At 43.3% G+C, this 72089-nt stretch overlaps 1 protein-coding gene across 2 annotated transcripts; it reads left to right on the top strand.

Annotated features, from left to right (window-relative positions):
• The first annotated feature begins 1023 nt into the window (after positions 1-1023).
• Positions 1024-30190, top strand: LOC132835287 (cytoplasmic 60S subunit biogenesis factor ZNF622-like). 2 transcript variants are annotated; one of them, XM_060854706.1, is made up of 7 exons: positions 1024-1102; positions 9660-10271; positions 11165-11404; positions 14379-14541; positions 19073-19185; positions 26827-26967; positions 28515-30190. In XM_060854706.1, exons 2-7 carry the CDS (start codon positions 9662-9664, stop codon positions 28646-28648), a joined length of 1401 nt encoding a protein of 466 aa, XP_060710689.1. In that variant the 5' UTR covers positions 1024-1102; positions 9660-9661; the 3' UTR covers positions 28649-30190. The 2 variants fall into 2 exon arrangements, with proteins under 2 accessions (XP_060710689.1, XP_060710688.1); XM_060854705.1 differs by having other exon boundaries at positions 1028-1119.
• The last annotated feature ends 41899 nt before the right edge of the window (positions 30191-72089 follow it).

Below are 72089 nucleotides of genomic sequence, written 5' to 3' on the forward strand. Positions count from 1 at the left end.
TAGTGTCCAGGGACGTGCAGGCCAGGTGAATTGGCCATGCTACATTGTCCCATAGTGTCCAGGGACGGGCAGGCCAGGTGAATTGGCCATGCTACATTGTCCCATAGTGTCCAGGGACGTGCAAGCCAGGTGAATTGGCCATGCTACATTGTCCCATAGTGTCCAGGAATGTGCAGGCCAGGTGAATTGGCCATGCTACACTGTCCCATAGTGTCCATGAATGTGCAGGCCATGTGAATTGACCATGCTACATTGTCCCATAGTGTCCAGGGACGTGCAGGCCAGGTGAATTGGCCATGCTACATTGTCCCATAGTGTCCAGGAATGTGCAGGCCAGGTGAATTGACCATGCTACATTGTCCCATAGTGTCCAGGGACGTGCAGGCCAGGTGAATTGGCCATGCTACATTGTCCCATAGTGTCCAGGAATGTGCAGGCCAGGTGAATTGACCATGCTACATTGTCCCATAGTGTCCAGGGACGTGCAGGCCAGGTGAATTGGCCATGCTACACTGTCCCATAGTGTCCAGGAATGTGCAGGCCAGGTGAATTGGCCATGCTACATTGTCCCATAGTGTCCAGGGACGTGCAGGCCAGGTGAATTGGCCATGCTACACTGTCCCATAGTGTCCAGGGACGTGCAGGCCAGGTGAATTGGCCATGCTACATTGTCCCGTAGAGTTAGCTGCATTAGTCAGGGATAAATTATAGGGTAGGGGAATGGGCCTGGGTGGGTTACTCTTCAGAGGGTCGGTTTGGACTTGTTGGGCCGAAGGGCCTTTTTCCACGCTGTCGGGAATCTAACCTAATCTAACTTTTCCCCTTCGTTGCGAGTCATGTCGTTCGGGGCGGAAGTGGCCCGGGCGGCGGCAACCACAGGGGCGGAAGTGACGTTGCGGCCGAGAACACGGAAAGGCTCAGTGCCGACGCCTGCGTACTGGCTGCCGTGTGTGGAGTGAAGCGGGAGCGGAAGTGACGGCGCGGCCCTTTGATGCTGCCTGGGTAGGCGCTTCCGGGGGGAGGGGCTCGTACGCAAGTTGACGGTTGGTGCGGGACCGTTGTCCCTTTGGTGACCTTCCACGCCGTGCGGTTTTTTTTAAAAGTAACTGCATCCAACGGGTAACTTCTTTCCTGTCAGCTTTAAATGTGTTTGGCCGTAAAGATCCTTATTTTTGTTTGTGTTTGTTAATGTTTCAGTCCCGGGGCTGGGCTGTAGGGGTGAGCTCCAAGGGAAGGCCGCGCTGGGGCCTTCATTTACCGACAGCCCAGGGGCACCTTCAACCCGAGGGGTCTGCCTTCTGAACCCGTGCACCCTCTGACCCGTGTCTGTCACACATGTTCAATGACATCCCGGGTCAGAGTAAACGTTGCTGGCTGTCCTCTTGGTGAAGTAGTTTTGAATTTGTTTCCCCCCCAGGGTAGGTCAATGCTTTCCCCCCCCCCCTCCCCCGGGGGGTGGAGGGGGGGGGGGGGAGCAGTTTGTACCTTCTCCCCTGGGTCTGTGTGGGGTTTCCTCCCACAGTCAGGAGAGTGCGATGAGCCGTGGTCAGTGTAGGGTTGGGGGGAGTGGGGGGTGGGGTAGGTTGATGAGCGACGATCAGTGTAGGATTGGGGGGAATGGGGTGTGTGGCAAGTGGATGAGCCACGGTCAGTGTAGAATGTGGGGTAGGTGGATTAGCTGTGATAACTCTCAGGTTGGGGGGGCGGTGAGTGGGGGTGGGGGAGTTGCATTTCACAGGGTTGGTTAGGACTTGATGGGCTGAATGACTTTATATCCCTTCTTCCACCCCCCCCGACTTTCTCTCTGTAGGGATTCCATGATTTTGATTCCTGGATTCTTCCAAGGATAAGCTTTTTGGGAATGCACGCAGTCAGTCAGAGAGTGAATCGTTGTTGAAATCATACCTATTTTCCTTTCAGCAATAAGTGCAATGCTTTTTATTTTCATGTGTTCATTCACAAGATGAGGATGTTGCTGGGTGGTGGTGAGCCCTGGTTTGATATTTTAAACAGGAGCCAATATATTTGAATTCCTTTGACTAGAGTGAGTTATTCAGATAGGTGAGTCGAATTATCCACTTCTAACTCAGAATTAGGGGAGTTTTCAGAGCGTTTTGGGTTGTCTTAGAAGTTTCAATTTATTTGGCAGTTCCATCGCAGTCTACTGCAAAAGGACATCTACAAGGTCCGAATGAACAAATGCAACAGCAGCCTTCCTTTTGGAAGGTCCTAGCCAATATGATTTGTCACAGATGTGGACTCATTTACCCCAGTCATCTCAAGGATTTATGGTCTTTGTTTCTCATTGAACATTAAAAATGTAGTACAGTTCTTTGTTGTAGCCTGCTGTTCTCCCAACCTAGCAGAGATATTTTTGTTACCCCGATCTGTCCTTAAAATAGCATAATCTTGTTGGTGAAACAATATTTACAACATTAGTGCCATCATCACTATTGTGGTGTAAGGGGCCTCCCTTACCATAGCTCCCATTTGGTGGTTGTTTGGACCTGCAGTGATATAGGGCTATGATGTGGAGGTGCTTAATCCAATCAGTCTATCACTGAATTTGCAATGTACTCATATCTTAATATTGTCCAATTGTTCCTAACCAGATTAAGAATAACAGAACTTTGGTGTGTTTAACTCAGATTATTAATTTTTGTTCACTAATATAATTTTTGCAGAACAAAAATAAGGAGGAAATCTAATATGTGCTGTGACTCTCATTCACATTTCCAAGCAGACATACAGTTGAGGGATAAATTAAAAAGAAAATAAAACAACTGGAAAATTTGATTTAAATGATGGATGTCATGGAAGTCAGGCATTCTTGGACAACGGGTTGTTCACATGCTCGTAGAACTGTTTATCTTGAATTTTTGACGTTATCAATTAATGCAAACTGTTTCAGCAGATGTGTGGCAATAACTTATTTCTTAGAGATCTGGGATTCCTTTTATCAATTTTTTGAATATTGAGAACTTGATACAAAACTAGATAAAGTAAAAATGCTAAGTCTCTGAAAGTTTCCCAAAATCCTCTGATTCCTGGTAAAATCCAAGTAGAACTTTTTTTCCTTTTTGTAATAAAAGTTCTGCCTGATTAGCTGGTTAGCACCAGTACACTCTTGATTCATGAATCCATAAGACATAGGAGCAGGAATTAGGCAATTCAGCCCATTGAGTCAGCTTTGCCATTCACTCATGGCTGATCAGTTTTTCAATCCCATTCTCCCACTTTCTCCCCATATCCCTTCATCCCCTTGATACTCAAGAACCTATCTACCTCAGCATTAAATATACTCAATGACCTGGTCTCCACAGCCTTCTGTGACAGTGAATTCCATCAATTCCCCACTCTTGGCTGAAGAAGTTTCTCCTTATCTCTGTTCTAAAAGGTCTTCCCTTTTCTCTAAAGCTGTCTCCTCTGGTCCTAGTCTCTCCTACCAATGGAAACATCTTCGCAACATCCACTGTCCAGACCATTCAGTATTCTGGAAGTTTCATCCTTATAAAATCCACCAAGTATAGACCCAGAGTCAAATGTTGTTAATTCCTGAATATTCTCAGAGTATTTTCTGAACATGGTCATATCCTTCCTGAGATATGGGGCCTAAACTGTGCACAATACTCCAAATGTGACCTGACCAGAGCCTAATAGAGCCTCCCTCGGAAGTACACCCCTGATTTTATATTCAAGTCCTCTCAAAATAAATGCCATAACTGCATTTGCCTTCCTGGCTACTGACTCAGCCTGCAAGTTTACTTTGAGAAAGTCCTGGATTAGAACTCCCAAATCTCTTTGCGCTTCAGACTTCTGAATTTTCTCCCCATTTAGAAAATATTCCATGCCTCTATTCTTCCAAGCAAATCCAGCTGCCAGCTCTGTGTCATTAGAACATTATTTAAGTTGCATTATTGTCCAGGCCTATTCTCAGCAACAAACATCTGCTTTAGTTCTCTACTTTCAAAGCAAGCTGCTGTTCAATGTTCAGCTTGAAACTCAGCTCACAGTGTCAAATCCAAATTTCTTTAAAAGAGGGCATCTACAGGTCATAAGACACAGGAGCAGCGAAGGCTGTTCAGCCCATCATGTCTCCTTTCCTATTCAGTGAAATTGTCACTGATTTGATAATCCTCAACTTGACTTTCCTGCCTTTCCCTATTACCAACGTTTTCTTTAAACTGCATGGCAGTGCAGCTGTGGAGGTTCCATGCATGCCCGTTCGAATGCCAATGCAGTATCTTTATATTTTGGATTCAAAATTGTTCATTATTTTTAAAACGCTTTATAATCATTTGTATGTTGGCAATTAAGAAACTTAATTTTTTTCATAGAACAATACTGTACTGAACAGGCCCTTCGGCCCTCGATGTTACGCCAACCTGTGAACTATTCTCAGCTCACCCCCCCCTACACTTTTCAAAAATCATCTATGTGCTTATCTAAGGATTGTTTAAATCTCCCTAATGTGGTTAAGCTGACTACATTAGCAGGTAGGACATTCCACGCCCTTACCACGCCTTTGACTCTGACATCTCTCTTAAATCTATCACCCCTCAATTCGTAGTTATGCCCTCTTGTACAAGCTGATGTCATCATCCAAGGGAAAAGACTTTCACTGTCTACCCTATCTAATCCTCTGATCATCTTGTATGCCTCTATCAAATCCCCTCTTAGCCACAACCTTCCATTGAGAACAGACCCAAGTCTCTCAGCCTTTCCTCATAAGACCTTCCCTCCAGACCAGGCAGCATCCTGTAAATCTCCTCTGCACCTTTTCCAGTGTTTCCACATTCTTCCTGTAATGGGGCAACCAGAACTGTACACAATATTCCAAGTGTGGCTGCACCTCCCTTCCATTCCTTGACGCCTCTATTTCCATTCTAGGGGTAGACTGGCCACCAATTTCCATTACAATCCAAACGAATCCCACAGTTACTTTGCTTATACATCCTCATACCCTGCTTCCATTCTCCATTCCATTTTTCCAGTTCTTCCGGCTCTGTTGTGATGATGCCAACTTTGACAAGGATGCCTTCAAAATTCCACCACCTTTTTCAACTGAGTATTCCCCAATACTATAGTTGAAAAAGCCCTCAGCCGGGTCTACCCCATCTTCCACACTTTGGTCCTCACCTCTTCCCTTCCGCAATAAGGTTCCCCTTGCCCTTACTTACCATCCCACCTGCATCACATCCAGAGGACCCTGAGCCACCATTTCCACAACCTCCAGCAGGATGCCACCACCAGCCACATATTCCCCTCCCCTCCCTTCTCAGGCTTTCATAGGGACCGTTTTCTCCAGGACACCCTAGTCCACGTCTCCTTAACTCCCAACACCCTCCACAGCCTCATGGCACCTTCCTCTGCAACCACATGTATAACACCTGTCTGTTTGCTTCCTCCCTCCTCAGTATCCAAAGGCCCAAACACACCTTGCGGATGAAGCAGTGCTTTACCCTGCATTTCACTTAATCTAGTTTACTGCACTTGGTGCTCTCATTATAGTCTCCTCTACATTGGAGAATTGAAGTGCAGACTGAGTGACTGCTTCATAGATTATCTACGTTCTGTCTGCAAAAAAGCCTCCTAGCTTCCAGCTGCATGCCACTTCAACACACCACATTATTCCCAGGCCAACAACTCTGTCTCAGGCTTCCTGCAGTGCTCCAGCAAAGCTCAGTGCAAGCTGGAAGAACAGCAAGTCATTTTCCATTTGATAACTCTCCAGCTTTCTGGACTCAATATCAAGTTCAACAATTATGGGGCTTGAGCTGTCCAATGTCATTACCCCAATGCCCACACACCAGGCCTTGCTATCACTTGGTCTGATGTGGCATACAACCTATTGTTAGCCACTAATGGTTTCCATTAATAGCCATTCACCCTCCTAGCCTGATCATTATCCAGTCCTTTGTCTGTTCAACTGTTCTTCTCTCACTCTTTGGGCTCGATCTCCATCGATCGTTCCCCCTTCCCCACCCTATCTCCTGCATAAAAATCATTATTTTCCTTGCTTTCATCCATTCTGAGGAAGGGTCACTGGATGCAAAATGTTTGCTCTGGATTTCTGTCCATAGATGCTGCCAGATCTGCTGAACTTGCAGCAATTTCTGTTTTTGATTCTTTATAGTACAGATAGTTCTTCTTTAACATGGTTGCATTCTTATGCAACCCGTGTTACAGAAAAATCGCTTAATGTGGTGGCAGTCATGTTACAGCCAACACATGCTTTAAAAGTTCACACTTTGGAAACCGTGTCCCCAATTCGTTTATCATGTTATACTGACAAAAGACGCATTATAGCATAGTACCCTGCACTCAAATAGACAGAATTTTCTGATTTATTACATCTGTAGTTTGACTTAGCTATTGCTCTTAATTCTGGATCTTGAGGTTAGTTTCTGCAATAATCACCTCCCCCATTGCCTCCCCCATCGTGAACAGAGAACCCAAAGCCCAGGAGACACCCACCCCGCAGACAAAGAGCCCGATGTCCAGGCAGGTGTGCGAATAGAGATGTCGAATCCTCTGATGTATTCACAGAATTGAATTTAGACTTCCATCATTGGTTCAAATAATGTCGTGGTTCTCACTGCCCATTTATGGTCTGAAACTTTCAATCTCAACCATTACACTGATGTCGTGTATTTCTAACTTATCTGAACTAATTCTTTGGTCCAGAAAAACATCCAACTTCAATCAGCATATCTGCAAACTGATGCCAGGAGGTGTACAGCTATGGGTGTTGCCCCTAAGCAACTCAATCAATCCCTGATACAAACTGAAAGAATTGTGGATGCTGTAAAATCAGAAACAAGAATAGACATTGCTGGAAAAGCCAAGCATATCCGGCAGCATCTGTGGAGAGAAATCACAGCCATCATTTGGGTTCTAAGGAAGGGTCACTAGAAATATTAACTCTGATCTCTCTCCACAGATGCTACCAGACACGCCAAGCTCCTCCAACAATCTCTCTTTGTTTCAAATCAATTCCTGACCCTTCTAAAGACATGAGACTTTAGTCTACTAAAGTTCTTCAAATGTTTAGTCATAATTCTTTCCCAATGCAGACAAATTCTCAATAAGCCTTCTGGAACCCTCTCTTTCATACACGCAGACTATAATCCACTTATCACTAGGTCAAAATCCAACTCTTATAACAATATTAAAATATTTGCACTACACGCCCCCAACGTTACAATATGTTGCTAGACGTTTGGCTATCTCTACTGAAGACTGTAAAGAGTGTGTTAGGCACACTATTTACAGAGGAACCTCAATTATCTAAATATTATCTGAAGGAGATCTCAAGGTCCCGATAGAAACACTACATAAAAGAGGTGTTTCCAACACCTCTTTTGTTTATAATGCTTAAAAACTAACTCGGCTTACTGAAATGCTGCCGAGAACAGCGCACACTTCCTCCCCATACTTTCGTGGGAGTTCAATCCAGGCATGTACCCTGAACCCCACTTCCCCAGATAACCTATCCAACATTGTTCTGTACAGGGCAAAGGTAGAACTTGTCAAAGATTGCAGTGAAAGGTTGTGTGCGCGCTGTATTTGGAGACCCCCCCCCCCCCCCTCCCCCATTGGCCAGGGGTGGGGAGGAGGTGGTTGGGGGGGGGGGGTGGTGAAGGATGGAGGGGGGTGGTGAAGGGTGGAGGCAACATTGGACAGGGTTAGGGGGTGGATGGGGGTTGAGGCACTTGCGCGATGTGCTGCTGCCTAGTCTCCTGAACAGGGAGAGGACTTAGCAAGTGCTCGCTGCGTCAATCCCATTGAACTGATGGGGGGTGCGATGCTGCAGGTTCCTGACACACGTGTGTCTCTGCTCAGAAACAACCCCTGAGACAGGGAGAGGGAGCAAGGCAGGCAGAGAAAGGAAAGGTCAAAGCTCCAAGCTCCAGAGGAGAGGCATTAAATCAATTAACCAAATACTCAATTATCTGAACGAAATAGTCCCCACCCACCTCGTTCGGATAATCGAGGTTCCTCTAACATATAAGCAGTGCCTTGAGCATTAGGCACTCTTTACGAAAGAGATTTCTGGCATCTTCAACTCTGTATTTGCTCACTGTTCTCTGTATGCGGCTCTGCATTCATGACGAGGATACTGTCCTGGACATGAGACTTTCTATGTCCACACCAGCCTGATTTCGACTCTCTATTCACACATCAGCCCTGGCACCAGGCCCCTCATCCACAAAGTGGAAGTCTCCTGGGCCCCAGGCCCTCCACCCACAATGGGGAGACAATGGCCTAGTGGCACCATCGCTTGACGATCTCTCCCCTGCAGACTTTTCTTTTCAACTGATTCTTCAAAAAATTGATCTGAAAATGTGGATGATTTTGCAAATGGCTGACACGAAAAAAATTTGAAACCAAACAATGGATTTTTTAAGTGTTTTTTTTTAAAAGAACTTGCTGAGAGGCTCACTTGAGCCCTAAATGAGTTAAGAAAAATAAAAGTCAAAAAAGTAGTCTACAAGTAGGATAGGGAAGAGGCAAAGATGTTGAAATTCCTGTTTCCCTCTTTCCATCCCCTGGCCCCCCCATACTTGCCCAAATGCTGTGTCGCAATCGTGTCCACAATAATACCCCGAAAAGTTATGTATGTATGTTGTATATCAGTGTCACAGCCAGCTTGCATTAACATAAGATGTTCAAGGTATTTCCCTGATGCTCTATATTAGAAAATTTGGCTGAAGAGAATTAGTTTTAAGGAGTATCTTAAAAGTGTTTAATAAGTTTTTTGAAAGTGGAGTCACATGTAGATAAGGTAGTGAAGAAGACATATAGCATGCTTTCCTTTATTGGTCAGAGCGTTGAGTACAGGAGTTGGGAGGTCATGCTGCGGTTGCGCAGGACATTAGTTAGGTCACTTTTGGAATATAGTGTGCAATTCTGATCTCTTCTTTTCTTCCCCCCCCCCCCCCCCCCGCCCCAATCGGAATAATGCTGTGAAATTTTGAAAGGGTTCAGGAAAGATTTATAAGAAGTTGCCAGGATTTGATCTATGGGGAGAGTCTGAATAGGCTGGAGCTGTTTTCCATGGAGCATCGGAGGCTGAGGGGTGACCTTATAAAGGTCTGTAAAATCATGAGGGGTATGGACAGGATAAATGGGCAACGTCTTATCCCAGTTTGTGGCAATGCAGTGCTAGGGTGCATAGGTTTAGGGCGAGATGGAAAATATTTAAAAGGGAGCTAAGGGGGGATTTCACCAGGCAGAGAGTGGTGCCTGTATGGAATGAGCTGCCAGAGTAGGTGGTTGAGGCTGGTACAATTACTACGTTTAAAATGCATCTGGGTGAATATATGAATAAGAAGGGTTTAGAGGAGTATGTGCCAAGTACTGGGAAATGGTACTAGATGAGGTTGGGATATCTGGTCAGCATGGACGAGTTGGACCAAAGGATCTTTTCATGCTGTATGACTCTAAGAAGACAGAGCCAGTGAGAGAATTCAAGAGTGTGAGACCTAGCCAGTTGTAAATATAGCCAGCAATGTTGAGGTGAAGCAGATCTTGCTAACAGCAAAGATATTGCGCTTGGACTCTGGATTTGATTTTTAATGAACAATGACATCAATGTTTGTTCTTTGTGGACCTGATTTATTTTTCTGTGTTCTATGTTTGATTTTTGTTTTAAGCAATGTCTTCCTACACCTGCATCACGTGTCATGTGGCTTTTGGTGATGCTGAGATTCAGAGGTCACATTACAAAACAGATTGGCACAGATATAACCTGAAGCGTAAAGTCGCAGAAATGCCTCCGGTGACAGCTGAAAACTTCCAAGAACGTGTATTGGCCCTGAGATCAGCTGTAGAAGAGAAGAAAAAGGGGACTGCTACAGACTGCACATCTTGTGGTAAAAGATTCGCCACATTCAATGCCTATGAAAATCATTTAAAATCCAAGAAACACCAGGATACAGAAAAGAAGTTCACGAGCATTGCAAGTAAACAGCTGGAAAGGCTGAATGTGAAAAATTTGGAGATAGGGATAAGCGAGGATGGAATGGACAAAGATACTGTGAATATAGCCATTCAGCAGGCGGTAAAAGCTCAGCTGGCTCCCTCCACGAGGAAAAGGACTGTTGTCCCAGGAACTGAAGACACTGAGTCACAAGTCACAGTTAGCAGCCACCAAAACAAGAAGCCTGACAAACCACCTCGGTTACTCTGGTTCGAACAGCAAGCTGCAAAATTGGACCAACTCGAGTCATGTGAGGAGGAAGTGACGATGGAGGATGAAGATGATGGTAAATAATAGCAGATCAACATCTTGTTTCTGGTTCAGTTTTAACAAGTGTCTAGAGAATATGTCCACTGCACTAAAGTTTCCTCCTTTCACTTTTTAAGACAGATTCTAACTCCAAAGCACAAGGTAACTCATTTGGGCAAATCGCCAGTGCTTATTTCAATAGAGTGGAGAGTGCGTCCTAACAAGCAGCATGTGATGTCTGTACGCTCATTCTACTTCAGGCCCTAATTAGTTTGTGCATTTTGGTAAAGTTGTAGTAATGCCTTACTGACAAAAGGTAATATTTGTGAACATCTGATACTTCTGCAGCCTAAATTATTTAAAATTTCTTTTATAAGAGTTGCAACTTGTATTTCCTCTAACAAAGGTGTTCTCAGTAATAAATCAATTCACTTCTGGGTATGTTAATTTTGATTTAATTGATTTATTGTCAGGTGTGCTGAAGTTCATTGTCACGAGAAAAGCTTTGTTTGAGTAGATCATAGTAAGCAAGGATGTACAGATCAGAAAGGTTTAGACCGAGGCTTGTCGGTTGCATTGCACAGGGTGAGCACTAGGCAAGAGCGACATTAGCAAGGCTAGCATTATTTGAAGTTAGGGACTCCATTCATCAGTCTAATGACGTCCAGGAAGAAGCTGTTCCTGAACCTGCTGGTGCGTGTGTTCAGGCTTCTGACTGATGGAAGAGGTTGCAGGAGGTTTGCATTGTACACTTGGGCATAACAAGGACTGTGTAAAATTGATCTGCGTTTGTTTGACAGAGAAAAGGTTGCCAGATCTGAATATATTCACACTTACACATTTGTACTGAGATTTATATCAAATAGAATACTGTTTTATATATAGAGTATAAAAATGCTTTTGGTTTCAATTTTGCACTTTTTCTGCTAGGTGAATGGGAGGATGTGGATTCTGTCTCTGATGAGGAGGAACATTTTAAAAACGAGAGCCAAGCTGATAAGCTGACTGAAGACTCTCCACCTGGCAGTATTCAAATAACGGACTGCTTATTTTGTTCACATCACTCTCGATCTCTATTTAAAAATATTGATCATATGACTAAGATGCACGGTTTTTTTATTCCTGACATTGAATATTTAGTGGATCTAAAGGGTTTGATGAAGTACCTGGGTAAGTAAGAATGAAATATACATTTTAACAATCTCTTAATGGCAAATTAATCTACCTAATTTTTAATAAGGCATGAAGAGGAAAATTAAATAGGATCACTTTGGGAAATTGTCTGATCCAAGTGTGACCATTAAAACGGGTTGTTAACTGAAAGGGTAGTTGTCATGCTGCATTGAATCTTATACAAAGATCCAGACCTAGTGGAACAGGGATCTTTTGATCATCTTTTACCCCTAACAGTGTAACTAACATTCCTTTCCCAACTGTGTTGTTATGGAGAACTGCCAAGCAGCGCGAACATAAGAGAACACTCAACAAACTCATGGACACAGTGTTGACATTTTTTTACAAGTGCAGTATTAATATTTGACATAGAATTGAGTGTCAAGAGTGTGGTGCTGGAAAAGCACAGCAGGTCAGGAATGTTCTCCTGCTCCTCGGATGCTGCCTGACCTGCTGTACTTTTTCCAGCACTATACACTCGACTCTGATCTCCAGCATCTGCAGTCTTTGCTGTCTTCTGTATGAAATTGCGAATTTGGTGAAATTAATCTGGTTGAGTCTGATTGCGAGGGATCTTGAGTGAGCAGTGGGACTGTTCATTAATCTAATGGTTTCACTTTCATGTCACTGAGATGAGCGAAGACTCAGAAATTTAAGTCGACCATCAGTTGCTCATGATAGGTCATATTTCTCTGACTATCATTTGACTGAGTTTTGAGAAGATTTGGTGCTCAGGTTGAGGTCTGGATGTAGGTTCGCTCGCTGAGCTAGAAGGTTCATTTTCAGATGTTTGGTCACTCTACTAGGTAACATCTTCAGTGACCCTCCGAATGAAGCGCTGGTGGTGTAGCCCGCTTTCTATTTGTGTTTGGGTTTCCTTGGTTTGGTAATGTCATTTCCTATGATGGTGGTCATTTCCTGTTCTTTTTCTCAGGGGGTGGTAAATAGGGTCCAAGTCAATGTGTTTGTTGATAGAGTTCCAGTTGGAATGCCATGCTTCTAGGAATTCGAGTGTGTGTCTCTGTTTGCCTTGTCCAAGTAGAAGTGGTGTCTTTCCACATCCGTATGTAAGGATACTAGTGAGAGAGGGTCATGTCTTTTTGTGCCCACTTGATGTTCATGTATCCTGATGGTTGGTTTTCTGTCAGTTTGTCCATTATAGTGTTTGTTGCAATTCTTGCAAGGTATTTTGTAAATGACACTAACTTTGCTTGTTTGTGTAGGATCTTTCAAGTTCATTAGCTGCTGTTTTAGTGTGTTGGTGGGTTTGTGGGCTACCATGATGCCCAAGTGGTCTGAGTAGTCTGGCAGTCATTTCTGAGATGTCTTTGATGTAGGGGAGAGTGGCTAGAGTTTCTGGACGGTTTTTATTTGCTTGTTTGGGCTTGTCGCTGAGAAATCGGTCTGTGCTCATTTGATGCCCGTTCTTTTTGAATACACTGTACAAGTGATTTTCCTCTGCTCTTTGTTGTTCCACTGTGCTGCAGTGTGTGGCGGCTCATTGAAATACGGTCATGTTCACATCCATCGACGTCAACCTGGCCAAAGAAACACTGATTACACCAATAGAAGAATCAAAGACACATATACCAAACACCACCAACTTCATCAGCAAGGACAATATCGTCAAGCTCTACCAACTTCAACAACAAAACCTACAGACAAGCCAATGGAACATCCATGTGATCTCCAATATCACGATTCTTAGCAGAGGCAGTAATACAGAAACTCGAACAAACAGCTCTGCCAACCATCCAACCCAAACTTTGGGTCCATTAAATGGATGACACCTTTGTCATCACTAAACTAAACAAATTGGAGGAAATCTTCAAGACTATCAATAATACTCTTTCTGGCATTAAATTCACTAAAGAGGAAGAAAACAACAATAAACTGCCATTCCTAGATGTCGCAGTAGAACGAACAGCCAGTGGGAAACTTCTAACCAGTCTGTACAGGAAAACAATACAGACGGGCCAAATGTTGAACTAGAGAAGCAATCTTCCTAACATCCACAAATGAAGCTGCATCAGAACATTATTTCAACGAGCCGCCACATACTGCAGCACAGAGGAACTATGTAGAGCAGATGAAAATCACCTATCCAGTGTATTCAAAAAGAACAGGTATCCAATGAACATAGTCTGCTGACTTCTTGGCAGCAAACTCAAACAAGCAGACCAAAATGTCCAGAAACTCTAGCCACTCTTCCCCTTTTTAAAGACATCTCTGAAATGACAACCAGACCACTTGGCATCATGCTAGCCCACAAACCCACCAACACATTAAAACTGCAGCGTATGAACTTGAAAGATTCAATACAGACAACAAGTAAAACTAGTATCATCTACAAACCACCTTGGAAGAACAGTGACAAACAGGCAGAAAACTAGCCACCAGGATGCATGAAAATCAACTAGCCACAAAATGACATGACCCCCTCTCACCAGCATCCTTACATACGGATGCGGAAGGACACCACTCCGACTGGGACAACACGTCCATCCTCTGACAAGCCAAACAGACACGCACGAGAATTCCTTGAAGCTTGGTATTCCAACCATAATTCTATCAACAAATGCATTGACTTGGGCCCCATTTACCACCCCCTGATAAAAAGAACAGGAAATTCCATCACCAACCCAAGGAAACCCAAATGCAAATAGAAAGCGGGCTACACCACCAGTGCTTTATTCGGAGGCTCACTGACCAGGTTACTTAGTATGGTGATGAAATGAACCTTCCAGCTCAGCGAGCAAATCTACATCCATCATTTTTAATGTGTAGTAAATTGACTGTCAAAGGACAATGCTTAAATTAGTTTACAACTCAGAAATGCACAATTGTAGAGATAGTATTTTTGACTGTTTGGGTTCAGACCTTCAGTTTGAGATGCTAAAAGGTTTTGGATGCGGTTCATTTAGCGTTATATAAGTAGCTGCTTGTGATGTTTGCAATCTTATTTTTGCAGGAGAAAAGGTTGGTCTGGGAAACGTTTGCCTGTGGTGCAATGAGAAAGGGCGGTCCTTTTACTCGACTGAAGCTGTCCAAGCTCATATGGTTGACAGCAGCCATTGTAAGCTCTTCACAGATGGAGATGCTGCTCTTGAATTTGCAGACTTCTATGACTTTAGGTAACAAATTGTGTTTTTCATAATTTGCATGTCTTTTGAAGGGAAATGATACTACTTTTGGTGGAAACTTGGGCACTATTTTGAAAGTGTTTAACATTTGACACTTTAACCTAATGTTGGTCAAATTGCCTTTGACCTCATCATCCACATTTTTCAATGCTTCCCTCAAAACCACTTCTTTTAGCATTGGTTTATGGCTTAAAGCTAGTTTGCTTAGAAACACATTCCCAAACACAAACTATCTAGCCCAGTGCTTTCCAAACTTTTACCATTTTGACCACATAGCAAGACATGAAAATTGCTGTAATTTCTAGGTATTGTAGGAGATGCTGGGAAGCTTGGGCCTGTTAGTGAGAGCACAGCTGTTACAACTTGAGTGGATCTCCATGATGGCCACTGCTACTCAAAACTTGGGACATCAGAATTTCAGTTTTTAGCATTTAGGATCATGGCCCCCATTTTGGGAAGCTCTGTACTAGCCTTAGGATAGGCATGCTTTCTCATCTGATTTGATTATCTCATCCCTAGCTAATCGTAGACTATCGTCCATTGTTTCCTCCCTATTGCCCCATCTGTGGCCTTCTGAACAAGGGGAGCAAACTTGGAGGATATCTATTATTACTTTGACCACTTAAGTCTGTAAAAGGTCACCCTTGACTATTCAATAAGCAATTGCAGGTTATACAAACCCTGGGTTTAGTTTTGGTAACATCAAGCAATCCTTTAAAAATTCTGATCTTGCTTTGCGAAACAAAGTGTTGGGATCTTGAGAATTGCTCCTTCGGTGCTATTTGTTGAGCTGCTTTGGCAGCTTCCTCACTTGTTGCTGCTTTTAATTGGTTACTCCATCTCTTTAATTCTCGACATGTTCATGCATGTACTGTGAATCTTGTTGCTGATCACCTTAGCTTTCTGACGTTTGGTATACACCCCGTCAACTTATGCTGTGACTCCCTGTTCTCCTGAAAAGTTAAGCCTTTCATTTGCAAGGGGACTGGAATTAAAAAATTAAGCAAGTGTTGTTACAAATTTACAGGTCTTTGATGATTAAACTGCTTCTGGAATACTGTGTTGAAAATGTGTTGCTGGTTAAAGCACAGCAGGTCAGGCAGCATCCAAGGAACAGGAAATTCGACGTTTCGGGCATAAGCCCTTCATCCTGATGAAGGGCTTATGCCCGAAACGTCGAATTTCCTGTTCCTTGGATGCTGCCTGACCTGCTGTGCTTTAACCAGCAACACATTTTCAACTGTGATCTCCAGCATCTGCAGACCTCATTTTTTACCCTCTGGAATACTGTACTCAGTTTGAGCTTTCGTACTACTTACGAAGTTGGGCAGAATACTTGTGGATTAGGAGGCAGGAAGTTAGAATTTGGTGTTTGTCAAATGCTGAGGGAGGGGTGGGGAAGCATTGTATGGTCCCTTTAAAAGATCACATGCTTTCTCTAGGCTTCGAGATTTAAAATGGATGCCTGTGAGCAGCAGCTTGAAAGTTTGCAAGTATCCAGCACCTGAATTGAAATGTTATTTTCGAAAGCTGGACAGTTAGCAGGCCAATCAGCTGTTTTGTTTATCAAAACAACAGGCTTTTGAATTTGGCCAATCAATTTGAACCAGGAACTTAGACACCCAAAAAACCTATTAAACTTAAGTCTGATGGTTTTGGCAACATTGGACCAATGCGATTGTAGAAATATTAATGTCATCAAGGGTCTCAAAGAAGGGGGCAGTAGGACAAAGAGCCTAGAGCTACCTGCCATCCGCCACAGTTAATGGTTCTCAGCTCTCCAGGGAGAATCACTGCTCTCTCCACCTCGCCTATTTCTTAGAGAAAACACCATCTGAATAAAAATGGTACCAACAGCACAAATAGTGAACATTCCTGACAGAAAAGTCGACGGAGAAGGCATTTCTGACCGAAACGCAAGCAGCTTTGATAATTTTGGAAAGTAATGCAGGATTGATTGGTCATTTATGGTCTGTTCATGTTCCTGTTTCTTATGTTCATTCTTTCCAGTCCTTGTGGTTATTGACATTGTAGCGGCTACTTCTCTTTGACACTATCTCTACTTCCTTCAACTGTCATCCCTTATGTCTTCGTAATGCCATTCCATTGCCAACCTTTTGTTGCCCTCTGCGAATACCTTGAACATGTTAATGTCTGACGAAGAAAAGAGAGAGTGCAATTTGATTGGAGAATCCAGTGGTGTCTGGCTAGTGGTGACTTTGGTGCTCAGCTTTTTTTTCTCTTGCTTTGAATTTCTGTGCCTCAGATGTATTTTGTTTTCCAATTCTCAAGCAGCAAGCTTTGTTTTAATGCACTTCACGATTTCTGTTTAAAAGTGTTACCCTCCTAACCACTAGTCCAAATAGTGTCAAAGAAGTCTAATAAAACATAATCAGTGAAAGCCTAAATCACAATTTCCCATCTTGTCACCTATCAAACAGACTTGCACATAACATCATCACTATAGAAATCAAATTAGGATAAATGTGCTTAAAAAGTGTTGGTAAATGGCAAGATGAATAAACCTGCCTGTAAATATCTGCTTTCTGGCCATATCTTTTGTGTTTTACAAACAAAGTAGAAAGATTAATAGTGAAATCAAATCGCATTCTGCAGGAGCATACCCCCGACCAGGGACAAAGACTCAGCAGGCAGGCAGGATTCAGCCACATGGCAAACTTTCATTCAAGCAACAATTGATTAATGCAGGGAGAGAGCCAAAGCATCTTCCCAAATCTGGCCTTGACATGAGAACACAATTTTTATCTTAATCTTTGGCTCATCAGAAGAGAGATCACTAACACTGATTTTTACATTGAAATACTGCATTTTATATTATAATGTGTTACAGTAATCACACAGTGTGGTCACTGAGTCTTTCCCTCTTATTCCATGCACCTAAGCCTGTGAAACATCGAATCAATGATGGGCTTTCCTATGGACAGCCCCAGGTTCCCATGATCTCATGGTGTTTAACAGACACTGTAATCTCCAGGTCTTAGGATCTTTCTATTCATCCTATGAACTCGCTTTCCAAAGTTACTGGTCATACTACTTCAGGTATGTCCCAGACTTGCTTATCTCTAAGGACAGCTTGAATCATTATTCATTTGTAGTCCATATGCTAGCTCTATCAAATTCTGTTGCTCCTTTTATGTATAATTGGGACAGTGGAAAATATATTAAAAATACAAAGAAAATTAGTTTTAATTAACTGCTTTAAGATTTGTAATATTAATTCTTGTTATCAAGTTTGCTAAGTTATACAGCTACTTCTACTGTTAGGACTTAAATTGGTTGCAGCCTATTTATCTGATGAATTTAGGGCATTACCAGGGATCTTTGTAAGAGATAGGAGAAAGTTGTTGTGGTTCTGTTCGCCGAGCTGGGAATTTGTGTTGCAGACGTTTTGTCCCCTGTCTAGTGATGTCCTCAGTGCTTGGGAACCTCCTGTGAAGCGCTTCTGTGATGTTTCTTCCAGCATTTATAGTGGTTTGTCTCTGCTGCTTCCGGATGTCAGTTCCAGTTGTCCGCTGCAGTGGCCGGTATATTGGGTCCAGGTCGATGTGTTTGTTGATAGAATCTGTGGATGAGTGCCATGCCTCTAGGAATTCCCTGGCTGTTCTCTGTTTGGTTTGTCATATAATAGTAGTGTTGTCCCAGTCGAACTTGTTGCTTGTCATGCACTATAAATGCCAAAGGAAAGATCACGGAAGCGCTTCACAGGAGGCTCCCAAGCACTGAGGATGTCACCTAGACAGGGGACGAAACGTCTGCAACGCAAATTCCCAGCTCGGCAAACAGAACCACAACAACGAGCACCCGAGCTACAAGTCTTCTCTCAAACTTTGATAGGAGAAAGTCTTCCCTGAGACTAATTAACTTTGTTTTTCCCCCTAATGCTTCGATTATATTCAGGTTATGTGTATCTGTAGTTATGTTGAAATCTGTGATTATCTGAAAAATCTTTAACTAGAACCTATTTCTTAATATTGTGAATAATTTCAAAGGAACAGCCAATTACTACTAAATAACTTCAGCTGTTGTTTTCAAAGCTGCTTAATGAGTTAGGTTGTCTGGTTAATGGGCTGAGATTTACACCCCTGTTCTAACTGGTGCTGTTTTCTTAATGGGATGACATCCTTTCATTAATGAGGCTGGGATCAATAACTCATCCATCCCTCGGCAACCTCTCTTGGACAGTTGCTTGCAGGACCCCTGTTGACCTTGGAGTTGGCCTGTTCAAAGGTACCATTGTGTTTCACTGAAGTACCGGAGCAGGCTGTTGATTCTGTTTACCTCTTGTCAGCCATTTTGTGTCTTAATGCTGGAGCCAGTGGTCTCATTTTATTTAACCCATGTCAGCCATTTTGTGTCTTAATGCTGGAGCCAGTGGTCTCATTTTATTTAACCCATGTCAGCCATTTTGTGTCTTTCAAACATGGGCCGCCCTTGCACGTTCCAAGACAAGAAAAGTGTAAATCTATTTGACTTTTTTTGTTTTGCTTCTCTGTACACATAGAGGGAGTTATCCTGATCACAAACATGGAGAAGATATTGACATGAAAGCTGCAGAGATACCAAACAAGAATTTGGAATACAATGAGGAAACAATGGAGCTTGTGCTTCCTTCTGGTTTGTATCCAGTACTAATATATCATCTTGCATCTGTGTTACACAGACTGGGTTGAACAAGTTCCATGTTTATGGACTAAGTTGACAAATTAGCAGAGAGCACTATAGTTGGTAATAAGTGAAATACTGCAGTTACTGGAATTCTGATTTAAAATTGAAATACTGGAGAAACTCCGATCTGGCAGCATTTGTGGAGAGTTTGACTTGTTTTTAAATTTTGTCTCTTCTGTCGGTGTTTCGTTCACAAATTAAGGTTGGTTATGCAAAAAAATTCATACATTCTGGCTTATTATATTTTCAAATTCTAAATGTTCTATTCTCCTTTATTTGAAAAATAACAAATCAGGAATTTGCCCTAAAATGCTGAACCCTTCCAAATTTCAGAACATATTTTCTATACTTTTTTAAAAATAATCTGTAACCAGCCTTTAAATATAGATTTAAGAATGGTTAACTTTACATTTAACCCTGATGCAATGTATTTAACTGAGGGGTTCTAGAGTTCTCTGGCATTTGTCCATATTCACTAGGAATTGGGCTTCAACATTCAAGACTACTTATGGTCATTACTAGTAAATCAGATTTTCAGCTATTAATGCCTCAAATGGCTATACCACAAGAACACTTGCCAGAGCAAGAAAGATAATTTTTAGTTACTTTATCACAATGTGTTGTCAAGGGTTTTAACAGTAATGTTCCACCTTTGCGATTAGATGGGCGATTGGTCAGCTTAATGGGAGTATGATCGTGCCAGGTTTTGTCAGAGCAACACCAAAGTGCCTTTCATTCAGCACTCTCTTGCACTTCTATATCCATTCCCTCAATTCTCTTTTAGGTAGATTTGGAAAAGAAATCTTAATTTTTAAAATTCATTTTCAGATTAGGCCTTCAGTAATATTTGTCATGTCATTTTAATGCATGCATTTATTACGGAAGGGGAGGAGAGGCAGGACATGGTAGGTGGGTAGAAAAATGATCAAAAGGTCAGAAATATCAAAATGCATCTAATGTACCCAGGATCTAATTCAAAATGTTGACACAATTCAGTGCATCTATGTTCTTGGTGGCAAAAAGTGTAAAAGTTCTATTCTTCTATGTAATTGTTTATCAAAATATTTGCCCATTTATTTCTCTAAATTCTGTTCTCGGCCCCTTTTTAAATCAGATTTTATCCAATCTGCTAATTTGGTTTTAGCCATAATTGTATCCACTGTCATGTCAACAGTATTATATTACAATCACTGGTGCCTATAGTGCTTTTATATGCACTAATTTGTTCCCCATTGATCAATCTACTTGTTAAAGTTTATATGTGTTTGATGAGCAAGGATTCAAGTACACATTGTAGTTTTTCCATTCTTTTATCCCCTTTAACCCCTCCTGTCCAGTTAATAGTGGGGCAGTTAAAATTCCCCACGACTATCTTGGAGTGCTTTTACATTTTTACGTAATTCCTCCTCCAATTCTCTTCTCCAAGTAGGTAGTTTGTCAGGGACGTCTAGTGTAGTGGATCCTTTTATTATCTTTTCTCAATTCATAAGGACTGTCTTAGCCTGTTTTTGTTCCACATCCATAATATGATTCTTGGTAAATACTACTTCATCATGTCCCTTCCGATAGATGGGTGCCTCTTGACCTGCTGTTTCATTACATACGTTGTGTTGCTGTAATTAATTTTAACTAATTTAATTCTCTTTTACTTTGTTCAACTACCTTGTTAAACTCTAGTTCTATAATTTGTATTTCCTTGCCATCAATGCCTTCCTTGTATTTGCCTGCTCTGTTCTATTTTTATGTTTGGGTTGCTTGCATTTGTTGTGGAGCCCTTTTTGGCACCTCCGTCTTTATCCCTTCTGTTTAGAGAGTATTGGGGCACTTTCTCTCCAAAGATTGTTCCAGCATGGATAACATGCAGTAGGTTTACTCTCTCCCTTTGAGTTCCTCTCTAGCTGCCGAGATATGCCTTACTCTGGTGGGAAATACAGCCTTTGGGATTCCTTGCCTTGGCTTTAGAGGATGCTCTCTATCCCCTTGTTCATCGAGTCCCTATTACTGCAACATTTCTATTCTGCTCTTTCCCACCCTAGACAGCTATAGTCCCTTCTTCTGCATTTTGGCTATCTTCTCTTTCCTTGCCCTCAGATAGTGAGCCTATTGGGTGTGTAGAGAAAACCAATATTGGTAAGATCTCCATTTCAATCTCTTTCTCTGTCCACAGTATCTGGCTCCTGATCAATTCCATTTCTATTCTTGAACGTGTTTTTTTTCCTGGGAGTGTACTATCTAGGTAGAAATTCTAAATCTAGGTGTCGGAGTCTCTCCATTTCATACTCCAGACTAAATTGGAGACAGCTAACATTTTAACTTGAGAGAGACTCTGCCCTTAGCCTCCCATGTTTTGTAATATCTTTGGCGTGTCTTATTTGTGTATTTATTATTTAAAGACATATTTTATTCTTTCATGGGGAGGGTGTTACTGTCAGCATTTAATGTCCATTCTCGATTTACTGAGTCAGTCTGAGTGCAGCTGAAAACCAGTCACATTGTTGTGGATCTGGAATTGTGGGTAGGCCATGCCAAGTGAAATTATTAAATTATGTTTCAGAAAAGGACATTGGTGAACTAACTTTCGTATGACAATGATTTCATGGTTACTAGCTTTTAATTCCATGTTTATTAATTCAATTAGACTTTCGCTATCCGGGTGAGAAAGATTTGAACCCATGTCCCCAGAGAATTAACTAGAAGCTCTGGATTGGAAGTTCAGTGACTATACTATCACCCTATCACTTCCCCACTGGCTACAAAACATTAATCAATTACATAATAATTAGGCTATATGTTTAATATAGTGCTTGTACATTCCTGCTCTTGAACCAAACTAATTTGGAAATAGAATCAAGTCTTGAACCTCACCAATCCATTACCAACCCAATTGATATCTCGGTTTCAGTTGTCAGGACTTGTTGTGTTCAGCGCTCTCCTCTGAATCATCACTTTTCCTATAGAAAAGCGAGAAGAACTCGGGCATTGCATTGATGAAATTCATTTTTGTGCTAGTTAGGAAATAGAGTTGTAACTTATTGTTAACTCTGAGAGTCAGGCTTTTTCATAAAGAAAAATATCATGGCATCTACCTCTCACTGATGATTTATTTTGTACGTGCACTTTCCTATTTATGATGATTTGGAGGTGCCGGTGTTGGACTGAGGGAGACAAATTTAAAAATCTCACAACACTAAGTTATAGTCCAACAGGTTTATTTGGAAGTACTAGCTTTCAGACCTCGAGGGTCTTTTTCCTAGGCTGGAAATGTTAAATACTGGGACGCATAGATTTAAGGTAAGAGACAAAAAGTTTAAAGGAGGTGTATAAAGCACTTTTTTTTTCCCAAATGTTTTTGGAGCTCTTAGCTACCTCCGAAGGAGCAGTGCTCCGAAAGCTTGTATTTTCAAATAAACCTGTTGGACTTTAACCTGATATTGAGAGGTTTTTATCTATTTATTGTGGGGAAAATCAGAGTCAGTCTGTGTTCGATGACGGAGTTTATTGTACAAGGAAATACCAGAGCTCCAGGGAGAGAGAGAGTCACCAACAGCGCAGTGGTCAGCTGCAATTCATCTCTCAACCCGGAGCACGTCAAGATGCTTTTATACATCTTATGATACAATCGGTCAGTGATGAGATTATTGTCTTTGTAACATGGTTTGTTTATGATAATCATTTCAGAATTATTGATAGTTTTGATACAGTCATTATCAGTTCCAGTGTGGCCTTTGTTAACTTTCAACAAGGTCGTTAGCTTCAGTGCAGGCGTTGTCAGTTTGTGTCTGCACGGAAGTCCATTGTTCTCATAATGGGCACTAATCGTCCTTCCTGAGAAGGACGATTACTGCAGCCCTGGCTATTAGCACTCTGTTGAGTCTATATCAAACTGTTGGCATTTCTATAAAAGGTTTTGGCTGGACCCAGACACTTTGGGGGCAGTGTACGTTATTCACGTGCATTCTCTTCCCCCACCCACCTTAAACTAATCAGTGAGGTTGAATGCATTGTGTTGACGTTCTGGTGGCCCCAGGTAGTGTCTGTATTTGCTCTGCAGTCTCTCTCCATATTGTGGTCTGGCAGCCATCTTATGTGTCAAGTGACCAACTCAAGGCTCAACAGCCGTCTTGTGTGTCCGTGTGCCAAGTGTCACCCTGCCCCATGCCATCTCCCACTTCATTATGATGAACATTCCTGATTGATAGGATCTCAAAAATAGAAATTATAATACTTGAGACTTCTTGTGATTGTACATTTTAAGGGGTTTTATGCCCACATGGCATGTTTGGTGGCAGGAAAGGGCTTTTAATAGAACAGTACAGCACAGGAACAGGCCCTTTAGCACACTGTTTCAGCGCTGACCATTCCAAACTAATCCCATCTGCCTGTGCATGAGCCAAGACCTTCTATTCCCAGCTTGTTCATGTCAGTCTAAATGTCTCTTAAACTATCATATCTGCTCTCATACATGCTTCTGCCACTTATCCTGGCAATGCATTCCAGGCACCTCTGTTTTTGGTGAAGAAAAACTTGCCTTGCACATCTCCTTTAAACTTTTCTCCTCTTACCATAAACCTAGGCCCCCTAGGATTCAATATTTTCACCTGAGGAAAAAGACTCCTGACCACCCTATGAGTGGCCTTCCACCAGGCTTTCATAATTTTAGATTGAATCAGGTCACCCTTCAGCCTCTGTCACTCTAGCAAAAACAGTTCAAGTTTCTCCAACCTTTCCTTACACCTATGACATTCCAATCCAGACAACATCGTGGTAAAGTTCTATTGCACCCTCTCCAAAGCCTGTACATCCTTCCAGTAGTGTGGTGACCAGAACTGCGCACACTGCTCCAAATGCAGCCAAACTAAATTCTTATGCAGTTGCCACATGACTTGCCAAATTTTGTAATATTGTGCAAAAACATGATGGTAATTTAAATTAATCCCTTGTACCTGTCCATAGTCAATAACCCTCCTTTCCTTGCTAATTTGTGCTTATCTAAAGGCACCTTTAAACACCCATATTGTAGCTGTCTCCACTACTACCCCAGGCACCTAACACTGTTTTTCCCTTCAATGTGTTCCCTCTAGGATTAGATATTTCAATGCTAGGAAAAGATTGACTGTCAACACGATCTATGCCCCTCATAATTTTATAAACTTCTATCAGGTCTCCTATCTGCCTCCATTGCTCCAGAGAAAACAACCATAATTTGACTAGCCTCTCTTTATAACTCATACTGTCTAATCCAGGCAGCAGCGTCTCAAAACCCTCCATATCCTTCCTGTAGTGTGGTGACCAGAATTGAACGCAATACTCAAAGTGTGACCTAACCAAACTTTTATAAAGCTGCAACTTCACTTCCTTATTCTTGTATTTAATGCCCCAGCCAATAAAAGGGAGCATGGTATATACCTTCTCTGTCATCCTATCTACTAATGTGGCCATTTTCAGGGAGCGATGGATCAGGACCCCAAGATCCCTGTATACATCATTGCTGTTAAGGGTCCTGCCGTTATACATTTCCTTAACTTTGATCACTCAGTGCAGCACCCCATGCTTGCCTGGAATAAAGACCACCTGCCATTTCTCCATCCATATCTGGAACTAGTTGATATGTGACTGTATTGTTTGACAATCTATGTATTCATAACTCCCCTCTTCTCTTTCCCCCCACCCCCGATCTTTGTGTCTTCTGCAAACTTACTAATCCATCAATCAATGTTTTCATCTAAGTCACTTGTATAAGTTGCAAACAGCAGAGGTCCCATTATGCATCTCTGTGGAATGCACTACTCATGGACCTCCAGCCTGAGAAACCCCCCACTACCCTCTACCTTCTGTAGGCAAGCCGCTTCTGAATCCATGCAACAGATCCAAGCATGCATCTTAATCTTCTCTAATTTAAAACCAGCAACACAGAAAATATTTATCTCATGCAATAATCTATAAAAGTTCGTGTGGCCCGGGCTATGTAATGTAAAAATTTACAATTTATTTTTTGTTATACTCTTGAAGTAAATTAACTAGCCATATATATAGTTTCTTCCTCTAACCTTTTTTCAGGGTATAATTTAAACTAGCCAATTTCGAATTTTTGTCTCCAGGCAACGAACTAATAGTTATTCGACCTAGTATTACATTGTTGCCTTGTTGAGAACACTTGGTGCTGTGTCCGGTAATTCTGTTGCTTTTCACTCTCTCAAAGGTGCACCCACATCTTCATGACACTACCATGAGGTGCCTTGTCGAAAGCCTTACTAAAATCCATGTAAACAACTTCTGCTCTGCCCCTTATCTCCTCAAAAAATCAAATCAAGTTCGTAAGATTATGACCTACTCCACACAAAGCCATGCTGAGCGTCCCTAATTAAGCCGTGCTTTTCCAAATGCATGTGAATCCTGTACCTAAGAATCCTGGTCACTGGTCTATAATTTCCTGAATGATCCCTATTTCTCTTCTTGAACTGAGGAACAACATTAGCTACTTGTCAGTCCTGAGGGACCTCTCCAGTGGTAGGATACAAAGATATTTGTATCTTTGTCAGTGCCATTTGCTGTATGCTTTCCTCCTGCATTTGACCTCCCAAAGTCTATGACATCCCATTGGTCCAGATTAAACTCCATCTTCCATTTCTTTACCCACTTTCCAGCTGGCTATATCATACTGTATCGTTTGATAACCTTCCTTACTATCCACAACTCTACCAATTTTCATTGTAAACTTAATATTTGGACCATCATGTTGTTTCATCTAAATCCTATTACTGATTACAAACAGATCCCAACACTGATCCTTGCAGAACACCACTGGTCACAGTCCTCCAGTCAGAAAAACTCCCTCCACAGCTGCCATCTGTCTTCTGTAACCAAACCATTTTTTCCAACTTGCCAACTCACCGTGGATCCCACGTGACTGGACCAGCCTACCATGAGAGACCTTGTTAGATGCTTTGGTCAAGTCAATGTGGACAATATCATGACATCAAATTTGTGAGACAAGACTTCATCTGCTGACTATTTTGAATAAGTCCATAAGTAGACATTGTGCAATCGTTAGCAAAAGTTCCATGTATGACCAAATGATGAAAGGAAAGTTATTGATGGAGCTGTTAAAGGTAGGCCAAGGATATTACCTTGAACTCCCATTGTGATGCCGTGTGGTTGAGATGACTGACCTCAATAACTCCAACCAGATTTCTTTTCACCTGATTCCCATTGACTTCGGTTTTGCTCAGCCGGTTGAATCCCATGTTCTGTCAAATGCTGCCTTGATGTCAAGGTCAGTTATCTGGCCTCAACTCTGGAGATCAGCTTTTTTTGTCCATGTCTGGACCAAAGCTATAATGAGGCCACGACCTGATTGGGCTTGGTGAGTGTCAGTAAGTACTGTTTGGGAACCCTGTTGACAATGCCTTCCATCATTTTGATTTGAGAGTAGACTGATGGGAGTGGGTGAGTTGAATTTGTTTTGCCTTTTGTGGACAGGACGGTATCCAGGTAATTTTGCAGGTGCTCCAAGAGTCAAACTGAAGAAATATTGAATAAATTAAATACGCTTGAAGTATTTAAATTTTTTTTTTTGCTGAATTTTCACAGGTGCCAGAATTGGTCATCGATCATTGCTGAGATATTATAAACAGCATTTTGGGGCGTCTCGAGCAGTGGCTACTACTGGGACTAACACCTTGGGCAGAGTGCTACAGCAGTACAAGGCACTGGGCTGGTCAAGTGAGCTTGGTATGGCAAACTCTGGATATTGGAACTCTGAAGTAAAACCTGCTGGAAATACTTGGGTTAAGCAGCATCTGTAGAGAGAGATACAGAGCGAATATTTCAAATCAATGATCGTTCATCAGAACGGGGAAAAGTTTAAAAATGCAATAAGGGTGGCTCAGTGGTTAGCACAGTGGTTACCAGGTACCTGGCTTCAGTTCCATCCTCGGGCAACTGTCTTATGCGGAGTTTGCACATTCTCCCTGTGTCCAGGTGCTCCAGTTTCCTCCCACAGTCCAAAAATGTGCAGGTTAGGGTGAATTGACCTTGCTAAAGTGCACACTGTGTACAGGGATGTACAGGCTAGATAAATTAGCCATGGGAAATCCAGGGATTGGGTGGGATGCTCTTCAGAGGGTCAGTATGATTCAATGGGCTGAACGGCGTGCTTCCACACTGTAGGGATTAAGATTTTGAGGAAGTTAGAGGGTGAAGGAGAAATGGGGAGAAAAGCCAGATGGAAGAAAGAAAAATTAAGCAACAAAATAATTGTTGCGAGGCTGGAGGGAGTGTTAGTGAGAGCAGTAATGAAACAACACTGGCTCAGGGGTTAGTACTGCTGCCTCACTGCCAGAGACCTGGGTTTGTTACCCTCTCTGGTGCCTGTCTGTCTATGTGGAGTTTGCACATTCTCCCTGTGGCTGCACCAGTTTCCTCCCACACTCCAAAGATGGGCAGGTTAGAGCTGATTGGCCATGTTCAATTGTACATAGTGTCCAGGGATATGCAGGCTAGGTGGACTAGCCATGGGCAATGCCGGGTTGCAGGGAGAGGTTAGAGGGTTGGATTTGGGTGGGATATTTCCTGGAGAATCAGTGTAAATCTGATGGGCCGAATGGGCTGCTTTTACTTTGTACTGATTCTATGATTATAGAGTCATCCAGCATGGCAACGGACCTATTGGTCCAACCAGTCCATGCCGACCGTAATCCCAAATTAAACTAGTCCCACCTGCCTTCCCCTGGCCCATGTCCCTCCAAACCTTTCCTATTCACTTTTTCTATGCAAATGTCTTTTAACTATTGTAATTTTATGAAAAGGTGATGAACAATTATTGTCTAAATGGGGACAGGGAAGGGTGGAGCCAAGAATGAGCAAAGGGAAATCCTGCAGAAAAGGAAACAGAATGGAGGAGGGTCTGTTAAGCTTTGTAACCAGTCTGGAATGCTGGAACATGTCCATCTGAATCTTTAGCATGATTTGTGTTTCTGGTTTAAAAAAAAAAGTTCTGCTGGCTGATGCATTAAGTAAATAGCTGAACTTGTGTGTGTTTACCTGAATATACCCGAAGTGCTTGAAACTTCTGGATTTGCGGAAAATTCCACTTGTGGATTCCATTTTCTAATAAAATTAAACTTATAGTATTTCCTGCTGGAAATGTTCAGGTTGATAATACGTCATCAATTCGCTGCTTCCCTTTTTATTAACAAAGATCCAAATTAGCACTAATGATCTGGTTATAAAGTGGTGACAGTGATTTTCTTTAATATGTTCTCTCTTTTTCCTTACAGCAAAAGCAGCATCTCAGAGAAAAGAGCGGGACATGCAATATGTACAAAGAATGAAATCCAAGTGGATGTTGAAGACAGCATTGTCCAACAATGCGACAAAGCAGATGCATTTCAGACCTCAAATCCTATTTTAGCAATTGTCAGCAGACAGTATACAGGTCAACTGGCAAATGCAGAGGATAATTACAGCATTGAACTTTTGACTTCCTGATGCCTTTTCTGATTGGTTAATTGAGGCTTTTGCAGGTTTATCTTTGTCAAGTTAGAAAACTTAAGCAGTTTTCATTGTTGAAACCATTGTTAAATACTTAATTCAGTAATCCAATTTCATTCTGATACATAAGACCATAAGACATAGAAGCAGAAATTAGATCATTCAGCCCATCGAGCCTGCTCCACCATTTGATCATGGCTGATAAGTTTCTCAACCCCATCCTCCCGCCTTCTCCCCGTAACCCTTGATCCCCTTGATACTCAAGAACTTATCTATCTCTATCTCAAATTCTGGGGTGTTGTCCATCTGGTCCAGGTGATTTATCTGCTTTCTGACACCTAGTTTTTCTAGCACCGTCTCCTTGGTGATAGCCATCATACTCAGGTCTGCCCCCTCACACGCTAATTTTTTTGGGTTTTACTATTGTGTTCCACTGTGAAGATGAATACCTAGTAATTATTCAGTTCCTCAGGAATTTCATTTTTCTCCACTCCTATCTCTCCAGCAGCATTCTGCAGCAGTCCAATGTCTACTTCTGCCTCTCTTTCACCTTTTTATACACATAAAGAAACTTACAATAGTCCTTTATATTACTGGTTAGCTTACCGTCTCATTTGATCATTTGTTTCTTTTTTTGTTGCCCTCTGTTGGTCTTTGTAAGCTTCCCAATCCTCTGGTTTCCAACAGTCCTGATCACATTATATGCTTTCTCTTTTGCTTTCATATTATCCCTGACTTCCTTCGTCAGCCATGGTTGCCTTCCTGTACCATGCTGCTTTTCCCTTGGGGTGAACCTCTACTGTGTCTCCTGAAGTACTCCCAAAATCCCCTGCCATTAGTGTTCCACTGTCTTTCCTGCCAGGCTCCTCTCCCAGTCAATTCTCTCCATGCTTCTGTAGTTGTCCTTCTTCAGCTGTAATACCGTTACCCCTCATTCTGTCTTCTCCCTTTCGAATTGCAGAGTAAATTCAATTGTATTATGATCACTGCCTCCATAGGGTACAATTATCTTAATCTCCTTCCCGATACATAATAGAAATTTGTCATAGTATCAGATTGAAGATAATTACCAGTAGATCTGCTGCTGCCATAGTCACCAGGGTAATGAGTGACACGTTTGCAAAGCCTACACTTCCCACGCAATAGGATCCTAATTGCAATCACGTTGACTTGAACAAGGACACATTATTGCTCAGTTATAATTCAGAAGTGATTGTTTACTTTATTTCCAGTAAAATAATTAAATTAATTTTAAATGGACATCCAATAGTTTAGCTAGATACTGCAAGGTGACAGCAAATTTACTGTTTAACATTCCATTGAGGCAGTGTTTTACGTGTTTACTTGCCAGAAATGAGAAACCCTCTGGAATGAAAGCTTTGTGCCACACAGTTATCAATATCTATCAATCAGTGAAACATGATTACATCAAAATAAAGTTGTTTGATGGGTAAGTACAAAAGGATATTAGAGGTACTTTTTTTCCTATAAGTTCAAACATTTGAACATGAGACATCCAGATTCTTAGCTGTTTAGTCCAATTTAAGTGGGTAGAATCAGAATCCCTACACTATGGAAGCGGGCCCTTTGGCCCAGCAAGTACACACTGACTCTTTGAAGAGTCTCCCACCCAGACCCATTCCCCAATTACTCTTCATTTACCCCTGACCAGTGCATATAACCTAAACATCACTAAACTTTTATAGGTGATTTTAGCAGGGCCAATTCATCTAACCTGAGCCTGATTGGATTGTGGGAGGAAACCAGAGCACTGAGGAAACCCATGCAGATTCTGGGAGAATGTGCAAACTCCACACAGTCACTTGAGGCTGGAATTGAACCAAGGTTCCTGGCACTGAGGCACCAGTGCTAACCACCTGGCACACCAAACACAGCTAAATCCTCTACATCAGTAATTGCTGCAGAATTTTCACTTGATCAAAAAGACCAAGTGATATGGCTTCCCTTTTGCAAATAACTGATGTTTTGAAGATTGGTGTTAAGGTTTGGTCTATTCTCTGTTTGAATGATTGAAAAAATGTCCCTTATTTAGAAGACAGTGAATTCATCAGATCAGAAAATCACTTGCTTTGTTGATGGAACCTAACTGCAGCCACCGAATGAAGAAATGAAATCAGCAACTGTTATCAGGAAGATGAACAGTGAAGGTCCTGACCAGTTAACCCTATCCCTTCTCCCCAGCCCCAAAATCTGCACATTAATAGGATGATCCTTATCCCAGAATTCTAACAGAAGTAACTTCAGAAACAGATCAATAATGGGAGGCAAGAACAAATGTTGCAGAGCAATTGTAATGAGAGAATTTAATTGCCATATGTCAACTCTGATTGCGTTGGTATAATTCAAAGAGGACAACTATCACTGAATTCCCCACTGAGTTCCCCTGATGGTTTCACTTGAAGTGAAACTGAACTGAACTCGCCACGTTAATGCTATGGCTTTTGTAGCATCACATGGGACATGGGAGTCCCTGGGTGGTGCAGCTTTTATTGCCCATCCCTAGTTAGCCTTGAGAAAGGTGGGAGTGAGCTGCCTTCTTGACCCACTGAAGTCCATGTGCTGTAGGTAGATGCACTCTGCCAAGGAGCAGGTCAGAGGCTGGGAATACTGCAGGAAGTAATTCCTGTCTCCCCAGAGCCTGTCTACCATCAATAAGCCACAAGTCAGGAGTGTGCCGAGATACTCCCCATTTGCCTGGATGAGTGCAGCTCCAAAAACATAGTCATAGAATCATTCAGCATGGAAACAGACTCTTTGGTCCAACTCGTCCACACTGACTAGACATCCCAATCTGATTTAATCGGATTTGGCAGCAATAGCCCTCTAAGCCTTCCTATTCCTATACCCATCCAGATGCTTTTAAGTGTTGCAATTGTACCAGCCTCCACCACTTCCTCTGGCCGCTTACCCCATGCATGCCCCACCCTCTGTGTAATACTTATCCCCTTAGGTCCTTTCAAAATCTCTCCCCTCTCATCTTAAACCTATGCCCTCTAGCCTTGAACTTCCCAACCGCAAGAAAAGGGCTTTGGCTCTTCACCCTATCAACGACCCTCATGATTTTATAAATCTCTAAAATGTCTTTGATTCTCCACTCAAGAAGCCTGATATGTTTGTGTCGAGGAGAGGCATTGGCCTTGTACTATTATCAGTGGATTGTTAATCCAGAGACTACTATCGCATCATCTCATGTGCTTGTCAGCTTTCAGTTCAGAACAGCATTCACTCTACCTTAAAGGTATAGTACAAGCCTTCAACTGCATAACAGCCTTTGATCAGGGATATTGGCAGTTCTGCTTTATGGTAGGTAGAATAGAGGGGCTGAATGTTATTGAAACAGAGAGATTGCAGAAAGGTAATGTTCTGGGCTCATGAGTTCAAACCCTACTACAGCAGATGGTGGAATTTGAATTCAATGAATTAAAAAACATCATGAAGTAAGAGTTGAATGATGACCATGAAGCCATTGGTGATTATCGGAAAGGCCCATCTGCTTCACTAAGGTCCTTTCGGGAAAGAAGCTGCCATCCTAACCTGGTCTAGCCTAGATGTGACTCCAGGCCCACAGCAATGTGGCTGAGTCTCAGGTGCCCTCTGGGTAATTAGGGAGGGCCAATGAATACTTGCCTGGCCAGAGACGCTCACATCCCCATCAATGAATCAAAACAAAGCTGTGCATGAGCAGGATTCTGATCTGTGCTCAGGAACTGAATGAAAAAGGAGTGTGCCTGGTGTTATTTATTTATCTCATTGAAGTGGGCCTTGGGCTTGAAAAAAGACTGAGATTCTCATTCGCTCCTGTGACCTGTAATCTTGAAAAGGTATTGTGACTTTTTGACAAAAGTGTACAATAAATAAAGGTAGCCATCAGCAAATGGTCCTGGAATCAATTGTAGGAAAAGGCTAGAATAGATTGGTGTGGATGGGTTAACCAAACCATTACAGAAGTGTAATCTAATAAGACTGAAACACCCTGTTTATAAGTAAACCCCGTCTGACAAATCTATTTCATTGTAGTAGCTGAGAGGGTCAGGAAACAGACATTTGGGGGCAAGAGTAGGCTATTCTGCCCATCAAGCCTGCTCAACCATTCAATATGATCATGATCAACCTTTTATCTCAATGACACGTTCCTGCTGTCTCCCTATACCTCATGACATCATTAGAACCTAGAAATCGATCTGTTCCTGTCTTACGTGTATTGAGCGAGTTCTACAGCTTTATATGGTGGAGAATTCGACAGGGTCAGCAGTCTCTGAGTGAAGACATTTATTCCTACCTCAGTTTGACATGATCTGCCATTGATGTTGATGAAATGGAAATAATTTCCTGTCGGTTTTCTGACATCACCAACTGAGTCCCTTCACCTTCCAGACGTTGAAATATTCCGTCACTGATATTTAAACAGATTATGAGGTGAGGTGAGCTTTTCTGGGTGTTTGGTTTAATTAACAAAAGGGTTCACTGCTTGTCATAAGAAGTCTCTCTCAGCTTTGCCTCAAACATAGCCCATGATAGGAGGAAGGCACTCAGCCCTTAGAGCCTGCTCTGCCTTTCAATATGATCTTGCCTCAATTTCATGTTCCTGCTTCCCATACATTTTGATGCTGTTAAATCAAATTCATCCATCTGTTCCTCAAACATACTCTGACCTGGCCTCTACCATCTTCAGTGGGAGAGAATTCCACTGGGTGACCAGCCTCTGAGTGAAGAAATGTTTCCTCATCTCAGTCCAAGTTGGCCTCCCCCATGTCCTGAGACAGTCACCCCTCTTTCTAGACTGCCTGACCTGGGGAAACATCTTCCCTGTATCTTCTCTTTCCAGCCCTGTTTGAAATTTATCTGTTTCAGTCAGATCCCCTCTCATCCGGCTAAACCCGAGTGAATACACGCCCAGTTGGACCAGTCTCCCCTCAGTGGAGAATACTGCCCTCCCCAGTATCAGCCTTTGCTGCACTCCTTCTATGACAAGGGTAACATCCCTCAGGGAGGGAGAGCAAACACACACACAATACTCCAGGTGCTGTCTTACCAAAGTCTGGAATAACTGCAGTAAGACATCCCTCTGTCTTATGCTCACTTTCACTTAAATTGTCACAACATCATTCAGACTATTTATTATGGGATTGGGAAATGGATTAATGTAGGAGGGGTGAGAGGGAAAGGTGTTGAGCAGAGTCAAATGAGCAGGGGAAGGTCGGTTATTGTTTCCAGAGAAGTGGGGAGGCGCTGGCCTAGTGATATTGATAGAGTGTTAATTCCGAGAGTACTGATTGGTACGAGGTCAGTCAGGTGGTACTCATAGAATATGAGTTCCCTGATTGGGTCTGTTTCCCTGGGCTGACAGATATAAACAGAAACACACCAACATCCTGGAGTTGTTCAGGGAGAGGTGGGTGTCGCAGGGAGTGGAGTGCATTATTTCTCCTTCCAACTCCATTTTGTTTTAATCCCTGCCCTTCCCTTTATTGTTTGATCACACAGCATTGCTCTTTGATGTGAAGGGCACTGCTTGTCACTGGCCACTCGGGTGTTTCCTTTCTTCCTGGTGGTGGAAATTTGAATAAAGATTCGTGCACTTTGTGTCTTTCACTGTGTCTCACACCTGCACGCACACAACATGGGTGCTGGGGGAAAAACAAGCACTACCGCAGTTAGGCGATCGTGTGGGGGTGAAAAAAATAAACAGGAGTTTCAGAGGTTTGCTTCACTCTGAGAGCTGGCTCTTGAAGGAGCTGGACCAGTGTGAGAAAGAAAAAAAAACAGAACCACACCAACACCCTGGAATTGTTCAGGGAGAGGTGGGCACCACAGGGAGTGGAGTGCAGAGTTGGACCGTTCTGTATCACCTGTCCTTCATGGAGAAGTTTATGAAGAAAAACACCTTTGACCACAAGTCCATCAGGAAGTGGTCAGCACGTAGCGTCCTTGAGAGCCTTCAGATAAAGGAGAGGATGGATCCTATTGAGTGGTTCCCTGAGCAGACTGTCAAAGCCATTTGGCAGAATGCCTCATCACCAGAATTTTCCAATAAGCATCAAGACATGGCTTGGCTGGTGGTGAGAAGGGCTCTGCCTGTGAGACCCTTTACGCATGCCCTGGACCCTCAGCCTCACCGCACGCTGCCCTCAAAGCGGCTGCGGTGGGGGACGAGACTGTCACACACCTCCTTCTGGAATGTGCCTACGCAGAAGAAGTCTGGAGAGGAATGCAGTGGTGTTTGTCGAGGTTTGTCCCGAGCAGCACCATGACGTGTGACTCCGTGCTCTACGGTCTGTTCCCCGGGACGCACACCGAGACGAACATCACCTGTGCCTGAAGTATCATTGACGCGGTGAAGGATGCTCTCTGGGTGGTCCGAAACCTGTTGATCTTCCAGCTGAAGGCTACTTGGGAGTTTCCTTTCTTCCTGGTGGTGGAAATTTGAATAATGATTCGTTCACGTCATATCATTCGCTATGCCTCACACCTGCACACACACAACATGGGTGCTGGGGAAAAATAAGCACCACCGCAGTTAGGCAGTAGTGTGGGGGTGAAAAAGAAAAAAGAAAGAAGGAAAAAAACAGAAAGAAAAAAAATACAGCAGAAACATTCTGAGAGCTGGTGCCAGAAAAGAAAATAAACAGAAACATAGAACACTACAGCACAGGATCGGACCCTTCAGCTCACAATGTTGTGCCGAATCTGACGCCAAATTAACTAATCCCTTCCGCCTGTGCCTGGTCCATATCCCTCCATTCCCTGCTTATTCATGTGCTTATCTAAAAGTCCCTTAAATGCTCCTGTCATATCTGCCTCCACCACCACTCGTCAGCGTATCCCAGACTCCTACCATCTCTCTGTGTAAAAACCTTGCCCCTCACACCTTCTTTAAGCTTTACCCCCATCTCCCCCCCCACCTTAAATTCATGACCCTGCGTATTAGACATTGCAACATTGGAAAAAAGCGTTTGACCGTCAACTCTGTCTCATAAGTCTCCCCTCAGCCTCCGTCACTCCAGAGAAAACAACCTGAGGTTTCTAGCCTCATATAGTTCATCCCCTCTAATTCGGGCAGCATCCTGGTAAAGTTATTCTGCACCCTCTCCACAGCCTCTATATCCTTCCTGTAATGTGGCAAACAGAATTGAATGCAATGCTCTCAGTGTGGCCGAACCAAAGAATTATAAAGCTACAACATGACATCCTGACTCTTGTACTCAATTCCCCGACCAGTAAAGGTCAGCATACCATACACATTCTTTATCACCTTACCTACTTGTGTGGTCACTCTCAAGGAGCTATGAACTTGAACCCCATGATCCCTCCGTACATCAATGCTGTTCAGGGCCCTACCATTAACTGTATATTTTCCTAAACATTTGATCTCCGAAAGTGCAGCACCTCACACTTACCCAGATTAACTCTATCTGCTATTTCTCCACCCATATCTGCACCTGATCTATATCCCGCTGTATCCTTTCACAACCATCTACACCAGACGCAACTCCAATGATCTTTTATATAAAGTCAATTATCCATATATATGTCACAAACAGCATAGGTCCCTGTGGAACACCATTAGTCATTGAACTTCACCATAAAAACACCCTTCCACCACTACCCCCGGCCTTCTATGAGTAAGCCAATTCTAAATTCACAAGACCAAGTCACCATGGATCCCATGCATCTTAGTCTTCTGGATGGACCTATCATGAGGGGCCCTGTGGAAACCCTCGCTAAAATACATGTAGGCAACAGCCACTGCTCTAACCTCATTGCTCACTCATCACCTCCTCAAAAAATTCAATCAAGTTAATTAGACATGATCTGTCCCACACAAAGCCATAGGCAAAAGTGAGGACTGCAGATGCTAGAGATTAGTCTGGTGGTGGAAAAGCACAGCAGGTCAGGCAGCATCCGAGGAGCAGGAAAATCGACATTTCGGGCAAAAGTTGTTCATCAGGAATTAGGCTACGAGCCTCGGGGGTGGAGAGAAAAATGGTTGGGGGGGTGGGGCTGACGGGAAGATAGCTGAGAGTGCGATATGTAAATGGAGGTGGGGGTAAAAGTACTAGGTCAGAGGGGAGGGTGGAGCGGATAGGTGGGAAGGAAGATGGACAGGTGGGACAGGTCATTAGAACTGTGCTGAGTTGGAAGTTTGGAACTGGGATAAGGTGAGGGGAGGAGAAATGAGGAAATTAGTGAAATCCACATTGATGCCACGGGGTTGGAGGGTCCCGAGGCGGAATATGAATTGCTCTTCCTCCAGGCGTTGGGTGGTCAGGGAATGTCAATAGAGTAGGCCCAGGACCTGCATGCCCTTGGCAGACTGGGAGGGAGAGTTGAACTGTTGGGCAACGGGACGGTGGGTTTGATTGGTGCGGGTGTCCTGGAGATGTTCCCTAAAGCACTCTGCGAGGAGGCGTCCAGTCTTCCCAATGTAGAGGAGACCGCATCGGGAGCAACGGATACAATAAATGATATTGGTGGATGTGCAGGTGAAACTTTGATGGATGTGTAAGGCTCCTTTGGGGCCTTGGACGGAGGTGAGGGGGAAGGTGTGGGCGCAGGGTTTACAATTCCTATGGTGGGAGGGGAACCCCACCCAACTCCATTGGAGCCCTTCGCCCACATCCAATGTGCCTGGATACCCCGTGCTGGTCTGATACCCACCCTCAACTTCTTTACTTCCAATATTGACCGCCTCAACTTGTCCAACCCCTCACCCACTCCAACCTCTCACAATGTGCAGCCCTCCAATTAGTATTGTAATTCTGATTTGTACCAGCAGGCCTCCCAGTCCTCCAAGGACGTCCCTTAGTGACCACCCTTCCATGCCATTGCCAGACATATTGTCAATAGATTGGACAGTCTGGATTTCCTGTGTGATGTGTGAAGAGAGGTCAGTGATGTTAGTGGGTTAATCAGGGATGGAGGTGCAGCACTCTGCCCCAGCAGTAGCACAGGTGTCACCCTCTTTGGCTAGCAGGGAGTCCAGGGAAAAATGATTCTGGAGGATCACAGTCCTAACTGCAAGTAGTTCTGCATTACACGGATGGCCCACCGGTCAGCGATGTTCTGGAAATGCAATTACCATGGATCCTGATTCTTTACTGTCAGCATGGAAGGCTGAATTGTTTGCCCTCATTGAGACTTGCATTTTGGTGGAGGGGAAATCGGCCAATATTTGTACGGACTCTGGCTATGCTTTCGGTATTGCCCATGACTACAACACGTTATGGGAGCATAGGGGATTTTTAACCTCCACGGGCCAACCCATTAGTAACGCTGTTTTTGTGTATAATCTTTTGCAGGCCTCATAGTTATCATCCAGCCTAGCGGTGATAAAATGTTCAGCTTGCACTGGTGATAGGGTCTCCAAGGGCAACACGCCAGCAGGCAGCCTTACACTGCACTTTCTTGGTCCCATTGGGCTCACAGCAACACCTAATCACAAAAAGGATAAGGACGGGTATGCCAGATGTAGGAGAGATACGGCACTTACTGGGGGACGTCCCTGTAGAGGAATACAGACTATGGTCACAGATGGGGTGCTCCCTAGACGTTCGTAACAAACTGTGGATGGCCCCTGTGAGACAGGTCTGTGTTCCTTGTTTGCTTTTACTGATCCTAGTAGATTATGTACACAGCGGTACACACCTAGGCAAGGAGGGAGTGGTCAGCACTTTGGTGGCACCCCAACATCCAGAAGACGGTCGAGAAATGAGCACAAGCATGTTTGATCTGCAAAAAGATGAATGCTGGAAAAGGGGATGCCTTGCAGTCCTGGGACCACCTCCTTGCCTGGCGGGCCTTTCTATTGTTTACAACCAGACTTTATAGAACTTGCCAGATTACCATGTTATAAGAATTGCGTGGTAATAGTAGATGCCTTCAGCAGATGGATTGAGGCAATCCCAAAAAAGGACAACATGACGACAACTGTGGTAAGAATATTACTGAGGGAAATAATTCCCCGCGATGGACTCCCGAGACCATTAGCTCAGACAATGAGCTACACTCTGTGGCTAAAAGTAAACAGAGAATTCACAAGGAATTAGCGATAACCAACAATTCCACTGTAACCCCCACCCAAACGCAGCTGGGGTGGTGGAATGGGCAAATGGTACCCAAAAAGAAAGCTGGCAAAGCAAAAACAGGAAACAGGCCTAGGTTGGCCCTGTTCCACATGAGAGTTACCCCTTCGAGCAAAACTGGTCAGTCTCCTGCTGAGGTGGTTTACGGGAAGCTTGTGAGGACCCTATGAGGACCTGGGATAGTTCGACCACACCTCCTCCCTGAAAGACTTGATATAAACACCCTGGGAGAGGAGTGGGGGGGCATACCTGCAGGGGATAACCAAATCTCTCCAAAATTTGCATTTGCAGGTACGCCAGGCTTACCGAGAGCACGGTGATTTGCCTGAAGGGGACTACCCTGCTGCTGATAAAGGACTGGGAACGAAAGAAGCTGGGACCAAGATGGAGAGGACTGTTCCAGGTGCTGCTGACCACCCCCACGGCTGTGAAGGTACAAGAGTAGCCCCGATGGGTACACAGAACCGACTGCAAAAGAGTCAGCGTGGAAACCAACACCGATTAAGGACAAAGATGTTTTCCATACTTGTAACATCGGGGACTTTGGGAAATGGAACCTTGAGAACAGATGGATTTCAAACTGACACCCCCAAACATAACACCTTTTTGGACCTGGCCTTCCAGAGAGCCCCCGTAATGGGGAGAGACACCCACTGCTGGGTATGTGCCCACACACTACCCACTCAGGGGGCAATCCCTTTGTGACCCATACCTTTTCACTGGCACAAATTGGCCAAATGGCTACTATGTCACAGCTTTTCCAGTGATCCTGCTAACACCGATGATGCACAGGAATTACAGTTGGAAGGGTACAATCTGACCTCATTCAGGGACTGGTATCACCCTAATTACAACCAACTGCATAGACCCCCTCCCTTGTAGGTCTCAACAACACCATCGATGACACCATTTGCTTCAGGAGGGAAGGAAAGCCTTCTAAATGTACTTATGTATGAACGAGTGAACACTCTTCTGCCATCCCCTGGGTCGAACCCATTCACAATTTAACAGAATACGGGCACTTTATATTTGATTGTTCTGCCAGCTACAAGAGAGTATCAGGCTATCTCTGGAATACCCTACTCCCAGGCTGTGTGTGTGTGTGTGTGTGTGTGTGTGTGTGTGTGTGTGTGTGTGTGTGTGTGTGTGTGTGTCTATGTCTGTATGTGTCTGTGTGTGACTGTGTGTGTGACTGTGTGTGTCTGTGTTCTGTTTGTGTCTGTATGTGTCTGTGTATGTGACTGTGTGTGTCTGTGTGTGTATCTGTGTCTCTGTGTCTGTGTGTCTGTTTGTGTCTGTTTGTGTCTGTATGTGTCTGTGTGTGTCTGTGTCTGTGTGTCTGTTTGTGTGTCTGTGTGCGTGTGTGTGACTGTGTGTGTCTGTGTTTTGTTTGTGTCTGTATGTGTCTGTGTGTGTCCTTGTGTGTGTCTGTGTGTGTCTGTGTGTCTGTGTGTCTATTTGTGTCTGTATGTGTGTGTGTGTTTGTGTGTGGGTGTCTGTGTGTGTGTCTGTGTGTGCATGTGTCTGTGTGTGCGTGTCTGTGTGTGACTGTGTGTGTGTCTGTGTCTGTAAGTGTCTGTGTGTGTCTGTGTGTATGCCTGTGTGCGTGTGTGTGTGTGACTGTGTGTGTGTCTGTTTCTGTGTGTCTGTGTGTGTGTCTGAGTGTGTGTCTGTGTGTGTATGTGTATTTGTGTGTCAGTGTGTGTGTGTGTGTGTGTTTTGTGGGCAGTGCTTACCTTGACTGCTTACAATGGCACATACTTTATTTGCAGATTAAAAGTCTATCTCTGAAGGCTTCGCTCCAATTGGAGGGGTTTTGTGTGACATGGGGTATGTTGTACCCTGCATTCTGACCTTGCCCTCACCCCTGAGACTCAGATGGTCCCTTGCTGGGTTCCTCACCTGGGTGGGAATGTTCTCTCCCTCGACGGGAATCTATTTGCATGACAAAGACCTTAGTCAGCTCAGGACCGTATGGGAAAGGGTCGCCAATGATATGGCTAGTGCCTTAACTGAAACTAATGCAGAACTACTTGTGGTTAGGACTGTGGCCCTCCAGAATCATTTTTCCCTGGACTTCCTGCTAGCCAAGGAGGGTGACACCTGTGCTACTGCTGGGGCAGAGTGCTGCACCTCCATCCCTGATGACCCCACTAACATCACTGACCTCTCTTAACACATCACACAGGAAATCCAGACTGTCCAAACTATTGTCAATATGTCTGGCAATGACATGGGTGGGTGGTCATTAGGAGGCATCCTTGGAGGACTGGGAGGCCTGTTAGTACATATCGGAATTACAATACTAATTGTAATCGTCTGCATTCTAGTGCTCTGGTACTTATGGCCACTGTTTTCGTTATAGACTCTGACGGGACCTGGTTGATCATCGAATGATCAGTAGGAGGGAATGAGACAGTTAGAAAGCTACAAAGGGATCAGTTCCATCTTTTACTTGTTTCTCCTGGCATACTAGGGACTCAAAGGCTAAGCATTCCATTGCTAAGAGGACTCAGTGCAGTATCAATTGCATGTCTGTCCTCTTATAAATTGAGACAGGACATCGCAGTCAGGGATCTGGCTGACTTTCAGAGAGCTGATTCCTCAGGAGCCATAACTTGCAGCCTCAGGCAAAGGTATTTGTTCTCCCTGGACAAGATTGATAGCCTTGGCCATAACCCTATTAACTGCCTCCTGCTCCCATTGCCTTGGTTCTTTTCCCTATTAACATGGGCATGTGAATCCCCCCACTGAGAACAAGCAAAGCACGGTTATGAAGAATACGATAACCAGACCTTGTAATCCATCCGCTCATTATCACAGGACATCGACAATCACTGGGCATTGTAAAATAATAATTGCCTATCTTCAACAATGCAACAACAGTCGACCATGTTACTTATAGACCTTTTGATTCCGATAAATAATACTATCTTTGTGTGAAGAGCAGAGACTCATGGAGAAGGATCACCACAAGTAGACACACAACTACTTTTGGGGACATTGAGAATCTCTCACTGGCTGTCCGATAAAGCATCTACAGTTGTACAGAAACTTGTGTCATCCGGATTTGTGGAACAAAACATCCATCAACAGAATGCCTCTGTAACCTGACATGCCAAGGTCATTTCTGGCCCCTTCTTGCTCTCCTAATTCCCTCCAAGAGCTTTTTCCAGTTTTCTTTATATTCCTCCTGGCCCCTGTCTGATTTTAGCTTCCTAATCCTCACGTGTGCTTCTGTTTTCACTTTGACTAAATTCACAACCACCCACATTATCCAAGGGTCCCTTATCTAACCATCCTTGATCCTCCTCCTTACTGGAACGTGTTGGTCTTAAACTCTGAACAGCAGATCTTTCAATAACTCCCACATGCAAATGTATACTAGCCTGATCACAGCTCCTCCCAATTAATACTCCCTAACTCCCAACTAATACTGATTTCCCCTTCACCCAATTTAGTAACATGCCCCAAGGTCCTGACTTTTCCTTGTTCATAGCCATCTGAAATGTAAGGAGTTCACTGTTTCCAGAATGCTCTCCCACTGAAAGGTTAGTCACATGGTCAGGCTCATTAGCCAGTACCAGGCCCAGTATGGCCCCTCCTCTAGTTGGACCATTCACACACTGTCAGTGGGTACTGTACACTCTGAGAGATGGCTCTGAGGAAGCTGGACCAGGGTCAGGATACCATTCACCTGGAAATAAAGAGTGACTTGGTGATGGGATACCGGCCTCGGGGGATTTATTTCACCGTGCACCTGGGTTCAAATTCCACCCCAGTCAATGGTGGAATGGAACTTCAATAAAAATCTGACAATCATTTGAAAACCGTGTCGGGATCACTAACTTTCAGGAAGGAACCTGCCCTCCTTACCTGGTCTGGCCTACATGTGGCTTCCTGCCCCACAGCAATGTGGACCCCCGGGGTAAGTAGGGAGAGGCACGAAACGACAGCCTCATCCCAGAAATGATGTTTTTCAAAATGAAGTCCGAGGGCAGCAGTGAGACTGAGGTGCAGGAGGGTTTGGAGCTTCCTCCTAAGGAACAGTGCTGCCCTACCGAGCAGGCTCTGATCATGGTAACACCAAATAAATCCCAAGGGAAACACAGGGGAAGTGACACAGGGTTACACACTGACATATCTGAGCAGGAACATCGACGTTGACATACACCAAACCACCATCCTCCCTCCCCCCACCCACTGTACAGTCATATCTGGTGTCAGGCAATTTCCAGGCTCTGAAGTAACTCAGCTCTCCTTTTGAGGCAGTAACAAGTATCAATTGGTTCATTTTGATCAGAGGATCACAAAGGGTCAATATAATAAAGAGCAGACAATTCTAAAGTGGTTACAGGAGAAGCAGGGCCTGAGTAGCTTGTGCATTTGTCATTAAAGGTGGAAGAGGGAGTGCAGAAAATGTACACCAGGCTGATATTGGGGTGGACAAGGCTGCTGTATGAGGAGAGATTGGTACAACTGGGCCTGGAATCAACAGCATTTTGAAGAATTGGAGACAAAGAGTCGGTCATGGTGTTGTTGGAAACCCAAGGCTTTATTGCCAGGGGCATGTGAGAAACAGGGAGGTATCAGACACAGTATCTCCTGGCACAGAGTGTAGTGCCTGGTTTTTAATGCAATGGAGACATGCTCACAAAGAATTGAGGGACGGGCATTACTCTTCAGGCAGAAGACAATTAAGTTCTCAAATAATGAGTTCTCAAATCTGAACAGAAATGTTGAAAAAAATCCTGCTCCCCATGATGGCAGCTTCACACACACAGAACACAGAATGGAAACCACTGGGGAAAGAAGCAATGGAGACATAAGACAAAATGATCCTGTAACTAATCATTTGTATCAGGATGCACTGCCTCAGATAATGGCGGAGGGAAATGCAACTGAGACATTTGGGAGAGAATGGGGTCATTAACTGACACGATGGAGTGTCACTAAGTGAATTGTTCTTTCTCAGAGACAGCACAGACAAAACATTTGAATGGCGTCCTTCTGTGCTGTAACAATTCAGCGAACCTTGTGATGGATCAGATCAAACCCGCTATAAACATATCACGGAGATAGTCTGGACCTTAACGTTTTTCTTAAAGGTATGTGTAAGGTGCTGCATTCCAGATGTGATTCACTTGGTCAAACACCCAGGCTTTCAGGAAAACACATTTTATTATTACACCACAGTTAAAATACAAAGAAATACAAGAAAAAATTTCACAATTTTAGCTCCACTGAAATACTTAACAAAATAAAATATTATTTAACGACTACTCACCAACAGTTCCAATATAGCAGCATCCCATAAACACACCCTTCGCAAAGGCCTATTCAGCACACAGAGATTTCTCTCACTTGCTGTCTCCTTAGAGTGGGAGAAGGAACACCAACAGAATGAATCCAGCAGCAGATAAGAGAGATGCATGTAGCAGCTTCAAATCCAAAAAATATCCGTCTTCCTCTTGTGAAAGTAAAAAGCAAAATCCCTGGATATGTGTGAGCCTGACTCCACCCACTCACGCTTTGTTTGTCTACATTTAATCCTGTGTCTGTCCAAACATTCACTTTACTGTTTGAATCCCAGTTTCTAGCACTTGGCACATAGCCTGGTGTGCTTTGACAATGTAGGTGCATATCTAAACACATCTTAAATGTTATCTGGGTTTCTGTGTTTCAGACTCCCACCAGACACTGGGTGAAACGTGTTTACTCACAATTCCTGTAAACCTCCTGCTCATTAACTTAAATCAACATCATTTTTCAAGGAGAATTTTTTTTCTGACTATTCTATCTATGCCCCTCATAATTTGACACATATCAATGATATCCCGTATCAATCTCCCCTACTCTCAAGAATAAAAAACAGTCTGTACAAATCTACCTTTGAACTGAAACTCTCCAGCCCAGGCAACATCCCGGTAACTCCCTTCTCCACCTTCTCTCATACTATCACAGCCCTTCTAAAATGTGGATTCTAGAACTGCACATCTTACATGAGCTAAGATCGAATCAGTGTTTAAGGTTGTTCCACCACTACCTCTCTGTGATTAAATTCTAAGTCTGGACTAATAAAGGCAAGTATTCCACATGCCTTTGCACCCGACTGACACCTTAAGGAATTCAGGATGGTGCACTTCTATGTCCCTCTGATCTGCTGTGCTTCCAAGGAGCTGATACTATGCTCGTGATTTAAGAGAAAGTGGGTGTGTCGTATTATTATTTGTCTCATTGAAGTGGGCCATGAGACTGAAATGATTGGGAACCATTCATCTAGATTCTATGTTGTTCCTGTCCACCTGTTCATCCTGTATTCCCTCGTCTTGTTTGTCCTGTCCAAGTACATCACATCACATTGATCCCGATTGAATTCCATTGGACATGGTCTGACCTTCTGACCAGGGATCTATATCCTCCAATAACGTAAACCCTTCTCCTCATGATTCACCACTCCAGAGAATAAAACAGGAACAGTCACAGTTACAACACTGAACTGAACTTCAAATTGTTTTTTAAAAAGTCATTGGACCATACATCTAACAAAATGGTGTATTAACGTTGAACGTTGGCTTGAAGTTTCATCACATTACTTTGACCAACTTTGTGAAAGGATACATTATTCCATTTCCTATCTCTTCTCTGAATTTCCTCTGGGTAACTGCATAAATAAAGGTGTTTGTGCAGCAACTCAGGAGCTGGAGCATGAAGCCAATCTCTCTTACAAATGTTGGCAGAGGAACTGGGTATCCCAAGTAATCAAATCGTTTCAGTATGGAATAAGCAATGAACACCACCCATAACATGATGAAATTGCCAGATATAATAAATAACATAATCATGGATTTCCTCCGATTCCCCATCTCTGGGTCACTGACACTGTCCCCGGTTGTCTGAGCCCGGAGTCTCCTGCGAGCTCTGCTGGCAAATATAATGTTTCTGACAGTCAAAGTGTTTAACAGTAGAATCAAAATAAATGGAACAAATGGTGTTATGATGTAATGCATCAATTCAACAATAGTCCAAACAATTGAAGTAAATACATTTAGAGGCACTTTACAAAACCATGGACTATTTGACAGCCAATATCGCTTGTAATACATGAAATACCAGAAAATGTTCTTCAAACAGCTCAGCACAGTCACTGTTCCTAAAACCACATCTGCTGTTTTCTTGGTGCAATGTTTGTTTCTCAGCTTTTGGCAACATATGGCCACAAACCGATCAAAGGTGAACGTGACCGTGAACCAGACAGAGCAGTCTGTGGCAGCATAAAGCAGAACCGCGTGGATGTTGCACACGTGGAGAGCATGCACAAAAAGAAACTCCTCCCGATATGTGATAGGAATTTGTCGTAGTATCAGATCGAAGATAATGACCAGTAGATCTGCCACTGCCATAGCCACCAGGTAATGAGTGACACATTTGGAAAGGCCACACATCCCCCGAACCAGGATCATAATTGCAATCAGATTAACTTGAAAGAAGAGGAACAAATGTAATAATTTGTATCTCAGGAATAGTGCAGAAATGATCTTTTTCCTTTATTTCCAGTAAAATATTGGAGTAAATTATTAATGAGTATCCAATGATTTTGCAAAACTAAATCACAAATCTACCACAAATTTACAATTTATAATTCCATTCAGAAAGAATTCTAACTATTTTACCTGTCAGGGAATGGAAATAGCATGTAGTCAAAATCATTGGAAATGCTGTGATCAAAAACACAAAGGTGTCTGTGACAATATGAACTTCACAACTTTGAAAACTGTTCATGCATTGAAAGAATCAACAAAGAATAACCTGTTAAATATGGAGAGAAGCAATGAGGTATCTCGAACAAAGTGTTTCTTGAGACACAAGGGACAATGAGAAGCTGTTGTAAAAACAGTTACATGTGAGTTACCCATCCCTGGGAAGAAGGGGTTACAGATACCGAAGGGGAAATAATACCTGCTTGAGAATTTGCTGCCTCGTGACAAAGGGACAATTATGACCTGGCTGCAGTGGTAATGTTCTGAAGTAAAGAGTGTAATTGTAGGAAAAGGTCTGTTTTAAGCAGCTAACCCTGAATGAAACAAGGAACAAAGGAGTTACTTTTGCTGAGAAGGCAAAGTATAGACTTGAGATGGCCGAAAATCTAATCTATATTTGGGATGAAAAAACCTATTGAATCATCAATAATGTTACAGCACAAACATGAAAGACAGAAAATTGTGCGAGAATCCAACAGCAGAACAACTCAATTGCAGAACTTCAATTGATAACACGGTCCAGGGATCGAACCCTGGACACTTCCAGCGACAGACCACAGTTGGTTGAAATCCAAAGCGGGTAGTAACTAATTTGGTTTGCATGGACTATTCTTGGTTACTTGAGGGATCTTAATGAAGTTGAAATTATTGTTTCAGTACCGATTGTCTCAGAGATTTCTTATTAAATGGCCAAATTAAAGGGAGATTATATTGAGTTTAGCCCCAATGTATTTATTAGTGAAACGGAATTGAAACAAGCTAAAGTTTAAGTAAATACAAAATTTGCGATCTGAAGCCAAATTTACCAACACGTGCAGAAATACTGTAACAGAAATGATCAATTCAGACATTTAGATATTTTGCTCCATTCAAGTAGGTCTGTGATAACTTTTATTAATTGTCATTAACGTTTCTTTAACTCTAATCTCATTCAATCCTTAGAGGGAAAATTCTCACTAGCGATTAAGAAAGAAACAAAGAGGAAAAGAGAATGAATGAAAAATATTGAGAAAGGAAGAAAGAAAGACAGGAAGAAAGAAAGAGAGAAAAAAGAGAGAAAAAGTAAGAGTGAAAAAAAGTAAGAGAGAGAAAAAAGAAAGACAAAAGAATGAGAGAAAAAAGAACGAGAGGAAAAAGAAAGAAAACAAAGAAAGAGTGAGAGAAAAGAGAAAGGAATAAAGAGAAAAAGAAAGATAGAAAAAAGAAACAGAGAGAAAAGAGAGAGAAAACAAAGAGAAAAAGAGAGAGATGAAAAAGAGAGAGAAAATGGAAGAGAGAAAAAAGAGAGATAAAAATAAAGAGAGAAAAAAGAAAGAGGGAAAAGAAAGAGAGGAAAAATAAAGAGAAAAAGCAATGAAAGACAGAAAAACGAAAGAAAGGAAAAAGAGAAAAAAAAGACAGAGAAAAAGAAAGAGAGAGAGAGAAGAAAGAGAAAGAGAGAGTGAAAAGAGAAAGAGAGAGAGAAAAAGAGAAAAAAGAGAGAAAACAAAGAAAGAGAGGAAAGAAAAGTGAAAAAGAAAGAGAGAAAAAGAAAGAGAAAAAAAGAAAGAGAAAAGAGAGAAAACAAAGAAAGAAAAAATAGAAAGCGAGAAAAGAAAGAAATAGAGAAAAAAGAAAGCGAGAAAAAAGAGAGCAAAAATGAATGAGTGAAAAAGAGAGAAAACAAAGAAAGAGAGAGAAAAAGAAAGAAAAAGAGGAAAAAGAGAGAAAAATATAAAGAGAGAGAAAAAATAATGCAAAAGACAGAGAAAAGAGAGAAAAAGGGAGAAGAGAAAACAGGAGAAAAAAGAAAAAAGAGAGAAATAAGGAAAAGAAAGAGAGAGAAAAAATGGAAAGAGGAAAGGAGAGAGAATAAAGAAAGAGAAAAAGAGAGAAATAGAAAGAGAGAGAAAAAAGAAAGGAGAGAAAAAAGGAAGAGAAAGAGAGAAAAAGTGAGAAAAGAAAGAGAAAAAAGAAAGAAAGAAAAAAAGAGAGAAAAAAGAAGGCCAGAAATAAGAGACTGAAATTGAAAGAGTGAAAAAAAAGAGAAAACGAAGAAAGAGAGAGAGAAAAAAGAGAAAGATGCAAAAGAAAGAGAGAAAAAAATAGAGAGAAAAAAGAGAGAGAGAAAAAGAATGCAAAAGAGAGAAAAAAGAAAGAGAAAAATAGAACGAGACAAAAGAAAGAAATAGAGAAAAAAGAGTGAAAAAAGAAAGCCAGAAAAAAGAGTTAGAAAATGAAAGAGTGAAAAAAAAGAGAAAACAAAGAAAGAGAGAGAAAAAAGAAAGAGAAAGAGGAAAAAGAAAGAGAGAAAAATAAAGGGAGAGAAAAAAATGCAAAAGAGAGAGAAAAGAAAGAGAAAAAGAGAGAGAGAAGAGAAAACAGAGAGAAAAAAGAAAGAAAAAAGAGAGAAAAAAGGAAATGAAAGAGAGAGAGAGAAAAATGGAAAGAGGAAAGGAGAGAGAAAAAAGAAAGAGGAAAGGAGAGAGAAAAAAGGAAGAAAAAGAGAGAGAAAAGAGAGAAAAAAGGAAGAAAAAAGAGATAAAAAAAGGAAGAGAGAAAAGAGAGAGAGAGAAACTGTAGATAGATACAGACTATTTATTGTTTTGCCTCCCAAGTGCTATGATGTTAATGAATTCTTATAGAAAAATGGAATTCGTCTTGATGTCTACTCACTGCAGAAACATAAGGAAGATCAGGGAAAAAGGTAACACAGAAATTACAATGCTGCACAAGATTAAATTGTATTTTTTTTGGAATTTCATCTACAGGATGTAACTTACCCAGGACACCAATAGCAGCTAAGACCGGGTAGTAAATCCTCTGTATGTCAGTGATCACCCACAGAATCTTCAGCTTTACCATAAAGCTAAGAGACATGGTTTCCAATTTGAAAATATTGGTTATTTTGATGACTGTTGACAAGGATTAGCCAGTTCTCTCTTTGAGAGATTGAGGAAACTTCCATTATTTATAAAGGGGGAGAATCCATCAGAGCAGAAAATCAATTCCCAAGTTACTGAGCCTAATTACAGCCACTAACGAAAGTAATGCAATCAACAGCTACTGTAAGGGGAATTTGTACATGAGCAGGCGTGTCCTGACCAGTAAACCCTATCCCTGCTCACCAACCCCAAGTATTTGTCCAAAATGGCACATTAAAAGAATCGCCTCTGTCCAACAATTCTAATAAAGGTATCTTCTGAATCAAATCAGCAGTGGGAAATAAGAATGAATATTGCACAGAATTTTAATGGAGGAGTTTAATTGTCAGTATAGAGACTGATTCAGTGTTGGCATAATTCAATGGGGACGTTCAATGAGGCTACAGTCACTGATTTCCCACGGGCAACATCCTGGAGCCCTTGACTAGAAACTTAACTGAATGAGCCACATAAATCTTTTTCCACATCTTCTGGGATGAAGGTATTTTTGGGCATGGAAACATTGATTTCCTGTCCCTAGTTATTCTCCAGAAGGTGTGAATGAGCTGCCTTCTTAATTACTGCACTTCACATGCGACAGGGAGATGGACACTACTAACAGCAAGTCAGAAGCTTGGAAAACTGCACTAAGTAACTCACGTCCTGACTTCCCAAAGCTTGTCTAAGATCTGCAAAGTAAAAGTCAGGAGTGTGATGGAATCCTCCCCACTTGACTGAACCGGCGCAGCTCCAACAGCACTCAGGGAATCTTGACACCATCCAGGGAAAAGTAGCTCACTTGATTGGTACCACATCGTCACCCACTCTGTCCCTCCACCACCGGCTGTGTGTACCATCTACAGGATACACAGTTTAATGTTTAACATATTTATAATTAAAATATTGGGTGGACATTAAAACAGAGATGAGGATTTATTTTCTCTCCGATGCTTGTGAGTCTTTGGGAAGTCGATGCAGAATTAAATGAACAATGGAGAGAAAAGATGAAGGTACCAAAACAGACTCTAATGTCTAAAGGTGCGTAAGGCTGTGAAAAAGAACAGTGGAACAGGATGGAACACATACCCCTCAGAGCAAGAGGCAGGAGAAGCTAGAGATGCTTAAAAACATCCTTCTGTCTGTATTCAAGTGGGAAAGTGTAAATACTAGTCAAAATAATAGGGCTTCAAGGCATTAATCTGACTTTTAAAAAATATTTAATACTCATAAAGAAAAGCACCCTGGATAAATTAAACAATAGTTCGTGCATCATTTGGATCTTATAATCTACATCCAGGATTTCAAAGGAAAAGGAAGCAGAGAGGATGGTGTTGACCTTCCTGAGTAATCGATCTCACTGCTTTTCAACTGGTGTGTCCCAGCACACTGGGACGTGGTGTCAAGATTGGAAGTGTGCTGTGGAATGTTTGGGAGGCAGTGCTGCTTTACCTGTACATTGAATCTGTCTTCATGTTTCTGATCTCCTCCAGAGCCTCGGGGTCTAGTATTGAAGGTAACACCTACTGACAACAAGCATCCCTTACAACAGAGCAGGCACAATCTCCAGAGGTACCCGTGTGCACCCTTCCAATACTGCACTTGGCATTTGAAATACAGCGAATGTGCCGTGGTATTATTTGTCTCATTGAAGTGGGCCTTGAGTCTGAAAAGACTGCGAATCATTAACATAAATTCTGTTTCATTCCCCAAGATTATCGGTTTTTTAAATGGTCTCCTACTGTTGAACAAGAGTATGATAAACACAGTTAGCCACAGGCCAACGTTGCTGGAAAAAAGGAAAAGGCTGGAATCAATTGGTGTGAATGGTTCAATGAAACTTTCACAGAAGTGTAATTCAATAAGATTGAAAGTGTACTATCGATAACAGGAGTGAGTGAGAATGGGTAGGTAAGAGGATCATGAAACTGAGAAAAAGCTTCATAGGAAATACCACACTTCAATTATTTCAGACCACAGCCAGAGTATTGAGTGCAGTTTTGGGCCCTATAGCTCAGGAAGGATGGACTGGCCCTGGAGCATGTTCAGTGGAGGCTCACAAGAATGGTCCCAGAAATGAAAAGCTTAATGTATGGGGAGTCTGGTTGTATAATCAAGGTTTTAGAAGGATGAGGAAGGGTCTAATTGAAACGTACAGAACACCGAATGGCCTGGACAGAGTGGATGTTGGGAAGATGTTTCGAATGATAAGAGTGACTGGGACCCGAGGGCACAGCCTTCGAGTAAAGGGAACAGCCTTTAGAACGGAGATAGTGGGACACTTCTTCAGCCAGGGAGTGGTGAGTTTATGGGATTCACTGCAACAGATGGTTGTGGAGGCCAGATCACTGTCTATATTTAAGACGGAGATAGATAGGTTCCTGATTGTCAAGGGAATCCAGGATTACAGGGAGAAAGCGAATGAGGTTAAGAAACCCATCAGCCATGATTGAATGGTAAAGAAGACTCAATGGGCTGAATGGCCTAATTTCTGATCCTATGTCTCGTGGTGTTATAAAATAAATGTGAGAGTAAGCTATTCGGCCTATTGAGCCTGCTCAACCATTCAGTCTCATGATAATTGATACTTTGCCATGTTCCTGCTGAGTCCCCTCCCCTCTTGACACCTTTAGAATCTAGAAATTGATCTGTTAGAGCCTTAAGAATATTCAGTGAATTGCCTCCACAGCTTTATATGGTGGAGAACTCCACAGGGTCAGCAGGATGGAACAGGACATTCAGGAACACAAGAAGTAGGATCTCAAACCGGCCTTTTGAATCATTGAGTTTGCTCCAAGATTCACAGAGATCATGGCTGATCTGACCATCCCCAACTCAACCCCCCTGCCTTTTCCCCACTCACCTCAACACTCTTCCTGTTAGAAATCTGTCCATCTCAGCTTTGAATAGACTTAGAAACCCAGGATCGATGGCTCTCTGTGATAAATTACTCCACAGATACACACCACTCTGAGAGGAGAGATTCCTCCATATCTCTGTCTTCAACATGGGGCTCCTTATCGTGAGGTGACGCCCTGTGGTCAGAGACGGAATCTCTCCACATCTACCCTGTCAAGACCCGTGAGAATCCATAGGTCACCTCTGTTTGGCCTGCAATTCAACTCTTGGGCGACAGTTACCCAAACCTCTCAACCTCTCCTCATTAGAGAGTCCCCCTGCTTCTAGCATCAGCCGAGTGAACCTTCTCTCGACTGCCCCCACTGCCTGGATATCTTAACTCCGATATGGGGTTCAAAACTCTTCACAGTTTTCCAGGGAGTCCTGACCAGTGCCTTGCACAGTTTTTAACAAGACCTCCAGATTCTGATACACTGTTCCTTTAGAAATAAAGGCCAGCAGCTCATCTGCCTTCCCTATTTCCCACTGAATTTGGTTGTGATTTTTTTTGTGATAATGTATGCTGACTCCTGAATCCCAATGTGCTGAAGCTTTCTTCAGTCTTTCTCCAATGAAGGAATATTCAGCCTTCTTATTCTTTGCATCAAAGTGGTCTTCTGTGGGAGAGAATTCCCCAGGTTGACCACCCTCTGAGTGAAGAAATGTTTCCCCATCTCAATCTGAATTGCTCTCACCCATATCTTGAGACAGTGGCCTCTCGTTCTAGACTCCCTGCCCATGGGAAACATCTTCCCTGCATCTCATCTGTCCAGGCCTGTTTGTATTTTATACATTTCAATCCCATCTCATCCTTCTAAACTGGAATGAATACAAGCCCACTTGAACCAATTTCTCCTCATCCTGCCATTCTCAGTGTCAGCTGAGTGAACCTTGGCTGCGCACTCACTATGGCAAGTATATCATCTCTCAGCTAGAGTGCAAACCTACATTCAATAGTCAAGGTGCAGTTGGACAAAGGTCCTGTATAACTGCAGTAAGGCATCCCCACATCTTACACTCACTATCACTTGGCTTGTCTCTAACGTCTCTATTTATTCTGGGATGGGGAAAGCAGTTAATGGGGGAGGGGATAGAGTGCATGAGGGAAGGCTTTTGAGAAGAGTCAAGTACGCTGGGGCAGGTCAGTATTGTATCTGCAGATCTGGGGACACAGGAAGTACAAGGGCACCAGCGAGCCTGAGGTACAGCAGGGTTTGGAGACAGTGCTGCCCTGTCGAGCAGGCTCTGATCATTGAAACCCCAAATAAATCCCAAGGGAAACACAGAGTAAGTGACACAGGGTTACACACTGACAGACCTGAACAGGAACATCGACGTTTACACACACAGACCTCCGCCAACCCTGGAGTCATATCTGGTGTCAGGCAATTCTGTGGCTCCAAAGTAACTCAGATCTCCTTTTGTTGTCCCAATGTGGCTCTCCATTAGCAGCAGATATCACAATGTTTCCCCATGACGAGGCTCACAGGATCTGGGCCACTCATTCATTTGGGGAGGGTGAACTCCATGAGGTTGTAAAAAAATTCACTATTCCCATGTTTGGATTGTGGGAGGAAACCAGAGCACCCAGAGCAAACCCAGCCAGAGATGGGGAGGATGTTCAAACTTCACACAGAGAGTGACCTGGGGCTGGAATCAAATGCAGGTCCTTAGTGCTGTGAGGCAGCAGTGCTAACCACTCAGCCACAGTGCCAGCATCAATCACTTCAATTAAAATGAAAGAGTAATTGCAGCAAATGTACACCAATCTGATACTGGGGATGAGAGGACTGCTGTGTAAGGAGAGATTAGTTCAAATGGGCCTGTATTCAGAAAGGGTTAGAAGAATGACAGGCAGAGAGTCGTGCATTAAGTTATTGGGTGCACACGGCTTTATTGCTTGGGCTATATAAGAAACCTAGAGGTTATTTTCAATGTGTATTGGACACAGTGTCTTCTGGCTCAGAGTGTAGTGCCTGATTTTTGATGCTCCACTTCAGAAAAGATGTGAGGCCATTAGAGAGAGAGTGTGGGGAACGGATTCATGAATATGGCTAAACCATGAGGAACCTCAATGAGTTGGACAGAATCGAGAGATTACCATTGTTTTTCAAAATGAATAGAAAAGATTAATTGGGGCTTCATATGGATATTCAAAATCATAAATGCTCCAGAAAAATGAATAATTATGACTTCTCTTTTGTAAACAACAGATCTATCAATGATTGTTGGTAAGGTCTCTTCTCTCTTTGAGAGACTGAAAAAAAATCCCTTAGTTATAGGAGGGAGAATGTATCAGATCGGAAAGTCAGTTCCCATGATAATTGAGAATAAACTACCACCACCAAATGAAGTAATGAATCAACATTCATTCCAAAGGGAATTTGTACATGAGCTGTCGACATCCTGACCAGATAACCCTTATAGACAATAAACAATAGACAATAGGTGCAGGAGTAGGCCATTCTGCCCTTCGAGCCTGCACCACCATTCAATATGATCATGGCTGATCATCCTTAATCAGTATCCTGTTCCTGCCTTATCTCCCAAAACCCTTGATTCCACATCCTTGAGAGCTCTATCCAACTCTTTCTTAAATGAATCCAGAGACTGGGCCTCCACTGCCCTCTGGGGCAGAGCCTTCCACACAGCCACCACTCTCTGGGTGAAGAAGTTTCTCCTCATCTCTGTGCTACATGGCCTACCCTTATTTTTAAGCTGTGTCTTTTGGTTCGGCACTCACCCATCAGTGGAAACATTTTTCCTGCCTCAAAGTATCCAATCCTTTAATAATCTTATATGTCTCAATCAGATCCCCTCTCAGTCTTCTAAACTCAAGGGTATACAAGCCCAGTCGCTCCAATCTTTCAATATAAGATAGTCCTACCATTCCAGGAATTGACTTCGTGAACCTATGCTGCACTTCCTCAATAGCCAGAATTAATTTCCTCAAATTTGGAGACCATAACTGCACACAATATTCCAAGTGCGGTCTCACCAGGGCCCTGCACAGCTGCAGAAGAACCGCTTTGCTTCTATACTCAATCCTTCTTGTTATGAAGGCCAGCATGCTATTAGCCTTCTTCACTACCTGCTGTACCTGCATGCTTACCTTCATTGACTGGTGTACAAGAACACCCAGATCTCTCTGTACTGCCCTTTTACCTAACTTGACTCCATTTAGGTAGTAATCTGCCTTCCTGTTCTTTCCACCAAAGTGGATAACCATACATTTATCTACATTAAACTGCATCTGCCATGCACCTGTCCACTCACCTAACCTGTCCAGGTCACCCTATAATCTCCTAACATCCTCCTCACATTTCACCCTGCCACCAGCTTTGTATCAATAGCAAATTTGCCAATGTTACTATTGATACCATCGTCTATATCATTAATATATATTGTAAAAAGCTGCGGTCCCAGCACTGATCCCTGCGGTACCCCACTGATCACTGCCTGCCATTCCGAAAGGGAGCCGTTTATCACTACTCTTTGTTTCCTGTCAACCAAGCAATTTTCAATCCAAGTCAGTACTTTGCCCCCATTACCATGCGCCTTAATTTTGCTCACTAACCTCCTTTGTGGGAATTAATCAAAGGCTTTCTGAAAGTCCAGGTACACTACATCCACTGGATCTCCCATGTCCATCTTCAGAGTAACATCCTCAAAAAATTCCAGAAGATTAGTCAAGCATGATTTCCTCTTCATAAATCCATGGTGACTCTGACCTATCCTGTTACTACTATCCAGATGTGTCATAATTTCATCCTTTATAATATACTCCAGCATCTTTCTCACCACTGAGGTCAGACTAATTGGTTTATAATTTCCTGCTTTCTCTCTCGCTCCTTTCTTAAAAAGTGGTACAACATTAGCCACCCTCCAATCCACAGGAACTGATCCTGAATCCATCGAGCTCTGGAAAATAATCAACGCATCCACGATTTCTTGAGCCACCTCCTTCAATACCCTGGGATATAGACCATCAGGCCCCGGGGACTTATCAGCCTTCAGACCTAACAGTCTCTCCAGCACCAATTCCTGGCAAATATAAATTCCCTTCAGTTCAGGTCCTTCAGCCACTGTTATCTCAGGGAGATTGCTTGTGTCTTCCCCAGTGAACATAGATCTGAAGGACCAATTCAACTCTTCTGCCACTTCTTTGTTCCCCATTATATATTCCCCTGTTTCTGTCTTCAAGGGCCCAATTTTAGTCTTAACCTTTTTTTTTCCCCCTTTTACATATCCCCTTTTATATTTTTGGCCAGTTTACCTTCGTACCTCATTTTTTTCTCTGCGTATTTCCTGCTTAGTAATCCTCTGTTCTTTAAAAGCTTCCCAGTCCTTCCCACTCATCTTTGCTATGTTATACTTTTTCTCTTTTGACTTTGTATTTTTCTTAACTTCCCTGGTCAGCCATGGCCCCCCTGCCTCCTCATAGGATCTTTCTTCCTTTTTGGAATGAACTGATCCTGCGTCTTCTGCATTATACCCAGAAATATCTGCCATTGTTCCCCCACTGTCATCCCTGCTAAGATATTGCATCATTGAACTTTAGCCAGCTCCTCCCTCATAGCCCCATAGTTCCCTTTATTCAACTGAAATATTGTCACTACCGATTGTACCCTCTCCCTTTCAAATTGCAGAATGAAGCTTATTGTATTATGGTCACTACCTCCTAAAGGCTCCTTCACTTCGAGGTCCCTGATCAATTCTGGTTCGTTACACAATACCAGATCCAGAATTGCCTTCTCCCTGGTCGACTCCAGCACCAGCTGTTCTAAGAATCCATCTCGGAGGCACTCCACAAAGTCTCTTTCTTGAGGTCCAATACCACCCTGATACTCCCAGTCTACCTGCATATTGAAATCCCCCATAACAACTACAGTAACATTTTTGCGACATTCCAATTTCAGCTCCTTATTCAACTTACACCCTACATCCACACTACTGTGTGGGGGCCTGAAGATAACTCCCAAGAGGGTCTTTCTACCCTTAGAATTTCTCAGCTCTATCCATACTGACTCTGCATCCCCTGATTCTAGATGTCCCCGTGCAAGGGACTGAATATCATCCCTTACCAACATGGTCACCCACACCCTCTGCCCATCAGTCTGTCCTTACGATAGCACGTATAGCCTTGAATATTCATTTCCTAGGTGCTGTCCACCAACTCATCTAACTTATCCATTCTCACCAACTCCAAGTCTTGGTTCAAATCTACACCTTAAGAGAAAGGTCAATTTCCCACAAATGTAACTAAAGCACATTTGTCAGAAATAAAAAATGGGGCACAGGTTGATTGAATTTTGAGATACAAAAAAAGTTAGGAAATTGCAGACTTAATACAGTGCAAAGCAGCCAGTTCATTGCCACCACATCTGCAAACATCCCCTCCCCCCACCACCGACACTCAGAAGCAGCAGTGTGCACCACCTGCAAGATGCATAGTTTAATGTTTAAAGTAGTTGTCCATTATAAACAAGATGGTGCCCATTTAAAACAGAGATGAGGTGACATTTTTTCTCTCAGAAGGTTGGGAGCCTTTGGAATTCCCTTCCTCAAAAGACAGCGGTTCGAGAATTTTTAAGCACTTTGTAAGACAAAAGTGGACTGTTGATGATGAAGGCATTGAAAGATGATCAGGACATGCAGGAATATGGAGTTGAGGTTAAAATCAGGTCAGCCATGATCTTATTGAAAGGTGCCGCAGAATTCAAGGGACAAATAGCCTCCTCGTGTTCTTGTTTGTACATTTTAATGAGTAATCTCTGGTTTTTCCAATGAATAAGCCCTCAACCACCAAAATTGGAAGTGTAGTGGCCAGCAAAGAAGGTCACCTCAGAGTACAATGGGACCTTGATCAGATGGGCGAATAAGCTGAGGAATGGTAGATGGAGTTTAATTAAGATAAACGTGAGGAAAGGCAAATTAGAGCAGGACTTATACTCTTAATGATAAGGTCCGAGCAAGTGATGCGGAACAAAAAGTTACCTTGAAGTTTCAAAGCGCCTTGAAGTTGAGTCGCATATCTATAGTATAATGAAGAAGACATATGGTATGTTTTCCTTTATTGATCAGAGCATTACGTAGAGGAGTTGGGAGGTCATGTTGCAGCTATATTGGATATTGATTAGGCCACTTTTGGAATACTGCGTCCAATTCTGCTCTCTCTGCCACAGGAAGGACGTTGTGAAACTTGAAAGTGATCAGAATAGATTCGCAAGGATGTTGCCAGGTTTGGAGTAAGTGAGCTATAGGGACAGGCTAAATAGGTTATTTTCCATGGACTGTTGGAGGCTGAGGGGTGACCTTACAGAGATTTATAAAATCATGAAGGGCATCGATAGGGCAATTAGACACTGTCTTATTCCCAGGGTGGGACAGTCCAAACCGAGAGGGTATAGGTTGAAGGTTAGAGTGGAAAGATTTAAAAGGGACATGGGAGATAACGTTTTCATACAGACGGTAGTGCATGTATAAAATGAGCTGCCAGAGGAAGTGGTGGGGGCTGGTACAAATACAGCATTTAAAGGCATCTGGATGGGTATATGAATAGGAAGGGTTTAGAGGAATATTGGCCATGTGCTGGCAAATTGGAATGGGTTAATCTAGGATACCTGGTCAGCATGGATGAGTTGGACTGAAAGATCTGTTTCCATTCTGTACATCTCTATGACTCTAATGGAAGTCAATTTATTCTGACACATTGCATGTGTTCCAATGTTATTTAGTTGCTTCCTGCATTGGAACACATCAAAAGCCTTCTGAAAATCTGTGTTCATGGCAGACAAAAATTACACCTTTGCTACTTTGTTCAGATAATCCACACACAAAGACAACTGGCAGGCTGTTAAAAAACAATTTCCCATTCATACATTTGCATTAACCCTGCCCAGTTATTTTCTCAGCATGCGGGTGCCAACATATTTTATGAAAGACCATTAGTTTCCAACTATTTACACTGTATCTTAAATTCGACTTTCCCTACTTTCTCCTTCCATCCCTTCTTAAAAAGGTAAGGTAGACACCTGACCCCTTTCAAATTGCAGACACTGCCCCAAGTTTACATATTGGCCCCAACACCATCCAGTATCACCATGCTCCATTTGTTCATGCTTTGAATATGTGTCCCAGGGATTTGTCAATTTAGGATTAGATTAATTTCACCAGTACTGCTTTGTTTCCACATTACTTTCTCAGTTTATCATTCTCACGTGTCCCTCTGAATACAAGGCACTGCCACAGGCTGACACTCTGCCGATCAGCGGATCTCATGATCCGAGCCCCAATACTGAGGGAGGGCCTTATTGTCAGAGGTTCATTCCTAACAGTGCACCTCATTGTCAGAGAATCTGTTCTGAGGCAGTGCCACACACTAATGGGCTCAGAGATGCTGGAACGCTGCACCATTAAAGGATCAATACTGAGGTATTGCAGCATTGTCAGAGAGTCAATTCTGAGGGATCCCTCAGTACTGGCTCTCTCACAGTGCTCCACTATCAGTACTGAGCCTCGAAATGTGTGGCCCATCCTCAATTCTGGTCCCCATGTAAACAGGCACAGCCTCAGAATGGACCCTCTGACAAAAAGGCACTGCCTCAGTTTTGACTGACAATGATGCAGTCCCTTAGCACCAATCTTTTGACAGTGAGGCACGCTTTCAGTTTTGACCCTATCATAGTGCTCCACTCATCCCGAAATTATCTGGCACTCCCTCAGTTCTAAACCTCTTATAACAAGGCATTGCCTCCATATTGACCCTCTTGTAAGAATCCGTTCCCCACAGTTCTGACCATTTGACAGTGCTTCCATATCTCAGATAGTGAGGGAATTGGTGCAGTGTAGCAGGAAATGGGAAAATCGGGGCAGGCAATACTGAATGGGAGAATGAGAGTAGGGCACCTGTAAATGGGCCAATTGGGCTGGTTCATCAGTAAATATAAGAGTTAGTGTAGGGCAACACTGATTGGAGAAATTGTCCAGAACATCAGTAAATGGGGGAATTGGTCTTGGGCAACACTGAATTGGAGAATTGGTGCAGGGCATCAGTAAATGTGAGAGATGCTGCAGGGTGCTAACAAGAGCATGTGTAAATGGGAGAACCCGGACAGGGAATCAGTAAGTAGAAGAAATGTTGTAAAGGAGCAGGAAAGTGGAGATTCACACAAGGCACCACAAAATGAAAAATATTGAGCAGGGCACCATTTTGCATAAAATGTATACCAGAGAAAATGGGAGAAATGGGTCCAGATATCACTGAATGGGAGAATTGGTACAATTCATGATGAAAGGGAGGATTTGTGCAGGATCAGTTATTTGGGAAGTTGAAGCAGGGAACGCCAAAACTCGAGAATTCTGGTAGCAGACCACTAAATGGGAGAATTGTTGCAGAGAAATACTAAATGGAAGAACTGGTGCACAGTGGAACTAAATTAGAGAACCAGGACATGGCACCATTAAATGGGAGAATTAGAGTAGGGCACCCCTAAATGGTAGAATAGGGCTAAGGCATCAGCAAATGGGAGAATTAGTATAGGGGTCTGGGTAAATGGGAGAATTGGTGGGCATCAGTAAATGGGAGAATTACGGCTGGATGTAGGCTAGCTCGCTGAGCTGGAAGGTTCATTTTCAGATGTTTCATCACCATTTCAGAAGGTTACATCTTCAGTGAGCCTCTGGACAAAGCACTGCTCAATGATATCACAATCAAAAATTTAATGGAAGGTATAATCAAATGAGAGATGCTGATTTAAACTCACTCCTTAATCTCCTCATCTTACACACACCTCACACCTACATACTCAGCCACTCCCACACTGACACACGCACACACCTAGATTGCTGGTTTTGAACATCAACGAGGATAATCATCCTAATCCCATGTGTTATGCCCTGCTCCCAAACACAGACTCTGATTGCAATCTGGAGTGTGATACAGATGTCTCTCAGTGTCGGAGGGAGGTGAGTCTTGAGCCTGGCCCAGGTGTTTAAATGTCCTGTGTTCATCTGACATCCAGGGATTCTTTAGTGGAGCTTTCATACATGGAAATCCCAATATATTTGGTCATTCGGGTCCTTGTGTGCCTGTGTGAGCGAGTTGTGTGTGTGTAGAGCGAGGTGTGTGTGTGTGTGTGTGTGTGTGTGTATGTGCACATGCATACCACCCTGCAATTTTGGGTCAAATATGACTTTACTCAAGGACTTCCTGAAATATGATGTTAAGTTTTTTGATTGTGATATCATTGAATGAGCTTTACTCTGTATCAAACTCAATGTTTACCTGAGCAGGGAGGGAATGATAGGGCTGAAGATCTGGATCCCCAGCGGGGTCTCTCACTGAGGGTCAGCTGAAGGGCCTGTTTCCATCCTGTAGGGATTCTAGGAATCTCATGACGTATGCAAATCAATGTTTGTGCAAAAAATGTGTTCCTCATGCCTTCTTAAAATCTCTTTCCTCGCACCTTTAAAGCCTGCCCCGTTCTCTTGAAATTCCCACATCCTTGGGAAAGGACAACTGCATCTATACCTTTGATTATTTGATAAACTTCTATCTGCTCCCCTCTCAGCTTCCTACATTCCAGGAGAAAAAGATCCTCGACATTCCAGCCTTTCGTTATAACTCAAACATTCCATTGCCAGCAACATCCTGGTAAATCTCTTCTGAACCCTCTCCAGTTTAATAATATCATTCCTATAACTGGGTGCTGGCTGTTTCAAAGCTGCAGTTTTGGAACTATATTGTAAGCTTTTGTGGACCTGATATTTCAACCCTCCATCGCCCTCTCTCCACAAAAGCTTTTGCAAACACTCAGCTATTATTTCAGTTTCCAGTGTGAACAGTATCATGGTGTTTGAACAAAACAATTCCTGTGGATTTCCCATGGCCAACCCACCCAGTCTAACATCCCTGGACACTGTGGACAATAATGTTAAACGTTTTCATCCTTCAGTAGTTCCTAGACATTGGTCACGTCCTGTCTTTTAGCACTGAAGTAATGCATGTTGGTATTTTGGGAGGTATGTTGGTATTTTGGGAGGTGGCTGCTGCCTTATTACAGGATGATGAAAGGAAAATACAGGATCCAGTGGGACATTTCTCTTAAAAGAAAACTAGTTTCATTCATTCAGACAGTGACTGCTAATGCCTCCTCCAGAGGGAGCCACCCTGCAATACTGCAAGTCACATCTTGCCTACTCCCACATCTTCCTTGTCAGTCCTTCCCCATGGGTGTGGCCATCTTGAGGTGACGTCATCGTGTAGCCCATTGCGTCACTCAGGTCATTGTGTGACTGTCCGAACCAATGGAATGGTCAGGGACAGCAGCCAATTGTCCCAAAACAAACCTGCCGCTTGTGTAGTAGCTCGGGGAGGCCAGCAGAGGGTGGCATTGTATCACTTTAAGCACAAGGAGGACAGACCCTGACACAGAGAGTCAGAGACATTGATTCATCAGATTTTAATTCATTCATTCATTTAAACCTCCCTCCAGGACAAACTGTGTCCCATTGCAGGCAGAGGTTGGCCCACGCAAACAGGACCAACAGCATTATATCAACTTAAAAAGAAGAATAGACAGAAAACAGATAGCTGGTGGTTCAACCCCATTTAATTGATTCAGCCCCCAAAACAACAGAGAGCCCATTGCACAGAGACACAGACACAGAGAGACACAGACGCAGTGACACGCACTAATACACATGCTGAGACACACTCACATACACATACCCATACACACAGATAGTCAGATACAGAGTCAGAAACACACATGAATATACAATCACACACATCCACAGAGATGCACACAAACAGACATGTATGGGCTGTGTGCAGTAACTGACACTGTCCCGAGTTTAACCATCTATAACACAATCACTGTCAATCAGCTCATTCCCAGCTTTTTGAGATGAAATGTCGATAACAGTGTGGAGCAGTCACATGATGTCCCTCAGGCTATTGTCAGGGAAGAGCTGAATCTATTTAAAATCTCATGGATATTTGTACAATTAACAGACTTGTATAACAGAACAGTTGTACTCTCCATGTCTAAGTAGAATGAACTTGCAATGCAGCTTTCTCAGCATCACAACTACATACATTCCCTATCTCCACCTCCAACACTCAGTAGCAACAGTGTGTACCACAGAGAAGATGTACTGCACAAATTCACTACAGAGTAGCTTCCAGACCTACAGCATGATCACCAGGAGTACCAAGCAAAGCAGAAACAAGGGAATACCACCACGTGGCAAATCCTCAACAAGCGACCTGCCATCCTGGCTTGGAAAAACATATCAGTACCACAAGTGCATTGACAATGCAACCTCTCCTCGTCAGAGCAAGTCTGTTCCCCAGCCAGCGATGGCCCAAACCCATTAATGAATCATTAAAGTTAAGGTTCACTATTTTAGTGCCCGGGATGCTCCAATGCTCAGCATTGAAATATATTAGGTCTATATTTGAGAAAGTTGAAAGGCAATTGGAATGTATCAAATTCTGAAGAAGCAGGGGCTTGAAAGGGTACATGCTCAGAAATTATTCCTACAGGTCTGGGAATCTGAAACAACGAGGACACTGCCTCAGAATAAGGAGCAGATTATTTATGACAAAGACCAGGAGACATCCCTTCACTCTAAGGCTTCTGAATCTTTAATATTCTCTATCCCTGAGGACTGTGAATACTTCATGACTGAATACAGTTCAGACTAGAACAGACAGATGGCTGGTGCCTCAGGGAATCATGGGATATGATGAGTGGACAGGAAACTGAATTTGAAATCTAAACCCAGCTCTGATTGGATTGACTGCCAGAACAGGCTGCGCAGTCTCCTCCTGCTCAAATTGTCTCAACCTTTAGAAATTTACTGAACCAATTCCCAACCGTTGCAGATTTGGCTCCACAAAACCATTTGTTATTAAACACCCTATTACAAACCATCTCATTCTTTGTTCAGCACCACCCCCATTCCAATTGCTCAGAAATTATTACTTTCCTAACTTCATTCTGTTGTACTGAAGCCCTCCACCCCCAGGACACATGGGTTAATCTTTCCCCTGCCAACACTACAGCACACCTTCCTTTCTGTCTTTAGATGCTGCTGGCCTTGTCAGTTTTCTCAGCCCGGCCTCCGTTTGTTTCAGAGGGAGTATCCTCTGCCTGGTCCCCTTTCTGAGAGAGGAATCAGTCTCCGGCCTGACTCCTTGGTATTCTGTTTGTTCACAGAGAAAATAGCTACCGCTCCATCCAAATTCATAACATGCCCAGAAGGGCATCAATGTATTATGGTGATACTAGATATATTACATAGAACATAGAACATAGAAAGATACAGCGCAGTACAGGCCCTTCGGCCCTCGATGTTGCGCCGACCGAATCCTACCTAACCTACACTAGCCCAAAAACTTCCAAATGCCTATCCAATGCCCGCTTAAATGACCATAAAGAGGGAGAGTTCACCACTGCTACTGGCAGGGCATTCCATGAACTCACAACCCGCTGTGTAAAGAATCTACCCCTAACATCTGTCCTATACCTACCACCCCTTAATTTAAAGCTGTGTCCCCTAGTAACACCTGACTCCATTAGCGGTAAAAGGTTCTCAGTGTCGACCCTATCTAAACCCCTAATCATCTTATACACCTCTATCAAATCTCCCCTAAACCTTCTCTTCTCCAATGAGAACAGCCCCAAGTGCCTCAGCCTTTCCTCATAAGATTTTCCTACCATTCCAGGCAACATCCTGGTAAACCTCCTCTGCACTCGTTCCAATGCCTCCACATCCTTCCTATAGTATGGCGACCAAAACTGCACACAATACTCCAGATGAGGCCGCACCAGAGTCTTATACAGTTGCAACATGACCTCAGGACTCCGGAACTCAATTCCTCTACCAATAAAGCCCAGTACACCATATGCCTTCTAAAAGCATCTGGAGCGGTAGCTATTTTCTCTGTGAACATCTTAAACCAAATGAATTTAATGAGGAAATGACATGTTGCTCTTGAATCTGTAAGGAGCAGGAAATCAATCTGCCCTCAGGAGTTGTTGCTATGTGTGATGCTCCTCACCCCACCAATACACAATGACTGAATGCCCAACCTCTCTCTATACATTTCTTTCAGAATGAGATCAATAATATGACAAATTAAAACAAAATGCAAACTGTGATGAACGTTCCATGTAGGGAGTCATCGTATTGTGTAGGTTTTACAGCACTGGAATTAGGCTGTTGGCTCCATCATTCACACTCCGGCCAAAACGTGTGGATTCCATCTCTAAAGCTCTCCAATTACCCAGGTCCCTGCCTGATTTCAATGTGTCTGTGTCGAGTTTACACATTCTCCCCATGTCTGAATGGATTTCCTACAAGTGCTCCCACAGTCCAAGGATGTGCAGGTTAAATGGATTAGCCATGCCAAATTGTCTATTGTGCCCAGAGACGTGTAGGTTAGGTAGACTAGCCGTGGCAAATGCAGGTTTACAGGAATAGTGTAGTGGTGAGTCTCAGCGGGAGGGGACTTGATGGGCCGAATGGCCTGTTTCCACATTGTGGGGATTCTCTGATCTATGCTCTTCACATCTGCCTCTCCGCATGAGGTGGTCTGTCACCTGACCCAATATCAGATAGGTCTAATTAAAACAAAGAACTGCAGATATTGGTGATATGAAAGAGAGCACAGAAACTGCTGTTGAATCTTTACAAGTCAGGCAGCATCCGTGGGGAGAAAGCAGCATGACACTTCCAATTCCAATGATTCTTCTTCAGAACTGAACTGTTTCTGTCTTTATTTCAGCCCCATTTAATGGTCACGAACAAGGTCTTGTTAAGGGTATTTGGGAATAGCAAGGCCATGCATTGCAGAGAGTGGTGGTGGGATGGTGGTGAGTAACTTCTAAGTACTTGACCCAAGTTCAATTCCTAGCTACTGTACTGTTGTAGTTTTAAAGCAATTTTCAATTGAAATATCTCGAAGGTGAAATGAAGAGTCAGTCTTGAGCCTGACTCAGTTGAGTCAATGTCCTGTGTTCATCTGACATCCAGGGATTCTTTAGCGGAGCTTTCGTATTTGGAAATCCCAATGTATTTGGTCATTCTGTGTCTCTGCATAAATTGTGTGGCGAGTGTGTGTGTGTGAGTGTGTGTATGTGTGAGTGTGTGTGTGTGTGTGTGTTTGTGAGTGTGTGTGTTTGTGTGTCTCTGTGCGTGTATGAGTGTGTGTGTGTGTGTGTTTGTGTGTGTGTATGTGTTTGTGTCTGTGTGTATGTGTATGTGTGTGTGGTTGTGTGTGTGTTTGTGTGTGTGTGTGTCTGTGTGTATGTGTCTGTGTTTATGTGTGTGTGTGTGTGCATGCGTCTTTGTGTGTGTATGTGTCTTTGTGTGTGAGTGTGTGTGTGTATGTGTCTGTGTGCGTGTGTCTGTGTGTGTGTGTCTGTGTGCATGTGTGTGTGTGTGTGTCTGTAGGTGTGTGTTTGTGTGTGTGTGTGTGTGAGTGTGTGTGTATATGTGTGTGTGTGAGTGTATGTCTGTGTGTGTGTGTGTTTGTGTTTGTGTGTGTGTGTGTGTCTGTGTGTGTGTGTGTGTGTGTGTGTGTGTGTGCTTTGCATTATTGGATGAAATATGTCTTTAAACCAGGACTTATTAAACATTCAACAATATTTTCCAGATCCTTGTACACAAGTCTCTGATAGCTGGACAGAAAGGGGTCACTGGGAAGGGTGGGAAATGACCCAAACCCAGGGTTGTCTCCCTGGGATTTAGAAGGATCAGAAGGAATGAAAGTTTTTGAGACAATATTGGAAACTGCTGGGATGGAGAATGAGAAAGGCTTCTTGCTGCTTCTGGGTCTAGGATTAGAATCAACGTCCAAAACTCTAACAATACTCTGAAATTGTTTCAAGATTAAAATGAAGTAACAAAGCCTCCCATTTCTCTGCGTGATATTGCACAGATTATGTCTGACTGCCTCACTCACTGAACCTTCCAACCCCCTTCCCAGTCTTTCTGTCTCCTCCTTGCATCTTACTGTCCCACATCACTTTGTGTTCTCAGCAAACAGAACACAGGATCCCATCATCTCAGACATTCAGAGAGACTGTGCCCAGTGCACTGTAGGTAACAGAGAATGATTCCCTCCCATCTTCTGCTGTACAGCCCGTGTCTGTCTCAGAGTCAGCTCCGAAACATCTCCAGGACACTCCCATCCTCTCTCTGCCTGTCTCTGACTCTGTATCTGTGTCTGTAACTCTCTCGCCCTGTCTCTGAAATGAGCTTCCCCATTCCGTCATTCACACTGAGGACATTACAAAACTGCTCCATTCCCTGTAACCCAGTTTGAGGTGACACTGAAGACATGAAATGTGTTTTATAAATGTCCATCACTCAGTTACTTTCCAGGCCAGGCCCCTTCACGCAAGGACATTGGGTGACTATTTTGCTCTTTATGACAAACAGAAAGCCCTCAGCCCTCACAGTCCTATTTCACTGGAATTCTGTAAATCATATTAATTGGCGGGAAGGAAGTTTGTCTGTGAGTGTTTTACTGAGATGACATCAGCAATCATGTGGACTACTTTCATCCTCAGACACCTTCCCAACGACAGTAAACAGTGTCTGCTTGTATCATCCTGACGTCGCCTGCTCTTCCCTGTTTACTCCATTGGCAATTTGTGTATCATCGGCACATTCTGATCATGTGTCCTGTTCAATGGAGGGAGGTACAAAGTAAAGGTCTCTTTCCACTGTCCGCATTAATGACCCCGTGTCAGGTGCAGCACAGGGAGAGCTCTCTATGATGTTGCAGTCAAATATCTGAAGGACAAGTATTCCCCAAGCAGAGACATAGAGTTAAACTCAGTTTAAACTGTCTCCAACACACACCCCCCCACACACAGACAGACACAAAGACAAATGCCATCTCTCTCATACACCATCTCCCGTTCTCTCTCTCTCCCATACACCATGTCACTATTGTTCTTTCCCACACCCAATCTCTCTCTCCCCCCTTTCTCTCTCTCTCTCTCTCTCTCTCCCCCCTTTCTCTCTCTCTCTCTCTCTCTCACGTACACGATGTTGGTTTCGTTCTTGTGTCTAAATGAAACAAGGGACATGAGTGGAGAATGGGATTAGGGAATTCAACTCCACCATCTGCCTTGATCATGTTGCATGCCAGAGCATGCTTGAGGGGCCGAATGGCCTACTCCTGCTCCTATCTTCTATCATCTATTGTCTATTGTTTCTATGTGATGTCTATAGGTTCATTGACAAGGCCCACGTTGGGTGAGAGAGACAGATGTGGGAATGACTGTGCACACACGACCATCGTCAGCAGGTCTCGAGAGGAGTCAGTCTGAAAAGAAAGCAGAGGGTGAGGATGATCAACCAGTGTCTGGATATTTCTTCAGTTGTGACCAGTGTTTCCAGACTCCCCCTTCCCTCACATGTCAATACAGGTGGGTGTGTCACCGCTAATGATAACCTCAGAGGGACCATTCTACTGAGGGGCGAAGCCTGGTTTAACGGGGAGAGTCTTAACCATAACCTTCCTACCCACCGATGGGTCCTCCACACAATCCTCTAATTGCCTCTGTTCATCCCTCCCTCACCTTCCTGTTTGTCCCGAACTGTTTTCCACATCTCCTTCAGCTGGGTGCTCAGTTCGAGCACATAGCGATGTATTCTATCGCAGCGAGGGCCAGCATCGGAACCCTCCCATGATGATGGAATCGGGCAGTTACATTGTCCGACCTGTCATCGACTCATAAGGGGTTAAATTATTCGACCGGCTTGTGGTGGACTGGAGTTTGTCAGAGTCCTGCATGGCCTTAGCAAGGGAGGGTTTAAGAGTTCTGTTCATTCACTCCACCATGCCTGAACTTTGTGGATGGTCGGGTGTGTGAAATTTCAGTTTAATGCCCATCAGCTGACATGTGGTTTTTACAACACTGACAGTGAAATGGGTCCCCGGTCGGAGTCAATCTGGGACGGCACCCAACTCCCCCACCTGAGCATCCCCTCCTCAGCTACAACCCTTGCCACAGCGTTAGCTGATCAGTTCTGGGTAGGGTAGGCCCCGACCCACCTAGTAAATTGCTTAATAATCACAAGGTAATCCGTCTTCCCATGGGATTGGGGAAGAGGTCCCATAAAATCCATCTGTAACTGCCCCCAGAGTCCCTTTGGGCGTGGCTGGGGCCCCATTCTAATTTTAATGGGCCAGCCTGGGTTGTATTTTAGTATCATCAGTAAACTTACTAATCATGCCCTTGTACATTCTCATCCAAAACATTGATATCAATAACAAACAGCAATGGGCCCAGCTCCGACCCCTGAGGCACTCCAGTCTGACAAGCATCCTTCCACTATTACTCTCTGCTTCCTGCCATCAAGCCAATTGTGTATCCAGCTACCCTGGATTCGATACGATCTAATCTTCCAGAGCACCCTCCCTTGTGGAACCTTATCAAAGGCCTTCCTGAAATCCATATGGACTACGTCTTCTGCCCTGCCCTTGTCAACTCTCCTGGTCACTTCATCAAAGAACTCTAACAAATCTGTGAGGCACGGTCTCCCATTCACAAAGCTGTGCTCACTACTCCAAATCAAACTCTGATTTTCCAATCGCATGTATTTCTTATCTCTCAGAGTCTTCTCAAGTACCTTACCCACCACAGATGTTAGATTTACTGGTTGGTAGCTCACATGTCCATCTTTGTAGCTGTTCTTGAATAATGGCACAATGTTCGCTACCCTCCAGTTTTCAAGGTCCTCACCCGTAGCTAACGATGATGCAAAAATATCAGCCACGGCCCCTGCAGTTTCTTCTCTCACCTCTCGCAGTATTTACATATATACTTGTCAGGACCAGGAGATTTATCCACCTTCTCCAGTAAATTCCCATATCCTCCATGTACCTCCAGGGATTCTCGAGATCCCAGCTGCCTGTATCTGAGCCATGCCGACATTTTTCCAGGTGAAAGCGTCAATATCTCTTGTCATCCAGGATTCCCTATTCCTGCCACCCAATCCTTTCACCCTCACAGGAACATACACACCTTGTACTCCAGCAATCTCCCTTTTAAAGGCCTCCAACTTGCTGGAGTTTCCTGAACCTGCAAACAAACTGCTCCAATCAACCCCTGTAAGCTCTTGTCTAATTCCATCAAACTTCACCTTCGCCCAATTCAGAACTTGAACCTGTGGATCAGTTTGGTCCCTCTGCATAACTATTGTGAAATGAATAGAACCATGGCCACTGGTCACAAAGTGTTCCCCCACTGTTCTATGCTCTGTGTCCCCTCTGTGACCTGTCCTGCCCCATTTCCCAAAAGGAGATCGAGGTTTGTCCCTTCCTGAGTCGAACCCTCGATATACTGCTTGGGAAAACCTTCCTGAATGTACTTAACAAATTCCTCCCCATCTCAGCCCTTAACGCTATGGCATTCCCAGTCTATATTGGAAAATTAAAACCTATGTCAGCCCCTATTGCTCCTGCAAGTCTCCCCAGTCTCCCTGCATATTTGTTCCTTCAATTCCTGTTGACTGTTTGGGGTCCTATAGTGCAAACCCAATAACATCACCGTTCCCTTCTTATTTCATAGCTCCACCCACAAAGCCTCACTGGAAGACCCTTCAGTTATTTCATCTCTGATGACTGCTGTGATACTCGGCTTAATCAAAAATGTATCATCCCTCCCCTCCATCCACCCTCACTGTCCCACCTGAAGCTCCTGTACCCTGGTACGTTAATCTGCCAGTCCTGTCCCTCCCTTAGCCATGTTTCTGTAACGGGTACAATCTCCCAGTCTCACGTACCTATCCACTCCCTGAGTTCATCAGCCTTCCCGGTCAGCCCTCTTGCATGGAAGTAGATGCAATTTAATCCAATAGGTCTTCCTCGCTCCCTGTCATGTTCCAGTCTGACCTGTCTCTTCAAATTCCTCTTTCTGATTACTGTATCTCCTTGAGCCTCACATTTGCCTCCCTGCTGTTGAGGATCCCACCCCCCTGCCAATCTAGTTTAAACCCTCCCTTGGAGCATGAGCAAACCTGGCTGCCAAGGTATTGGTCCCCTTCCAGTTCAGGTGTAACCCGTCCCTCTTAGACAGGTCACCACTGCTCCAGAAAAGATCCTAATGATCTCCAACTCTGAATCCCTGTCCCTTGCACCAATTCTTTAGCAACACATCCGTCTGCCGTATCCTCCTGCCCTTTCGCTCACTAGCACGTGGCATTGGAAGTAATCAGGAGATTATCACCAATGAGCTCTTGGTTTTTAACGCTCTTCCTTGCGCTCTATAATCATTCTGCAGGACCTCATCCCTACTTCTACTTCTGTTATTTGTGCCAACGTGAACAATAACTTCTGGCTGCACACCTTACCCCTTGAGAACATTCTGCAGCCGCTCTGAGACATCCTGGACCCTGGTGCCTGGGAGACAACACACCATCCTGGATTCCCATCAGCACCCACAGAATCCCCTGTCTCTGTCCCCCTAACTATCGAGTGTGCTATCACTAAGGTCCTGTTTCCCTTTCCCGTTTCCCGCTCTGCCCCAGAGCCAGTGGGATTGCCACCGACCAGGATACTGCTGCTTTCCCCTGAACGGTAACACACCTACCCCACCCGCCCCCAACAGGTTCCCAAACGGGATACTTGTTTGCAAGGGGAATGGCCACAGGGGATTCCTGCCCTAACT

Source organism: Hemiscyllium ocellatum, chromosome 44, assembly GCF_020745735.1.
Source record: "Hemiscyllium ocellatum isolate sHemOce1 chromosome 44, sHemOce1.pat.X.cur, whole genome shotgun sequence".
Classification (NCBI taxonomy): Eukaryota; Metazoa; Chordata; class Chondrichthyes; order Orectolobiformes; family Hemiscylliidae; genus Hemiscyllium; species Hemiscyllium ocellatum.

Coding starts and splice junctions, on each gene's coding strand:
- LOC132835287 (XM_060854706.1), top strand. CDS start 9,662: ATGTCTTCCTACACCTGCATCACGTGTCATGTGGCTTTTGGTGATGCT. Junction 19,186..26,826: donor GGAGCTTGTGCTTCCTTCTG/GTTTGTATCCAG, acceptor GAATTTTCACAG/GTGCCAGAATTGGTCATCGA. Junction 26,968..28,514: donor GGGCTGGTCAAGTGAGCTTG/GTATGGCAAACT, acceptor TTTTCCTTACAG/CAAAAGCAGCATCTCAGAGA.